The sequence below is a fragment of the Puma concolor genome, chromosome D4, assembly GCF_028749965.1.
Source record: "Puma concolor isolate L17-30 chromosome D4, mPumCon1.1.hap2, whole genome shotgun sequence".
Lineage (NCBI taxonomy): Eukaryota > Metazoa > Chordata > Mammalia > Carnivora > Felidae > Puma > Puma concolor.
In genome coordinates this window covers 88418313-88488224 of record NC_141679.1, presented here as the reverse complement: position 1 = coordinate 88488224, position 69912 = coordinate 88418313, and the positions used below count along the sequence as shown (strand labels likewise).

The following is a 69912-nucleotide window of genomic DNA, read 5'->3' as shown; positions in this document are numbered from 1 at the left end:
ACAAATCAACACCCAAAAAGACATTCAACCTCATTAGCCATCGGGGGCGTGAGAGTCCACACCGCAGGGAGCTACCACTCCACACTCACTAGGATTGCTACACAAAACATGCTGACAGTATCCAGGGCCAAGGAGCCCGCAGAGCAACTGAAGCCCTGCAGATGGGAATGCACGATGGTACGGCCACTCTGGAAAACAGTTTGGCGGGTTCTTGAAAAGTCAATCGTGGGGCGCCTGGGTGGTGCAATCGGTTAAGCGTCCGACTTCAGCCAGGTCACGATCTCGCGGTCCGGGAGTTCAAGCCCCGCGTCAGGCTCTGGGCGGATGGCTCGGAGCCTGGAGCCTGTTTCCGATTCTGTGTCTCCCTCTCTCTCTGCCCCTCCCCCGTTCATGCTCTGTCTCTGTCTGTCCCATAAATAAATAAAAACGTTGAAAAAAAATTAAAAAAAAAAAAAAAAAAAAAGAAAAGTCAATCGTATCTTTGCCTTTTGATGCAACTGTTCCGCTCCTGGGCGCGCGTCCCATGGAGTCCCATGAACACTCAGGTCCATGCAAAGGCACGTGTGTTCACGGACACAGAGGTGTGAATGCTCACGGCAGCGGTATTTGTGACGGCCCCAAATTGGAAACCTCCAAATGTCCTTCGATGGGTGAATGGGTAAACAAATTAGTGTATCCATACCATGGACCATTGCTTAGCAATAAAAGGAACAAGAGCTTTTTGGGGGTGACAGAACTGTTTTGTATCCTGTTTGTGGTAGGACTTGCACAAATTCATGCTCATGATAAAATCCCTATAACTGGGCCCAAAAGGAAGCCAATAAAAATGCAATTAAAAAAAAAAAGACTATGGAGGTCCTCAAGTTCCCAGATAATTTCTTCCAGCAACCCACACAGGCCACAGCCCTCCTTTATAGCTTCTTTGAATGAGCTAGAACGCAGCCTGTGCCCAAGCTCTCAGTTTTGCAGGTGGGGGACCGGCCGAATTACAGCTCCACTTGCCCCCTTGTAGCACGATTGTACAGTGAACAACCTATACAGATGTCCATGTGGGCCCAGAACCCCCATGTTTCCTTCTCAGCTTCTGTTCTCCCCGCAAGGACAGAGCTTGGACAAGCAGCCCCCAGGGAGCTGGGGGTGATTGATGGGGGCGCCAGCTCGGATCTCCCGAGCACCTGCCAGGCACTGTGCTAAGGGGTCTACCAAAGTGGCAGTGATCGCAAAGTCAGCCACAGCAAGAGTATGAGCGAAGTCATGTTTACTGAGTGTACGTGCGGGCTGGACCCGAGCCCTCTTCATCCCCCCACAGGCTGGTTACCGCCTTCAGCTTACAGTGAGCGCCGCGCTGAGGCTCAGGGAAGCGGGGCCGGCGTGCCTGAGGCCACAGAGCCTGGGGCTCTGGTCCAGACACGCCTGCAAAGCAGGACTGGACCTGGTGACCCATTGTTCACCCTGTGGGCTGTTTCGGCCCCTTCAATCCCATGGCTTAACTGTTCTGAGCATCGGGATTCAGTAGACGTAAGAGGGCACTTTGTTTTCTCCACTTCTCCATGGTTCTTTAAGATCAGTCCAGGCCTATCTCCTCCAGGACGATGGAGGTCCTTGACCCCCTCCAGGCTGGGTCAGACCAACTCCAAGAAACAGAATTCCTCACTCTCCCTCAGGAGCCCAAGAACGAACTGATCTCACCTGCACTCTGTCGGTGCAGTATGAGGACAGCATCCGGGACCCCGCCAGCCACTGCTGCAGCTACCCCACACCAGCCAACACCATGAGAAGGGCAGAGAGAAAAGAACAGCAGGGAAGCCAACCCAGAGCCTCACCGTCGTGGGCGCCTGGATCAAATCATGCCTGAAACCCACCACCGCCTCTGCATTGTTCTATCACACGGGCCCACAACTCCGATTTTGATGGGATTTTCTATCTGTCGTATCTAAGAGAGTTCAAACAGCTACAGAAATTCACCAAATGCAGACAGTAGCTATTTCGGGGTGGGGGGGGGCAAATCATGAGCGAGGTTTCTCATTCTCTACTGTACGTGCTTTATATCGTCCGCAGTTTTCACAACAGCTTGCTGCAAAGTCAATGTTAGTATTTCCACCTGGAGCAAACAAGTTGGCTCTGAGCTTGTGGCTTAAAGAATTGGGTGGGTGAAGGTGTCAGTAAGAGAAGAGGGAACTGGGGGGAGAGAGAGGGGTTTGGACGTGGGGCATAGGGGGCCTCTTTGGAGCCCCCCCCTGTGGGGACCTTCGGGGGCTGGTGCTCAGGAGGGAGAAAGTGGGGTGAAGGAAAGTCAAGGTTGGGGGCCAGGTGGCAGGGCTGAGAAAGGTCACACACAGCAGCCCACGGCCAAGGCCCTGCTCACTGGCTCTGCCCAAATCCTCCCCTCGGGGGCTGTCGCAGCACCTCAAATACCCCCACTGTTAGAACTGATGAGTAAGGCCAGCTGTGAGTGGCAGAAACCATCAAGTCAAGCCGTACGTTTGTTGGAAGCAGCCTTGCAGCCACCTCCTATTAGCAAGGTGGCAGGGACCCCTCGGATCCAGCTGACAAGTTGATTCCTCAAGCCCGAGTCAAGGCTCTGAGGGTGGATATAAATCACAGCAACAACACGCGTCCATCGGAGGCTTTCACTGCTCAGAATGGAACCCGGCCTACGGTCTGCTTTGTTCTCATGCCTCCAGACCTGGTCCCCTTCCCTCCTTCCTCCCTCCCTCCCTCCCTCCCTCCCTCCCTTCCTCCCTCCCTCCCCCTCTCTCTCTCTCTCTCTTTCTTTCTTTCTTTCTTCTGTTCTTTTCTTTCTTTCATTTAAAAAATTTTTTCCAGGGGCGCCTGGGTGGCGCAGTCAGTTAAGCGTCCGACTTCAGCCAGGTCACGATCTCGCGGTCCGGGAGTTCGAGCCCCGCGTCGGGCTCTGGGCTGACGGCTCAGAGCCTGGAGCCTGTTTCCGATTCTGTGTCTCCCTCTCTCTCTGCCCCTCCCCCGTTCATGCTCTGTCTCTCTCTGTCCCAAAAATAAATAAATGTTGAAAAAAAAATTAAAAAAAAAAAATTTTTTTTTCAATGTTTATTTATTTTTGAGGGGGTGGGGAGAGGGAGACATAGCGTGAGCAGGTGAAAGGCAGAGAGACCGAGAGGGAGACACAGAATCGGAAGCAGGCTCCAGGCTCCGAGCTGTCAGCACAGAGCCGGACGCGGGGCTCGAACCCACGAACCGGGAGATCATGACCTGAGCCGAAGTCGGATGCTCAACCGATGGAGCCCCCCAGGCGCCCCGACCTGGTCCCCTTTCTATTGCCTCCTGCAGGTGCCTCCTGCCACAGCAGGGGTTGGGACAGGGACCAGGGAGGTGGGGCTGAAAAGGCCCCTTGAAGGAGTGAGGGGAGGGACCCTAGGCGGGGGAAGCTTCTGCCCAATCCCCACACCGGCCCTGTGTCCACCCATGTGCCCCAAGTGCCCCATTTCATGTGCTACATTGATCATTACCTGGAACCCTCAAATATCCTATTGTGAGCCCATTTTACAGGCCAGGAAATGGAGGTTCAGAAAGGTTAAGTAATTTCCCCAAGGTCCCTAACTTAGTGAGGAACGGAGGTCTCTGGCCCACTGGAGCCCAGAGCCTGTGCAAAGGCCCTGAGGTGGGACCCAGGAACGGGAGGCACCAAAACACCTGTAAGGAGGCTGTGACCTGAGGGGAAGTGGAAGAGGTCCTTCTCGGCTTCAGCCAAATCTTACTTTCTCAAGCCAAAGGCTGGGGCCTGCACAGGATGTGGCTTCGGGCTCAACAGAGCAAGGCTCCATCCAACCTGGCCTCGGTTTCCTACTTGGGGAGTGAGGGGGATTTGTTTTCTCAATGACCCAAAAAACAGAGAAGTAGGAGGAGGCGAAGAGGGTATCCCTGCTCATGGGCCTTTTCTGCTGTCACCCGGGACCCACATCTCCCGGAGCCACGCGGCCTCGGGGGGGATGGGGGGGTGGCAAGCGAGGGTGTCATCGGGGCGAAGTTACAGGCAGGGAGCACCGGATCTTAGGCTCCTCCAGGGCGCAGGGTGGCTGGGCAGTGTCGCGCCTGACGCCAGGGTTTTGGGGACCCCCCGAGCGCGGTTCCCGCGGGCCCTGCGCGATGGGCGGGAGCGAGCGGGCGCGCGCGGACACACGCACGCGCGGGGGCGGGGGTGGGGACACACTCACGCGCACGCGCGCTCCCGGAGCCGGCGGAGGAGCCGAAAGGAACCAAGAAGTGAAAGTGAGCAACCTCTAGTGAAAGAAAAAGACATGCACAGACAGCCCGGGAATTGCTGCGGGTGAGGCGAGGCGGGCACGCCCGGGCGGCACACGCGGCGCGCTCCCGGCTGCAGGGCGCGTGATCGGCGGCCCCCCGCGGGCTGTCACTAGACTCGCGGGCGTCTCCCAGGCCCTGCGGCGACAAGGCTGCCGCTTCCCCCGGTTCCTGCCCGCCCCCGCCTCTTCGGGCCCCGGCCCCTGGCCCCTGGCGCCTGGCCCGGTGGGTCGTGCTGCCCAGCCTGGGCTTTAACCTTGCGCCCTTTGGGTCCCTCGGCCCCTCCTCTCCCGGTGCGTCTGCACGACCTGTCCCTTCCCAGCGGCTCCCAGCAGCACCAACGACCCTGCGTTGGTCGTTGGTCGTTGCTCAGGTGGCCTTGGCAAGAGGCGTCTCCCAGAGAAGGAACCTTCTGGGAGGCCCACGGCCACCTGCGGATGGAAAAGCTCCCCGGCAGCGGCCCCGGGGCCTCGGAAGGCCCCCTCCCCCATCCCTTCCTTCCCAGAACCAGCTTTTCCAGCTCGGCCGCACAGTCAGGTTTCTGGCGGGTGTGGATTGTTTTCTGCCCCTGGGGCCTGGGTGGGAAGCGGGAAGACCGAGAAGCTGGTGGCCCACGCAGTCTTCTGCCATTGTCGCACCCCCTGCAGCCTGCAGCGGCACCCCGGGGACCCTCGCAGCTGAAATACAGAAACCAGGCCCTGCCTGAACAAAAAAAAGGCACTGGCTGCCGAGACTCATGAGTAGGGCCTTCTGCACAAACATCAGGTAGAAGCCACGAATAGTATTGCGAGGGGTGCTGAAATTTGATGCTCTTGGTGGGTTGTGAACAGCCCCAAAGCTTCTGGAGACACGGGGAAGGGTGTGGCTCCTTCCCGATGGTGAGCGAATTGGTGCGAGTTGGAAGGCCCATCCCAGACCTTGTGCCCCACTCAACTAGGATGCGGAGAGACATTACCTGCTGCCAGCCTAACGCAAGAAAGAGAAGTAAACAATCAAACTATGCTGTGTGATGAGAGCTCTCGAGCTCCAGAAAAGGCCTGAGCCAGGGGGCATCTCAGAGGAGGTGACTGAGGGACTGAGAAGGTATCCCCTGCATCCACAGGGATGTGGGGGGCAGGGCGGGCTCAGGGCGCTGCCGACCCCGGGGGTCCCCCACCCCCGGGCTCTGCAGACTGCCAGGTGCCAGAAAGCCTGAGATCCCAAGCCATCGAAATGAAGGTGAGGATCCCTCGGAGACTTGGGGCTGCCTCTCATCCTAAAGTTGGAGAAACTGGGGGTCTGAGAGACGGAGCTAGCTCTCCCAGGTCACCGAGCTCGCTAGAATTTGGGTCCTTGCATCCAGTAAGCGCTAAATAAATGGGACGTGAGGATTGGAATCGGGGCAGCCAGGTCAAGGTCCACCGCCCCTCTCCTCCCTGGCTTCCTACGGATCCTTACTGAGTACCTTCCACTGCTGCTGAAGACACGGAGAGCCCTGTAAACCAAAGCGTTAAGATAATTTTAGCTATGGTTAAGTGCTGTGACAGTGAGTGACCCAGGAATTCTTGAGAGAGCATAGATAGCAAGGGCCTGTCTGATGAGGGTGCCTCTGAGCTGAAGGACAAGCGGGGGACCAGCCATAAGACGATCTGGGGACAAGCAGCAGATGCAAAGGCCCTGGAGCAGAGCGGGGGCAGGGAGGGAGGTACGGTGCAGGCCACAGAGAGGAGTTTGGGTCTGATTTCAAATGCATACCTCGCAGGCAACCGCCGTGGAGAGGTCAAGGACAACTGCACTGGAAGAGTGAACGCCCTGACCACAGCGGGCCAGAGAAGCGGCTCCGGGATCAGCACCTGGACTGAACACACTGCTCATCACACCCCTGACTCCTTCCTTCGCCACGGCATTTTCTGGAGGGCCCGCAGTCATCCAACCCCGGCCAGGATGCCGCTTTGGCTTGCAGAACCTCCGTAACCCCGTGTCCTCTGGATCACCCTGGGGCCGTGTTCCCCACCCCCCACCCCCCCCCCAGGACGGTCGTCACCATCACTGCGGTTAGAAGCACCACGGTGGTGGGCGACATCTGGTGCGCACTCACCACGTAGGAGGTGCTGGCCTCGCCCTTTGGGTGTGTCTGTGAGCTCCGTGCCCACTTTACAGACAGGAAGACCGAGAGAGGCAGAGGCATCCGTCCAGGATGGCGCGCTTGACGCGCCCTTGAGTCGGATTCGGGCTCCGGGGGAAAAGTCTGGGCCCTGAGTGTGGCGGGCTGGAATGTCCGAACCGAAGCCCGGCTGGGGCTGGAGTCTTTGATGGGGGGGGGGGGGGGGGGGGCCTTGGCGGGGCTGGGGAGGCGGGGACGGGGTTGGGAGGTCGCGGAAAGCCAAGGGCCGGAAGGCAGCCTGCAGGCCCAGGAGAGAGGGCAGACGTGAGAGGAGGACGCGCGGACCCCTCCGCCCCTGAGCAGGAAGTGGCGGGCACACGCTCGTGCACACGTGGCGCACGCGCCCAGGCAGCGCCCGCCCCCCCCCCCCCCCCCCCCCCGGGACCTGCACACACACACATGACGCACACATCCAGGCACGGCCCGCACGATGCACACACGCGCACGCACAGCCGTGCACGCGTGCACGCAAATGCACATGCGCACGGGCGCGAACACGCCACAGGCTCGCGGAACCTCAGAACAGACCATCTGCCCATCTCTCTCCTTAGCAATTATCATGGTGCATTCGTTCACGCAATGAGCATATGTTGAGCCATTTTCGGTGCCTGGCCGGGGGTGGGGACGGGGTGGGGAGGGGAGGGTGGTCCCTGCAGCCTCAGCTGAGAGGACCCAGGGAGGACCCACAGTCCCGACCCGACTGTCCCCCTGGCCGGCCTGAAGGCAGGGGTGGGGGTGTGCTGGACCGCGCCGGCCGGCCTCGGGCCCAGGAGGGCCCCACACTGACTCCCGTCCCCCCATGGGAGCTCCCAAGGGTGGGGCCCTCAGCACCCAGCTAGGGGAAGGAGGGGAGATCAGGGGAGGGGCCACAAGTAACACCCTAACTCTCCCCATCTTCTTCCCCTCCCCCTCTCTCCTTCCCTCTGCCTAATCCCCTCTTCCCCCAGCCTCTCCCTCCCTCCCTCTCTCCTCACAAATGCATCCCTCAGTTTCCCTATCTGGGCAATGGGCGCGTGCCAGCGCCTTCCTCACTGAGCTGCGAGGGGAATGCTTCACACAGGGGGCTTGGGCCGCTGCCCTTCCTCTAGGCAAGGATCAGCCTGTGCCCCGAGTGTGGCAGCAGGACCCCCCCCCCCCCCGCACCCTACCCTGCGCGCTTTTGCGCCTCATCCCCCTCCACACACACACACTTGGCCACGTTGCGCAGCCTGGCTGGTCGCACCCTCCCCCGCCTCGGTGGAGCTCCCCCTCAAGTCCCGGGCAGTGACAAGTGCGAGGCCCGCGGACCCCCCCTGACCCTGGCTGCAGGGCTCTGCTCATTGATCCAAAGAAGCTCTTTCCTTTCCCTCAGGCGCTTCTCTGAAGGATGGAAAAATCGATGCCCGCAGAAGAGCGGGTGCAGGGAAGGTACGGAGGGCGGCGCTGGGGAGAAGGCCAAGGGCAGGGGGGCAGTCAGGCGCCCGGGGTCCCACCCGCTGGGGCGCCGTTCCCATCTCCCAGAACGGACTCCGGGGGCGGGCGTGGCCAGCACAGGCAGGAGTGGCGTGGTTCTGTTGTGATACTTGGTCCCGATTACAAAAGCTCCACGTATCCGTCGTAGAAAATAAAAATCAGCAAATCCCTCCCCAGAGGTAGCCTCCCTGTTTAACGCACGTAGTAAATCCTTCCAGCCTTTTTTCTCTGCACCTCGCGTGCACTTCGTATGTTTGCCAAACTGGGCTGTGTTCCAACTGCAGGTTTTCACCAGAAGGGGCCTCGATGAGGGGCGCCTGGGTGGCTCAGGTGGTTAAGTGTTTGACTTCAGCTCGGGTCATGATCTCGCGGTTCGTGAGTTCGAGCCCTGCGTCGGGCTCTGTGCTGGCTGACAGCTGGGAGCCTGGAGTCTGCTTTGGATTCTGTGTCTCCCTCTCTCTCTCTGCCCCCCCACCGCTCACGCTCTGTCTCTCTCTCCCTCTGTCTCTCTGTCTCTCTCTCAAAAATAAAGATTAAAAAAAAAAGAAGAGGCTTCGATGAATATCCTTGCCAAGAAATCCTCAACAAATCCGCAGTTATTAATTCTGAGTAATTTCTAGGAGGAAAGTTATACACGTTTCAGGACCAGTATGTTCTAGATTCGCCCAACTGCCCTCCAGAAACCTTCTGGCGACTCTCTGGGTGAGTTTCCTAGGGTAACAAATTGCCACCAACTTGGCTTAGAATAACAGAAGTGTATTCTGTCTGCCCTCTCCCCCACAGTTCCGGGGGCTAGAAGTTCAAAATCAGGTGTCAGTAGGCAGAGCCTTGCTCCTGCTGAGGACTCCGGGGGGGGGGGGGGGGGGGTCCTTCCTGCCCCATCCTGCCCTTCTGGTCTGTCTTCTCTCCATGTGTCTCTTACAAGGACACTGTCCTCTACTCCAGCATGATCTCCTCATCTCGGGATCTTTCACTTAATTACATTGGCAAAGACCCTTTTCCCAAGTAAGAATAATATTCCCAGTTCTGGGGATTAGGACACACTCATACCTTTTTGGGAAGCTACCATTCAACCAACTACCGATCGTGTAGAATTGCTTTTCCTCTTACCACACGGGACCGTCTCATCTTTTTGAAACGTTTGGCCAATTTAACAGGGTCAAAACAAATACCTTATTTTAAAGTGCCCTTCTCTCGCTATTAACAGAGAGGAACGAATTTTCAGATGTTTTTGTTGGTCATCTGTATTTCTTATTTTCTTACGGATTCACGTCCTTTGCCCAATTCCCTTTTGGGTGTTAATGGCGAAAGAACAAATTTGCCAACTCCAGCTGTCTTTCAGCGAAACTACCTTTCAAGACTAAGAGTGAAATACAGTTCAGACAAAGACTGAGAAACTTTACTTAACACAGAGCTTTGCTGTGAGAACCAACGAAAGATTGCCTAAGGTAGAAGGAAAGCAAGCCCTTTATGGAGTATGGAATGAGCCACGAGCAAAGATATTAAAACGAGGGTAAAATCTAGGTAAGAATTGGCTGTTAATATCACGAATAATAATGACAAATGTAGACTCAAAACATGATCGGACCAAAATACAGGCAATCGTACATGGTGATCGGAAGGTACGATTGGAGTTAAATCGCTCCAAGACCTCCGCCGTCTAGGATGGGGGGTAGAGAATATTGATTTAGATTGTGTTAAGTCAGTTAGGCGTGATAGAAATTTATAGATAGCCTCTAACAGGCAGCAGTGGAATGTATAACTCTCAAACCGGTACAGGGCAAAGGGAAATAAAGAAAACACGATCACTTCAACAGGAAGCAAAAAAGAGGAAGGAGGGAAGAACGCTATTGATTTTTGTGTTTTTCTTTTATAGCTGACCACCCTTGTAGGATTATTTGTTGTTATTTAAATTTTTTTTTCAATGTTTATTTATTTTTGGGACAGAGAGAGACAGAGCATGAACGGGGGAGGGGCAGAGAGAGAGGGAGACACAGAATCGGAAACAGGCTCCAGGCTCCGAGCCATCCGCCCAGAGCCTGACGCGGGGCTTGAACTCCCGGACCGCGAGATCGTGACCTGGCTGAAGTCGGACGCTCAACCGACTGCGCCACCCAGGCGCCCCTATTTGTTGTTATTTAATAACAATTGGTAGGACTATCTGCTCCCCGAGGGTTTTCGAGTATTACACGATCCACAAATAAGGATAATTTTGTCTCCTTTTTAGTTACCGTTCTTTAATTTATGTTTCGTGTCTTATTGCATTGTCTGGAAGCTTTGGAGCCATGTAAACCTGAGGTGTGAAGCATCCTTGCCTTATTCTGGCCATTGCTAAGAATGTTCCTGGTACTTTGCGGTTAAGCGTGCTGTCGACTCTTGGCATGAGGCAGACATCCTTTGCCATCGAATTGGTCAGGACAAGTCAGATTAGGCTGCGATAACAAAAAAAAAAAAAAAAAAAGCCACAATCTCATGGTTTGAGAGGGATTTATTTCTTGTTCGTGTTAAGTCAGCCGCAGATCCAGGCAACTCTCTCTCTCAGTTACAGCTGAGATTGGCTCAGCACCTCGTCAGATGCTCACATGCTTGCTGCGGCAAGAGAAAAAGAACCGGAGAGTTCTGTACCAGCAATTGAGTGCTTCTGCCTGGAAATGACACCCATCGCTTCAGCACGCGGCCCTGCCTCAGCCCACTGGAAAGTGCAATCCCAGCCCGGAAGGAAGACTGGAAAGATGGGCAAGCATTGTAGATGTCACCATAAGCCCATTAAGAAAGCATCCTTTCGTTGCTGATGTTATCCCGGGGACCCTAAAAGTCGACTTGAAAAGCCATGAGGTCTTGGCTGTGGGATGAGCAGCCCAGGAGGCTGGCGAAAAGAAAACGGTGAAGTCACGCGTTCACGGCCCCTGACGACTCGTGTCCCCATTGGAGCCCGGCTGCCCGTGTTACCCTTCAATTCCACGAAGTCTCTGAACGCTTATAACCAATCTCCCCCTTTCCTGTCTCTTGCACACAGTGTCGCCCGGAGTTACCTGCTGCCATTTTGTTTGGAATTTCTATCCTATTCCTAAGCAAGACTGCTCTGTGGTTTTCTGCCCACTCTTCGTTTTAGGGTTCTACATTCTTAAGAGAGCTGGGGACACTTTGTGTCTTTCCTGTGCCCCGAAACGGAATATCTGAAATCTGTGAATAGTTGGAAAAGCGTTAAGACCCAACCCTTCTCTGGGAGGTAGCTCTTCTCTTACCCTTTCAATTTACTCGTAGTAATAGATGTTGTGGCTTTCCTCTACTTGTTGGATTGGGTTTGGTTCTACATATTTTCCTATAAAAATATCTGCGTATTCGTATTTTCAAATTTATTATCATAAGGCTTTCCTTAATATAATTTGATTTTTAAAATATTTTCATTCCTTTTGTACATTCATTTCCCTCTGCTTATTATCTTTGGATCTGCTGGAAGTTTACCTAATTTATTAGACTTTCAAAAAGAACAAGTCATAGATTTATCTTTCATTTCTAGTGGTTTTCTCTTTCCTAATTTATGAAACTCTGCTTTTTATTTGTATTGACTCCCACCCTTTCTTCTTTAAGGAACTCACCAATATTGAGCTATGAATTTTCCTCCTTATAACATTTTAACCACCTTCCCATATGCTTAGATACATGCCATGTGCAGTGTTATTTTTTTTTAACTAGTTTGTCATGGAGGGTTCTATGTAGCGTTATTTACAAAAGTGGTTTTTAATTTTCAGACGGCTGGCTTTTTAAAAACTTTGGTTAATAACTTCCAGCTTAATTGCCCAGTGGTCAAACCATGAGGCTTTCGCCATATCTGCTTTGGGGATTATATTGAGTTTCTCTTTATGGCCTCATATATGATCAATTTTCATAAATATTTGATGGAGTCTGGCAAATAAATGAGTATCTTTTATTTGCAAGGTACAGAGTTCAGTTATTAAGTCAACCTTGTTAATTATATTCTTCCAATCCCACACGAATGTGTTGGGGGGGGTGGGATGCGATTTAAATATGTCAAAGACAGACACATCTTTGTTGTTGTTTTTGTTTGTCCCTCTCTGTGTGTCTAAGTTATTGTTCTCCTGGTTGGATCTAATGCTGTAGAGGACATAAACCAGATCTTGTATTTGATTCTGACTTGTGCTCTTTATCAATACAAATGACCCTCTGTCTCACGTCCTGATTTTTGCCTGTGATTCTTTTTTTTTTTTAATGTTTATTTATTTTTTGAGAGAGAGAGAGAGAGAGCGCGCGCACGCGCGCGTGCGCACAAGTGGGGGAGGGGCAGAGAGCAAGGGAGACATAGAATCCGAAGCAGGATCCAGGCTCTGAGTCGTCAGCACAGAGCCCGACGCGGGGCTGGAACCCACAGACCGTGAGATCATGACCCTAGCCGAAGTCGTACGCTCAACCGACGGAGCCACCCACGCGCCCCTGCCTGTGATTCTTTATCTGATATAAATATTACTGTTCCTCTCGTTTGACTTGAACTTGCCTTGAATACCTTTGCCCCAGTGTTTTATTTTTCACCTTTTCATGTCCCTTGCTTTTAAGCTTATTGCTGGTAACCACTGTACAGTTGGCTTTCCATCTCAGTTTTTGTTTCAACCAATCTATAAGTCTCTGGTATTTTACTAGGAAAACGTCACGCATTTACATTCATTGTTATCATTGACCGCGCGGGGCTCACGCCCGTGAGAAAGCTGTTCTCAGCCTTATTCGTTCCTTTTCTTTCCTGCATTTTGTTTCACCCATTCTGAATGTTGGCTTTCGTGTTCTCCAGACTTTGGTGCGTAGATATTTTGTTTCTAATTGTGCTAGGAAGTTACCTTTACCTTGAAGAAGCCTCATTTGTAGCCGCCAGACCGTCTGAACCCAACTGGACGGGGCGGCCGGTGAACTCCTATTTAGGATGTCTGGAAGGTGGCTTGGATCCACGTTGATGTGACTTAAAGCTTCATCTCCAGACGGTTCCATTATTATTTTCCATTCCATGATTTGTCGTTTAACAATAATTTTTGACATTTGCATTCAGTCTGGAAATGATATTTACAACAATTCTTGCGACTTGCTGCTTTCTAACCGGTTTCAGTGGCACTGCTCAGACTTCTCAAGCCACGGGGTTATCCATTCTTAGGCTCCCAGCTGATGGGAGCATATCTTTCGGTAATAAATGCTTCAGTATTTCCGCTAAACCTCGCAAACACGGGTCCCTCTTCACTCAGCATTCAGCATGACACAATGTAACCCAGCCTGGGTTTATTCTTTCCTTCCCGGGGTCACGCACAGTGTTATCAGTGTTATCCCTATGCATAAGTCACACTGGTTTCCAGAATGTGTCCCTATAGGAGTCGCTATTTATTTTCCCCAGAATGCAGTGAACCTTTCCAATCTGCACGGTCAGATCTTTTTGTTTCGTGTGAAAGCACAGGTGAGTTTCCATTCGTTATATTCTAAGGGGTTCCTATTCTGGCCTCTTCTTCAAGAACCCCAGTGATGTGTTCGCTGCCTCCTCGTTCCCACGAACTTCTCATGCTTTGCTTTCGGCCTTTGACTGCTGTCGCACTATTTTAGGAAGTGTCTCTAGGTGGGCCTCTCGGGCCCTGCTTTTCTGCATTACAGTTTCTGCTTTTTACTGCCTCCGGTGTGGATTTGAATTCTGCTTCTAGGCTTTTTCCCTTCCTTGGCGTCCTCCCTCACCCCGTCTGTATCTGCCTCCTAAGGGCGCTGTTCCGATTACCGTGACTGGGTGCCTTACGACCGCAGAAATCCGTTCTCTTGCAGCTCTGGAGGCCGGAAGTCTAAAATCGAGATGCTGGTAAGGGTGGTTCCTTCGGGAGTTTCTGAGGGTGAATCTGTCCCAGGGCCCCTCTCCTAGTTTCCAGAAGCTTCCAGAAAGCCTTGGTGTTCCTTGGCTTGTAGCCACACCACTCCCATCTCTTGAGCTTCCACATGGCCTCCTCCTCAAGCTTCTGGCTTTCTCTCTGTGTTTTCTCTTCTTATATGGACACTTATCATTGGATTTAGGGCCCACCGGTTAATCCTCAGTGATCTCATCTTGGGATTGTTACTTATATCTGCAAAGACCCCTTCCCGGATGAGGTCCCATTCCCGGTTACCAAGGGCTGGAACTTGGACATAGCTTTTCCCAACCGCAGTTCAACGCCCTACAGCATCCGCATCCCTTCTCCTTCCTGTGCTGCCTTTTCACATTCTTCGGGGCTGCCCGAGGGCTCCTGCTCCTATCTGGCGAGGCCCGTCTTTCCCTTAAAGTTGCCTCCCTATTTCCTGACCGTTCCCTTCTGCTTCCTTCAGGAAACCTCTGTCGACCCTTCCGTGTTTCAGAACGCCGACCCCTTCTCCGTGTTCTGCACGTGTTTTTTCCCCACCACCCCTCGTTGGGGGTGCTTTTCTCTTCCGCGTTGTCCCCTCGAAGACAGCCAACGTTAAGCCTCGCTCTGAGATGCTACGCAGATGGGGGTAGGCATTGCCTTGGCTCCTGTTTTACCGCGTTGTGATGGCTAACTCCCCTTCCCAGTGTTGGGTCTGGGCTTTGCTCGAGCCATTTCCCCGTTTCCTGCAGGTTTCTGCCAACGGCAGTTCTGCTGAGCGAAGGCGGCGTCTGCTCCTGCCCCGCTATCTGGTTCTCGGATATTCCGAACGGCTGAAATAAGCAGAAGTCCCAGCCTACGCCTACGCCGCTGCCAGGGGGTTTCCTGCTGCTCCCCCGCGCCCCCCCCCCCACATTCATCATGTTTGCTTCCCAGGATACCCCGCACGATGAAAGCCGTCTGTCCTGCCCACCTTCTCTGAAAGACCAGGGGACGTTACTCCAGAAGCATCTGTGGGAGAGGGACAGCGGTCCAGCTTTCAGACTGGCACAGACCCCAGGTCTCTGAGCAGGGGCAAATGATGGAGGAGGTCTGTGCAGCTTCTAACGTTTGTGCCTGGTCTCTGCAGCCTGAGGTTTCTCTCCGGCACCGTCCCCACCATTGTCAGCGGTATGGCTCCTCCCAGATTCTGGCACTGTCCCTTACACCGAGTGAGGTTCTGTCTTTCTCTCTGCCTTCGTCTAAGAACGGCTGTATCAGGGGGGGTTCTGGTTAGATTGCCGTTTTATATGGAAGTCCACAGATTGTGTGTGTGTGTGTGTGTGTGTGTGTGTGTGTGTGTGTGTGTTAAGCCGAGACTCACCCGTTCATTTGCATTTGTTTATTTCCAGAAAAGTGCCTTCACCGCTTGGCTTCATGGTGGATGTCAGGATAAATCGGCCAATAATCCAGGAGAGTTTTGCAAACCACAGGAGCTGGGGAAGGGCCCGGGCCCTAACCCCTTCCTCCGTCTGCTTGGCAAAGCTGACCTCCCCAGCAGTCTTCCCATCTCGGAGACCTCATTCTTGTGCCCCCAGATCAGCAGTCTGTGAAATCAAACACGTTTATTGAGCACCTAATTTGCTCCAGGTACCAAGTAGCTCTGGGGGAGAGAAAGATGGAATCATCCGGTTCCAACCCTCATGGTACAATGGTTTCCATCTTCCTGATATTATTTTATTTTGTTTTTTAATATTTTTTTCAATGCTTCTTCATTTTTGAAAGAGAGAGAGAGCGTGAACGGGGGAGGGCCAGAGAGAGAGGGAGACACAGAATCGGAACCAGGCTCCAAGCTCTGAGCTGTCAGCACAGGGCCCGACGCGGGGCTCGAACTCACAACCCGTGAGATCGTGACCTGAGCCGAAGTCGGTCGCTTAACCGACTGAGCCACCCAGGCGCCCTATCTTCCTGACTTAGAGCATGGTGTCCATTTGTTATCATGGTTCGTGACGGTTATTTGATTAACGACCTCACTGGACTCTTGCCAGACGGGCAGCCTCACGAGGGTGGGACGTCTGGACCCTTGGTGATTAGCACATCTAGGACTCGGTAGGGCTGCCTGGAGGAGAGGCCATCCGAACTAGGCTTTGAAGGGTGGATAGGAGTTCGGGGAACATAAGGTGGGGTGGGGGCAGGAAAGAGGGGCAAAATCTCTCCCTCTCGGAGTCTCCTCAGTCCACACCTGGCACCGTCCCTTGACCGTGTTCACACGTGGTTTCTGTTGCTACATGGAGAGTTTTCCTCTCCGGATCGTTTGAGAGGCTGAACAGCCTTTTATTTCTTTTGGGAGAGAGAGGAGGGAAGGGGCAGGGAGAGAGGGAGAGAGAGGGAGAATCCCAAGCAGGCTCTACACGGTCAGCACGGAGCCCGGCGCGGGGCTCGAACTCACGGACCGTGACCTCATGACCTGAGCCGAAATTGAGAGCCGGACGCTTAGCCGACTGAGCTACCCGGGCGCCCCCTCTGCTTTATCTTTTTGAAGCGGATAGAAGGGATGCCCGTCTCACCGTGGCAGCCTCAGACTTGTCATTACTTTTCCAACAGGCCCGTTCGTGGCTGGGTCTCCTGGACGCGAACCAAAAGCCATTTGCTTCAGAGGCAAGATTTGAGTCAGGCCCAGCTGGGTTTTCCCACCCTTTATTTGCCCGGTCCTATTAATAATTAATGGTACAGTAATGAGAATTGCTTTTAATAGAATCTGCTGCCATCACGGCATTCTGTTCCCCGCCAAGGGTTTCCCCCAAAAGGATTCACGCTCACATGGCTGAGCTTCCTGCCCACAGGCACCACCGGGAAGCGGAAGGTCCCCTGCTGTTGTCCTTCCCAGCCCCTCCTCTCTTCTGGCCCGAGCCCCTCTTGCTCTGCTGCCATTTCCTATCCCCCACCCCACCCACCCCCAAGCCTCGCCCACCATCCCCCGGAGGTTCCCACAGCTGCCCTATCCAGCCCAGCCAAGCGTGGCCCCGTGGCACTGTCACGCCTCATCTGTCACCAGGGCAAACTGGTCCCATCGGGCAAGGGACAGGGCCGTCTGGAAGCTGCTTGTGCGCCCCAGCCTGGGGCGGGCAAGAGACCCACACTGCGCACACGGGAGCCTACCTTCTGGATGTCGTGTCCCCCTCTCCCCCCACAACCCCTGGGAGGGGACCATCACCTAGGGCAAGGGCCAGGAGGACGGGTGTGGCCCAAAGGCCCCGGCCAGGCCAGGTTGGGCCCCGGCTTGACTTGCTGTTTGTGACACGTGGGACGGTGTTGTCACCCTTGCCCCCAAGTCTCCACTTGTTCATCTGCAGAACAAGGATGCCGATGGTCCCTACCCCACCAGAATGTTCCGGGGAGAAGGGGAGCCAATGGGGCGGGGCGGGGTGGGGGGTAGGGAGCAGAGCTCAGGGGAGTGCCTGGAAAATAAAATCCACCATGTACCCTGGGCTTTAGCTCTTCAAGATGTATTTATTGTGGTGTTGTTTATGACATCACAACTCGGAACCCACCTCTGCGTTCCCTAATACAGGGCTGGCTTAGAAGTGTGAGCGCATCCCTCCCATGGGGCAAGGGGCCGCTTCCGGAAAGGGGGCTTTGGGACTGCTTCCCAAACCGTGCTGTGCCGAGGAACCCCCTGGGAATCCTGGGGAAAGGCATGTTCTGGGGATTGGGGCTGAGATCCCACCCTTCGAACAGCTGCTAGGAAACACGCCCCGAGTACCGGCGGGGCAGGGGCTCTGGGTGGTGCAGAAACTCGGGTCCTGCCGGTGAATGGAAGAACCGGGTTGCAAAGCGGAGTACGTCCTGTGAGTCCCTTCCCAGGCCCGAAGCTCAGCCCGAGCTCCACGTTCACTGCCAAGCCCGCAGACCGGAAGCTCACGCGCCCAGAGTACTTCTCTGGATGGGTGATGACTTACAGATAATTTTAAAATTTTCTTTTTGGTTCATCTTAATTTCAAAATTATCCGCAATGAACATGTATTACTTTTGTAAATGGAGAAAAATGCTTCCCCCCCCCCCCCCAAAAAAAAAAAAGAACAAATGTTCTCTTGCCTTCCCTACAACACAGTCGGGGTAATATTCAGCGGGAATTCTGAGAAGACGAGGATCCGGAAGGATTCTGGCCTGGATCCACAGTCTGCGTGGAGGGCTGTGGGCTGGACCAAGCAGGCCGCGAGGCTCGGGCGGCCTTCCTCGAGCGCTCAGCACGTGCCTGATACACCCGGTGTCCCCCTGCTCCCCCCCGCCACCCCTGCAAGCCCTGGGAGGGGACCATCACCTGGTCTGGTGACGATGTTAACACCCTTTTGCCGCCCAGGGAAGTAGCACTTCTGGGAGGTGAGTAATCTGCCCTGGGTCACCCAGCTCTCTGTGGGGGACATTTGGGGAGCAGGGAGTTGGGGGGCCAGCTGGGAGGAAACCTCTTCCTCCTCGAAGGCCCTTTGGGGCCACTCGTCAGGGCAGCCGCACCAGGGAATCCAGAAAGACAAGTGACGGAGAGCTCTGAAAATGAGCTGGAGTTTTAAGTCCCAGGAGAGGTACTGGGGAGCCAGTGAGTGTTCCCGAGTGAAGATGAAGTGATTCGGGTCGTGAACAGCTTGGTGCAGAGGGCTGCAGTGAGGAGAACCAGCCGCAGGCTCGGGGCGACAACAGGCCGGGCTGGGTAACGCGCGCAGCGTTTCCGAGGACCTGAAAACACTCTTCACTTAATCCTTGCTACGGCCCAAGGCGGGCCTTGCCGGCATTCTCCCCGTTCTGCAGATGGGAGAACTGAGGCCCGGCGTCACGGGGCGGCACAGCCGGGGTGGCAACCCAAGCCTGTGTAACTTCAAAGTGGGTACTCTTAGCACGGTGCTCCGCCACAGAGAGAACTGAGGGCGGGGAAAGGTGAATGAGCCCCAGGGGAGGAGTGGGGCAGGAGGGGGCCGATGCAGCCGTGCTTCACTGGCAACACCAGTCCCTGGTGAGGACTTGGGGACCTGCAGGGCCCGGGAGGATGGGTCGTCCGGGTCACCCTGCAGGCCAGAGGCTGGAGCATCATTCCAGATTGGAAATGGAGCGGGGGCGGGATGGCGGGGCAAAGGGGGGGAGGGGGGAAGATGCGGCAGATGCGTGAGGCCTGCGGAGGGAGAGTGGCTGCAGGCTGGGGGAGGTGAGAGGAGAGGAAGCCAGCTGTCTGGGAGCAGCCAGCAGGCGACAGCTTCCAGGACAGACTGTGAAGTGTGGGGACCCACTGTGGGCAGCACGGACGGGCTGGTAAAGAAGAGGCGCCCAGGCCCCCCCCCGCCTCTCCAGGGTGTTCTGTGCCCCACACCCCAACTTTGGCTGCCGGGACAACCCGAGCCCTGTCCCTGTGGCTCCTGTCCCCCCGACCCCACCCAGGGGGCTCTGGCTGGAATCCGTGATGGGGCGGAAGGCGCCAGCCCAAACCGTGTTGGAGCCGCCTTCAGCCGTGGAGGCAGGGAGCACCTCCCCCTCAGCTACCCAAGGCGGGAACATCACTGGGGTCATCAAGAGGGGGAAACTGAGGCCTGGTGTCTTGTGCCCAAGCTGGAGGGTGACGGGATCCATCTGAGGGGCTCGGAGTCTGTCCCTAGGGCAGCTTTGCTGGTCCAGGCCAGGGCGGGAGGGTCGAAGGGGGACAGTGGTTTGTGACTCCCACTCCCCCCGGGAGCCAGCCCTCCCCTTTCTGCCTCTGCCCAGGGACAGCGAGTGTGGGGCCTGACCTCCTGGAGCAGTGGAGGCAGCTGGCCCTGGACAGGGACCAAGAGAGGGAGGGGAAGCAGCCAGCAGAGGGCGGGGGGGGGGGGAGCCAGTGGAGGGACGAACCAGTGATGCTCCCTTGACCGAGCCTCCTGCTCCCTGGGAAGGACTGCAGACAGCCCACACCGCACAGGTCACACAGGCACTGTGCCCAGCAGACGCGGCCCAAACCGTGGCCCCGCCCACCGGGTCCCACTCAGCCGGCGGCCAGGACCTGGGTACACACAGGCCTTTGCGGCTGAGACCTCTGGGCAGGGTCTCCATCTCTCTCTCTCTCTCTCTCTCTCTCTCTTTTTTTTTTTTTTTTTTAACATTTATTCATTTTTGAGACAGAGAGAGACAGAGCATGAACAGGGGAGGGGCAGAGAGAGAGGGAGACACAGAATGGGAAGCAGGCTCCAGGCTCTGAGCCATCAGCACAGAGCCCGACGCGGGGCTCGAACTCGCGGACCGCGAGATCGTGACCTGAGCTGAAGTCAGACGCTCAACCGACTGAGCCACCCAGGCGCCCCTCATTGAACTTGATGCAGTCGGTATCATCACATCCCCATTTCACAGATGAGGACACTGAGGCCCAGAGAGAATGACATGAGCTGGGGGCTCAAACTTGCAGGGTACGGGGTCTGCCTCCCCAGTAAACATCCAGTAAAGACCAGCGCCTGGAGAGGTGTCCTCGCACACAACTGGTGACAGGGGCTTTCGTCACCCCACTCGGGCAAGCTGGAAATGGGAGCTCAGCCTTGGGTGGAGACTGGGGCAAGGTCACAGTCAGGCATCGTGGCTCCTTCCCATGCCCGCCCCCCGCCCCTGCAGGCCCCCATGGAGGGGAGAGCCAGGAGGCCCACGGGAGGAAGCCCCTTTCTCGGGGCCAAGAGACAAGAGAGAGGCTGGGCAATCTGAGGCTCTAGTCCTCTGAGCTGGTGCGACCTGGCCCAGACGGCTGTGGAAGGTGGCTCTGGCTGGCAGGTGTCCCAGGAGGGTGGCAGCAGCCAGAGACGGACCCAGCTTCACCTCATCACATCCACGCATGGTACTCTGGAGGCCAGATCTTGGAAGTTCCGGGGCCCTGTTGCCCCAAGTAAGGTGCTCGGCAGGAGCCTCAGGGCCCGAGCCTCCCAGGCTGAGTGTCTCCCACCCAGGATGGGATCCCCTTGGCCATCGCACCAAAACTGGCTGGGAACTTCTACGCTCTCTCCTTCCCTATATCGGAGACGGGCGCCCACAGTAGCACATGAAGTCTCTGACAAGTCCTGCAGGACAGAACCCTACCCGACTTTGCTTCGTCCAGCCTTTCCCACAATGTATTTAGCCACTGATTTCCACTTTTCCCGTGAGATATGTATTAGCGTGTGGGGCAGGTTAAACATGGCCACAAATTCTTTGCACTCCCATCACGGAGAGGTGGGTGGGGCCTATTCTCCCCGCCCTTCTCTCTGGCTGGGCCCCGGAACTGCTTTCGCCAATAGAGGCCGGCCAAGGCCAAAGCGATGCTGGAAGCAGTTCCTTAACTGGCCCGGCAGCTTCACCTCCCGCCTCTCAGAGCCTTGAGCTTTGACATGAGAAATCCGTCTAGGCCGCCGGGAAGGGCATAGGAGAAATCCGTCTAGGCCGCTGGGAGGGGCATAGGAGAAATCCGTCTAGGCCGCCGGGAAGGGCATAGGAGACGGCAAGATGAGGCCACCTTGGGCGCCCGGCGCAGTGGAGCCTTCCGATGATTCCAGCCCCAGCTGCCCTCCGACTGCAGCCGCAGGAGACACCCCCAAGCAAGAACCTCCCCGCTGAGCCCCGCCAACCCCAGCATCATGAGCCTAGGAAGCCACCGTTCCAAGCCAGCGTGTCCACAGGCGGTTCGCCACACAGCAGGGGACAACTGGAAGAGTGTCCTGCCGAGCCACTCCGCGGGGACAGGGGCGTCCTGTCCACCCTCACCGCCCGCCACCCCCACGGCCAGACCTTCAGGCCAAACCGCATTCAGACGCTCTCCTCCTTCACCCTGTCCTGGCTCAGGGTGGGCCCGCCACCTGGAACGTCCTCGGCCTCCTTCGCCACTTGGGAAGACCCTTCTGGACTCGGCTCCTGAGAGGCCTCCGCTCTGTAGACCTTTCTAGTAACGGTCAAGGCGGTTGCGCTGTCCCAAGGTTGGGATCTGCCTGGGCTCACGCTTGCCAGCGGTATGAACTCAGATGGGCGCCTGCCTCTCTGGGCCCCAGCTTCTCACATGCAACCTGGGGGGATTAATGCTAACAGCTGCCACGAGGCCGTTGTGCAGAGAAAGCCAGGAATGGGGGGGAACGCCCGTGGCCCGGGCTGTAAATGGTGGCCGAGATGAGCGATTAGCTGCTCCATACCTCCGCTGGCTCAGGGCCTAGCGCTGGGGGCGGGTCATTGCACTCTGGCTCCCCTGAGGCCAGGCCCTCAACCCCCGGCAGAGTGGGTCCCCCGTAGCCCACGGCTCACTGCCCCCACCGCACCCCAGCACACGCAGCCTTTGTCAAGTCACTGGGGCCCAAGAGGGGTTTGGTGGAGAAGGAAAGATTCAGAGAATCCTCCGCTAGTCTAATTGGAAGGATCTTCTAGTTTTTACTGAGGCCCAGAGAGGTAGAGGGCCTTGGCCGAGGTCACACAGCTCGCTCTGGAACTGGATCCTAGGCCTCGGCTCCCTACCCTGCCCCTTGTCTGACACGGGGGCGGAGGGGGCTCTGAGTCTCAGGGACACGTCCTCTCTGACTCCTCTGAAATCTCTCGCGCCCTCCCTGCACCCGGAGCCACCTGAGATGAAGTTACTCCACCGCCTGACGTCCGGCTCCTCCGTGGGCCCCACTCACCGTGGAGGGCACAGCCTGAACGGGAGGTCCTCCCCACCTGGCTCTTTTCTCCCTTCTTCCCTCTAGACGCAGTCAGCCAGCCAGCTCGGGGCACCTGTAGCGTGCCAGGGACGCTAGCTGTCCCGCACCCGCAGGGGCTTTGGGGGAAACCCAAACCCGCAGTAGGAGAAAGATGGCAGGACGTGTTCAAATGGCTCAGCCTGCAAGTGTAAACGTGACCAGCATGGAGGGCCAGCGCTCGGGCAGGTGCGGCTTAGCCCTCCCATGGTCCAGACGGGAGGCCTGAGGCTGGCGAGGTGTGTGTGGAGGCCGGGTCCCGGAAACTTGGCTCAAAGCCCAGCCTCTCCTCTTGGTAGAGCCAGGGGATCTTGGGTGTGTCATGTCTCCCAGCCTCACCTTCCCCACCTGTAAGATGGGAGCGCGGACACTTCCGCCAAGGACGAGCCCCAGCATGGAGAACCCTGGGCCCCAGAGGGGGCCTGGGGCTCTGAGGCTTTGCGGCGAAGAGTCTAGAAGCTTTGAAGAGGGCCACAGGGTTCTGGAGAATTCCTTCCTGCAGAGTGGCCGGTATGGGCAAGCCGGGCCTTGGGTTAGGGGCCCGCAGGCCTCAGACACACAGCTCGGTCCACGTGGGAGTGTTGGGGAGGGAGGATGAGTTTCTATGTTCGTTGCACAGAGAGGGGTGTGTGTGCGTGTGTGTGTGTGTGTGTGTGTGTGTGTGTGTGTGTGTGTATACACGGGCACTTGCCCAGTATGGGGGGCTGGGAGTAGGGAGGGGGTGGCCCTGCAGCTGTCCCCAGCCCTGGGAGAGCTCTGCAGGCCACGCCTTTCCCTGCCACTGGAGCAACCCCAGGACCCTGATTTGGAAGGATAGCTGCAGCCAGATTAGAGCTCCCAACTTCAAACAGAGCAGCAGGCCCTGGCAATGGGGCTTAAAGGGGCCGCTGCAATTACAAACAGCCACCTTCTCCGGGACTCGCCCTTCCATCCTGGGGGGAATGTTCTGGCAGCCCCTTGGCTGGTGCCTGCAAGAGGGGCGTGCTCAAACAAATAAGCCAGACTTCGCATATGAAGTAACACACTTGGTTTTAAGTCGCAGGGAGCCCGAGTGTGTGTCGAGAGACCCTTCCAGCCGGTGACCCTGAGGACGCTGCCTGAGGTTTCCTCCATTATTAACGAACGTGCTTCCCTCTCCCCAGCTCTCTGGAGCTTATGTGTCAGGCTCAGAAATAGCTCGCGGGGAGGGGCTGGCATCCCATTCCTGGGTCTAGGCAACCGTGCCATCCGTCTGGCCCCTCCGGGGCTCAGTTTCCCCACAGTTGGAGGAGAGGGGCGGGCAAGGAGGACAGGTAAAGGGAGCAGGTGATGCATCACAGACCCAAGACCGGTTCTGGGTCAGACGCCGAGTCCCGGAACTATCAAGGGCGGGAGCACCTCCAGTCCAGGCCCCGGCTCACAGAAAAGCATGCCCACGGAAGGAAATTTTGTTGCGCTTGTTAAATGGCCAGTGACCTCCCCCCCCCCCCCCGGGCCTCCCGCAGGTGCCTCTGTGCCCGCCAAGCCCTCTCCTCTCAGGGCCTTCCTTTTCCATCTGAATTGAAGGGATGGACGGGGTGACAGGGACCTGCAGAGGGGGTGGGCAGGTGCTGTTGGAGCCCCAGTGCACACAGGGGAGGCTGGCGAGGTGGGCAGGGACTGACTTGCTCAGGGACTCACTGCCAGGAAGCGGCCCGGGTTAGAACTCCGCTCTACCTCATTCCACACCCTCAGCTCTTACCTTGTGCTCTGCGGGTCTGATTACCCCACCGATTGATTAACTCATTGGTTAGCTGATTGACCGCATCCCCGCCAGCCTCCCGGGAAGCCCCCTTCCTCCCCCAACGCCCGGCCACCGCGGGGTCTCCGAAATCCCACCGCAGGTGCCCCCCAAACCTCAGCCGGGCGGGGGGCGTGGCGGGGGCGTGGCGGGGGCGTGTCCAGGGCGTGGCTCCCGCCGTTCCCCGCCCCCGCCTGGCCGGAGTGGGCCTGTTAATCCGTCGCGGCTCCGCCAATCGGCGGCCGGTTGCCGGGGAAACGACCTCTCCCCTAGGAGCCTTCAAAGGGATTCCCCCCCCCCATAAAGGCTCCAGCGGACCCCGAGGCCTTCTGCCCTGGGAGGGGCGGGCGGGGGCTGGGGTCCCGGAAGTGGGGGAGACACCTACGCGCCCAGAGACAGTGAGAAGACAGAGACACAGAGAGAGACAGACCCGGGCAGCAGAGACAAGGGAGGTGGAGAAAGGAGAGACACGCCCCCCCCCGCCCCCACCCCCGCCCCAGAGGCCGAGAGGGCGAGACTGGGAGAGGCTGTCACAGCCACGCGCAGAGACAGGGAGGGAGAGAGAGAGATCGAGGGGGAGACGTGGGGGAGGTGGAGCCCCCCCCCCCCAAGAAAAGACCAGAGCCAGCAAGGGGGAGAGCGCCGGGAGGGGGCGAACTTGTGAAAATAAATATTTATAAATTGAGAGTTTCTAAATTCTTGTTGCATTTCTGTAGTAAATTATTCATTTGTGTACCTCCCTCCCTCCTCCTATCAGCTTGGGGAGCTGCCAAAGGGGGGGGGTCCTTTCTGAGTTCTTCCTCCCCTCCCCCTCCCCGTCCTCTCCTTCCTAACCTTTTCTGCCCCCCTCCTCCCTCTTCGCCCCACTCCTATCCCCCCCCTTTCCCCTTGCCACCTCCCTCTCCTACCCCCTCCTACCCTCTCGTGTCCTCCCCCACCCATTCCCCTCCTCCTCCTCCCCCTCCTCCCCTGGCCCCCTCTCCTCCCCGCCTTTCCTCCCCCTGCTTCCCGTCTCCCCCCTCCCTTTCCTGCTCCGGCAGGAGCCGAGCACCGGAGGCAGGCGAGGAGGGGCCGCCGCCCGGAGGTGACCGGCTGCCATGCTCTGGCGTTTCGTCCCTGCCTTAAATAAGAATAATCGTCGAAGTCAGCGGGGCCGGGATTAAAAAAACACTCGTCACTGGCAGTCTGGCACCCCCAACCGGGACCACGGAAATCTTCCTCCAGAGGACCGGGGACACTGGAGTTGGGGGCGGTGCGGTGGGAGCTGAGCCCAGAGCGCCTGCTGTCCCAGGAGGGCCCGGGCTGGAGCCAAAGGCCACCCTGCTGCCCCCCCCCCCCGCCCCCGCCCCGACACACACCTTGACCAACCCCTCAGCTGGCCGAGCCTCGCTTTCCCTCTCTGTACAATGGTGCCAGGGACTGCCTTCTTTTCCTGCTCTCTGGGGCTGAAACCACTCTCAGATCTGTCCTGGAGTCTGGAGGCTTTCCAGGCCCTTCTGAGGAATCCCCACAGCTTGGGAGACACGAAGGTTGCATGGGGCACAGGTCATGAAGGTGTGATGCCAGTTCCTAAAACTCAGGCAAGGGGTGGGGAAAAGCAATCAGGGCCGTCCGTCACAGTGTGCCCCAGTCCCTGTCCAGTATGTGGCCTTGAGCAGAGTGCCTCGATTTCCTCATCTGTACACCGGGCCGGGGATGCCCCCTCGGCACGCAGCCTCTTGGTTGCCCACAATAAAGTGCAGCAGGAGAGGCAGGAACTTCTCTGGGTGCTGGGAGCGGTTCGGCGTCTCCCCTCCCACTGCGAGCAGCCCGGAAGTCTGAGGTTAGCGTTTGAGGGAATCTGCATTTTCTCCCCATGCGATGCTGCGGGTGGAAGGTGGCCTCCACTCTGGGCATGGAGGTCCGGGCATTGGGTCCTGAATCCTGACCCTGCTGTTTGACCTTAGCCCAGTCCCTTTTCCCCTTGGGGTGAGGGTTCCGGCTTCCTTCCAGCCCTTCGCGTGCTTGGGACCCTCACTACTGCTTGGTGACGAGTGCTAAGATCCGGTACTTACCAGGAGCTGTGCTCAGGGCCCCGCGGCCCCTTTCATCCCCCCATGCCCTTTTCACCCAGGGCCCCATTTTACAGATGGGGAAGCCGAGGCCCGGAGCTGGGACTTGCTCTAGGTCGGGCAGCTGGACAGTGGCTGACGGGGGGTTCTGGCTGCGTCTGGCTTTGGCCATGAACAGGGGTGTCTTCACCCGGCTCTCTGTGCTTCCCACAGGGACGTCCTACACCATGTGGGTGCGGCCTGGAGGGGAGGTGGGCCCTTGGGGGTCACAGTTGCCCAGCCTGCCCCAGTCCAGTGACCTCAGGCCCTACACAACCCTCAGAAACAGCTGCCTGTCATCTAAAGAGTTTCTCTGCCTTCTGTGGTCTTTTTTACCGAAGCACAGTGAGAAACGCTTTGGGAAAATGACCCCGCTCTGGATATCTATCCGCCACTTCGGTGGCCGGTGACACCCTCGCCGATCTACAGCAGTAATTTTTAAGCCTTTCACAGACTCTAGGGGCCATGGGGGGTGGGGGCAAAGAGGAGGACCGGCTCGGTGGCCTCTCAACCCCTGTCCCTTCTTCGTTCAGTATGGATCAGTTGGGTAAGATCTGTTTTGAGAAGGGAAGAAAAGCACGAGGCTGAGAGTGGAAAGTGGGTGTACAAAGCCAGTTTTGAAACCCACTGCTGTAAATAATTAGGAGCCCTTTGGAGCAGGGAATCATCGCTTCCTGAAGTCCCCCTGCTTATGTAACCTCACGCTCCCCAATCCACCACCCGAAGGGTAAGCAGACAAAACCCAAACCATGGCTTCCACATCCGGAGGCCTCTCTGAGGACGCACAGGGCCCAGAACGCCGTACGAAGAAGGCATGGTGTTCAGTCACAGGGGCTAATGAACAGGCCTGAGGAGTTGCTGTTGGAGACAACCATGGTTCCGGGCAAAGCCGCCTTGACCTCCACGTACTCACCCCTCAGCCAGGGGCGCCTGCTGCCCCCACTGGGGGGTGACAGCCACATCTGCCACTCCTCGATGGATGTTTTTCTCCAAGTGCCAGAGCCCTTGTGCCTCCAAGAGGCCCCGAAGCATAGCTGCTCAGGTCCCCATGCACCTACCTGTTCGCCCCAATCTCTCTCCCCCTCACATCTGTATCAGACTGGGTCCTAGAGCCACCACAATCTGCTGTCCCCACATCATGGCTCTTCCCAGAGAAATAAGGCCAGTCCTGAGCTGGGCCCCTTCCTCCCTAGGGCTCCTCCCCTAGGGCTCCGAACCAGGAGGTGAAGGTCGTCCCAAGAGGGAGGTCTGACAAAAACAGCCTGGGGGTGACCCACCCTCTACCTTGCCAGAGAGCCCCTGACACATAGGAGCCCCCAGGCCCAAGCTGGGGCCTGCTTTGCACTTAGAAAAAGTCAATGTTGGGGGGCGCCTGGGTGGCTCAGTCGGTTAAGCATCTGACTTCCGCTCAGGTGGTGATCTCACGGCTCGTGAGTTCAAGCCCCGCATCGGGCTCTGTGCTGACAGCTCAGAGCCTAGAGCCTGCTTTGAATTCTGTGTCTCCTTCTCTCTCTGTTCCTCCCTCGCTCGTGCTCTGTCTCTCTCTCTCTCTCAAAAATAAGTAAACATTAACAAAAATTTTTTTAGAGAAAAAAAAAGAAAAAGTCAATGTTGCCAATGGTGGGTTGGAGTGGGAAACAGAACAAAGTAGAGAGAGAACAACTCGCCTTTCTATCAGTGAAAGACACACAGCGGGCTGGGTCTCAGCCTCTTGGCGTCTGGAAGGTGAGGGACCAGGGATGGCACCCTCTTTGGAGGTGGGGAGGTCATTAGCACCGATTAGCTGTTAACCGTGGTCATCCCTGGGTGGGGAGTGTTGGTGATTTTGACTCTGCTCGTAGTTGTCAGTGTTGCGTGAATTTATTTTACCGGGAGGGTATACTGGTTTTTTTCTTCCAGAAACAACAGCGACGTTACCCAAAAAGGAAAGAAAATTTAAGACACAAGAGCAAACTTTCTAAGTACCCACCACACCCTCTTGCAATGGGACGAAACGGGTAAGAAAATCACGAAGGAAAAAAGTAACAGGCTGACTGTTCTGCAAAGACCCAGACCCTGGGAATCCCCAAGTTAGGGAAGACGAGTTTCAGAAACTGCCCCAGAGAAAGCTCTTGGCGGACCTAAGTGTCTTTGAGCGGAGCCGGTAAAGAAAGGATCCGTGAGGTCTCCAGCTTGAATCTCCGAAACCAGAAGGACTCAGCCCCGGCTGGGACCGCGGCCCAAATGCTGCTCACCGGGCAGCTGTGGGCAAGTGACCCAACCTCTCTAGACCTCGGTGTTCGCCATCTGTAAAATGGGCCTGGCCGAGCACCTGGTATGAGAACTGGGATCCCCGATCACAGAGTCAAGACAGAGAAAGGCCGTGCCCTCTTCCGGCTTTCCCCTCCTCAGTGTCCCATCTGGAAGCCCCCCGGGGGCAGAGAACTCCCCCGGTTCCTGGAACTCACTCCATTAGCACCTCTTCTTTTTTTTTTTTTAAATTTTTTTTTTTCAACATTTATTTATTTTTTGGGACAGAGAGAGACAGAGCATGAACGGGTGAGGGGCAGAGAGAGAGGGAGACACAGAATCGGAAACAGGCTCCAGGCTCTGAGCCATCAGCCCAGAGCCCGACGCGGGGCTCGAACTCACGGACCGCGAGATCGTGACCTGGCTGAAGTCGGACGCTTAACCGACTGCGCCACCCAGGCGCCCCCATTAGCACCTCTCCTTAAAAGCGCCTCCTGACCCCAGAAACAGCACCGGCTTCCAGAGAGCTGTCAGCCTGCTCCATGCACCGCCCTTTGACCTAGAGATTCCATTTTTAGAATTTATACCACAGAAACACTCACACGGGTGACAAGGGAAAACGCACAGGAAATTCATTGCATCACTGTTGATAATAGCAGAACTTTAGAAACCTCCTCGACACCCATCCGGGGAGACTGATTATATAAATGTGAAGGCACTGCCCGATGGGAGAGCAAGAGGCCGTGACACATACCTGCCTGTTCCTCCAAGGAGTGAAAAAGAACAAGCCTTCATTTGTATTTCAAGAGGGGCACCTTCATACACACCCTGCTTGTAACGTCAGAATCCACAGGGTAACCATGGTTGCCCCAGGAACGGGGCGGGGGCGGGGGGGCGGTACTCAGGCAGGAAGAGGAACTATTCCAGCTCTAAACCCTTTTCTCTTTGACTCAGTTTACCACGAGCATGCACTCCACTGGTTTCCATCCCGCTGGGATACTGACCCACGGCCAATTCTCTCCTTCTCGGGACTGCCCCCCCCCCCCCCAACACCGGGTGAAGCCATGTGACCGGCGATGGCCAAGAAACTCTGGGAGGAAGTGATGTGTTGCTGTTTCCCCTGCCTCGGTGACCCGGACGTGGAGGTACCACAAAACAGAGGCAGCCTGGATCCCTGGAGGGGCACTGGCCCCAGAGAATCACTTGGGCTCCCAGCACACCTCGCTGGCTGCAAAACAAACTTTTGTTGTGCTGAGATACTTTGACGTGAGGCCTATTTGTTACTGCAGCAGAACCTAGCCTCACTAACCGATACAGATTTGGAAAACCGCATTCCGGTTCAAGGGATGCCGACAGACTGTAGACAAGTCCCTTGACCCCTCCGGACCTCGATGTCCCCATGTGCATGGTGTGGCAAGGGGTCTTGTCTCCACTGACTGTGGAGGGCCTGTGCTGTTCATATTCCCAAACCCCAGGGGCCTGAGGAACATCTTGCCAGCCCTAAGGGCTGCTGGGTGCTGAGCACTCACTGAACACCGGCCTCTGGGCCGACCACCTCGGGGACATCATGGAGTCCTCAGTGGCCCCAGGGGGGAGGCACCATCATCATCCCCAGTTCCCCATGAGGAAAAATGAGGTTCAGAGAGGTGAAGTCACTTGCCCGCCCAAGAACACCAGAATCTGTGATTCTTAACTGCTCTAATACAACCCCCATCCGAGATCTTCATTTATTTCTCTTTTTTAAAAGTTTTTATTTATTTTTGAGAGAGAGAGAGAGAGAGAGAGAGAGAGAGAGAGTGCGCGCACATGGCAGAGAAAGAGGGAGACAGAGAATCGCAAGCAGGCTCCGTGCTGTCAGCGCAGAGCCCGATGCAGGGCTCGAACTCACAAACCGGGAGACCATGACCTGAGCCAAAATCAAGGGTCAAGACGCTCAACCGACTGAGCCACCCAGGCACCCCTAGTTTATTTCTTATAAACGTAACTAAAAAGAAAGCCCGCCATTGACAGCTTGAGAGAACTCAGAATAACGGGGGGGCGGGGCTGTTTTTGTTTTGTTTTGTTTAATTTTCGATCTTAGCCATTTTTAAGTGTGCAGCCTGGGAGTATTAAGTCCATCCAGCACCGTGTGCCCGCATCACCACCATCCATCCCCAGAACTCTTGTTATCTTGCTACACTCCGTACCCGTTAAACACAGACTCCCCATTTCCCCTCCCCTCGACCATTGGCAGCCACCATTCTCCTCTCTGTCTCTATGAATTTGCCCCTCCCAAGTCCCTGGTGTGAGTGGGATCACACAGTATTCGTCCTTTGGTGCCTGGTTTATTTCCCTTCGCACCATGTCCTCCAGGCTCGTCCACGGCGAAGCCTGTGTCCAAACTGCCTTCCTTTTTAAGGCTGAATGATATTCCATTGGACGCATAGACCACGTGCTGCGTCGATGGATACACTTGTGTCGTTTCTGCCTTTGGGCTATTGTGAATAACACCGCAGGGAACATGGGTGTACATGTATCTGTTTGAGACCCTGCTTGCGATTCTTTTGGGTATATGCCCAGACGTGGAAATGCTGGATCATATGGTAATTCTATTTTTAATTTTTTGAAGAAACGCCATCCCGTTCTTCCACAGGGGCTGCACCATTTTACGTCCCCACAAATGGTGCCCAAGGTTCCAATTTCTCCACATCCTCACCAGCACTTGTTACTTTCTGTGGAGCGGTATCTCATGCGCTTTCGATTTTCCTGTCTCCGATGATCACTGGGGGAGTAAGAATTTTTTACATGCAAAAAAAAAAAAAAAAAAAAAAGGAAGAAGAAGAATGTTTAAAATGCCACTGGTAAGTCTGTAGTGTGGCAATCATCCGGACCTGCTTCCACGGGGGAAAGAGGGCGCCTGGGGTGATGCCCTGCTCCCCGGGGATAGTGACGCCACGTCTCAAAGTCCTTAGCCCTCAAACAGGTGAGTGAGGCTCTGCTCCCGGGACGGTAGTGTGACCTGCGCCCCAGGGAACGGGCTAGGGCGGAGGCCCTTACCCCCCCCCCCCCGGGGTCCCAACTTCTCCAGAACCCTCAGTCTCTGATGTCGCAACCTCTACTTACGCCCGCTTCCCCCACCCCACCCCCGCCCCCACCACCAGGCCCAATGGGAACTGAGCTGAGCTGGGCCTTTCCAGCCCCGCCTGACTCTGTGACCCAGAGTCCCCAGGCCTGGGACACAGAGCAGAGTGGAGGCAACACCACAGCAAGGCATGAGGCAAGGAGGGGGCGGGTGTCATCTGCATGTCCCTTGGCCTTCTGCATCCAGATGGGGGCAGCTTTGGGTGTGGGACAAGAGCAAGGGCCTTCGGAGCCAGACGGAGGCAGTCTGATTTCCGGCTTGGCCATTCACCAGCTGCGTGATCTTGGATAAACCATTCCCCCTCCCCCTCAAGCCCTCACTTTCTCATCTGTAAAATGGCTGGACTGGTGCTTGGCACATAGTAAGCACTCACTAAAGACTTTCGAGAATTACCAGCATCGTCATCATCCTCAGTATCACAACATTCCACACGGAATGGTGAGGTCACACCTGTGTCAAACCGTCCATGGCTGCCCGCGACCAGCAGGAGAACGTACCCCACGCTCGTGGACTGGTGGGCGCGGCCCGGCCTGGCCCCTGCCGACACCTCCAACTTCCTCTTCCCATCGCTCATCACATCCCGGTCACTGGGCTGCCCTCCTGTCCCTCAGACTCCCAGCACTCCTTTCTGCCACAGGCCCTTTGCACATGCCCTCCTTCCTGCCTGAAATGTGCTTTCCCCACCCCACCCCACTCCCATCCCTTCAACAGTTCACCTTAAGAGGCTCTGTTTCCCTTCAAACATTAATTCTTCAGAGAACCCTTCCAGGATACCCCAAGCTCCTCCACTCGGGAACCCTTGCCGCCCCCCCCCCCCCCCATAGCAATTCTCACATATGCTCACAGTACTGAACCGTGCGAGCATTTGCAGACTCTCAGCCGCCCCACACGAGTTCCACGAGGCCAGGATCATGCCTGTTTTTGCTCCTTGCTGTAGTGCAAACACCAAGGACAGGCTTGACCCAGGGGCCCCCAAAAGATTAGTCAAATTGACTTATTAATTTCCCGAATCTCCCTGATTTGGGAAACCCAGGTTCTTTTCAGGAAAGACACTCCCTTATCTACATAGCTAAATAAGCTTTAACTTTCATACCTCTGATGAGACAAATCTGAGAAAACCCTCCACTACATCCTGTGTCCTCATTTCTCAGCTCAGAAAAATATGGTCACGGCACTCAGAGCAGCTGCTCACAAGTCCTGCTGTGCCTCCTCGGAGTCCAGCCTACGGCCACCCCTGCCTCAGAACACGTGGGAGGCTCCGGGCTGCTCCGCGGGGTCATCCCTTGCTTGGGGATAAACACCAACCATGAGTAATGGCGGGCTGCAGAGGGAGGTGCGATGCATTTTCAGCCCCGTCAGCAAGATCGGCGACAGCCACGGTGGCCCGTGGCCCAGGGTGAGGGCCTGACTCAGCTGGTCCACACACAGCAGTCTCCCCCCAGCCAGCTGGGGAGTGAGGGCGCACACCCCAAGGGGGCCACAGGGCGGGAGGCCTAGGGTTGCCAGAATGCACGCACTCGCTGACTCGTCCATCACGCTTGTCTATTTCAACAGCTACTGTCCGGCCGCTACTGGGTGCTGGACGGTTTGAGGGGACTCCTCGCGAAGACCCGGGTCCTGCCCTCCTGGAGCAGGAGGAGGAACTCAGCAAGCGATTGCACAAACACAGGAATTCCTTCTAGGGGAGGTCAGGGCTCCCCCTTGACCCAGGCTCAGCACCCTTGCCTCTCTAGGCTTCAGGCCGGCTTTAGGGCATGCTTCAGAAGTCGCCCCCTTTCCCCCACCCCAGGAGGTACTCAGACAGGAGCAATGTTGATGTGCATTCAAAATGCCCTCAATGAGGGCGCCTGGGTGGCTCAGTGGGTTGAGCGTCTGACTTAGGCGCAGGGCACGATCTCGCAATTCATGGGTTCAAGCCCCGCGTGGGGCTCTGGGCTGACGGCTCAGAGCCCGATTCTGCGTCTCCCTCTCTCTCTGCTCCTCCCCACCTCATGCTCTGTCTCTCTCCCTCGAAAGAAAGAAAGAAAGAAAGAAAGAAAGAAAGAAAGAAAGGTTGAAGAAGAAGAAGAAGAAGAAGAAGAAGAAGAAGAAAGAGCTTTGAAAAACATGCCCTCAATGAAAGAACTTTCTTGACTCCGTGATGCAAACAGCTTTCAGGCAATAATCACCGTGGGGCCAGCTTGGGAAAGTGACGCCCATCTGGAGGAGGCGTGGAAGAAGGGTGGACGATCCTGAGGCAGAGGTGAGTCAAGGGAAGACTTGGGACCTGGGGTCATTGCCTGGTTCGGCTCCATGGTGAGGCCCGGGGCGAATGAGGCCCGCCCACAAGGAGGAGGAAACCCGAGGGGAAATTCGCACCCCGGCGGCTTGCCAGCCTGAGGACAAGAGTTCTCAGCCGCTGTCACATGGACACACACACTCGTGAGCACGGACACACGCAGCCCCACCCTTGCACCGGCAAACACCGGCATGCACGTAAACGCAGACACGTTCATAACGACTGCCGGACACGGTGCACAAACGCACTGCGTGTTCACACGCACCCAAAGGTAAATTTCTGTCGGTCTGTCTGTCGTCCGCTCCAGAACAGCCCTCTCTCGAGGCTGCAGCCCCCTCTGTGAACCGTTTCTGTGCTCCCATGATCCTCCAGGCTGCCCCCCCAGCTGCCACATCGCCTGAAACCCTGGGAAATTCAGAAAGAGGCTTTTCAACGTCACCCCTTGACTTTTAGGCTTCAACGATATTTTGAAACATTGGGGCTCAGTCCTCAGGCTCGTTCAGGGGCGATCTTGACTTACCAGGCAGGTGGGGGGCAGGTAGGAGGCTGGGGCCGGGTGGAGAGGGGTAGAGAGCGTGGGTGGATGGGGAGGGAGGCAGATTCCATGGGGGGGGGCAAACTCCACAGAGCAAGAGATGGCTGAGGGCTGCGGGGGTCAAGAACGCAGCTCTAGTATTCCTAATCCGCCCCCCCCCCCACGACAGTCACTCTGCAATCCTTCCCAAGGGGCTTCTCTCCAGCAAGCCTCGGTTTCCCCATCTGTACAATGGGTGTGACCTACCCCATGGGGCCGGTGTCTCACTCTCACTATAACGTGATAGGCTCTGGACGCCCCAGAAAAGAAAGTGGGGGTGGGATGGGAATACCTCCCGCCAGTGCCTCCCCCCCACTCCCACCCCCACCCCCCCAGGTGAAGCCAGGCTGAAAATAACCAGCATTTTCCTTTTCACTGCGGCTGAAGCAGCCCTTCCCGTAGGACACCGTGCCTGCTTATCAGGAGCAAAGCCGCTCTCTCCGCCAGAAGGTGACTGTGGGGGCTCTGGCTCCCCCCTCCAGCCTCCAGCGCGACTCCTACGGAGGAAACGCTGAATTCTCTCCCCCGTTCAGGTTTCTACCCACCGCCCCCCCCCACCCCCCAAACAATTTTGCATATATTTAAATCTCCTCTGCCGTTTCCAGTCTGAGCCGCCCCCCCCCCCCCCCAGAAAAAGAGAAAAAGAAATTACAAAGCCCGTCATCTGTCTCCGTCCCCGCACCCCATCTATCAGGGCCCGAGCCCGTCGCCTGGAAGGAGGCGCGCGCCCGGACGGCCGCTTTAATGGGGCGCCGCGTGTGACTGTGCGGCCGCGGCGGGCGCAGCCGGCCGGCATTTGCATACATATTAAACGGAGCAGTAAAAAATGCAGACATGCAAACCATTTGGACGGGCTCCTCGGCGCAGAGCCTGCCAGGAAATCAATCTTCTGGTTTCTTAAAGGAAACCTGCTCGGGAGGAGGTGGCGAAGCCAGGCAGCCCGCGGGCCTTGGGAGGGGGCGGCCGTCATCTGTCCATCTGTCCGCGGGAGCCCAGCCGGCTGTGGGGGTCCTTCCCGGCCACGGCCTCGGTGCACCGCGGACAGGGAGCGGGGACGCGGAGCCGCCGTCAGCCGGGGCGGCGGCGGGCCCTTGGCCGGGCCGGCTGTGCGCCCCAAAAGCAAGAGGCTCGGCCACTCTGAGCTCCCCTCACCCCGTGGTCTGTGACCCTTTGGCGGGGCGTCTCCGCCTGCCGGGTGGGTGCTAAAGTTCCTCCCTGGCTTTAAACTCCCTCCCTACGCCTGCGTGGCCTGGCGAGGCGCTGCTCCCTCGAGCCTCCTGACCTGCAAATGGGGTGTGTGATTCTCAGAGGAACGTCTAGCTCACTCGGGTCACCTACCCCGCCCTCCAGGGACGCGGGGTCCCAGTATTATCCTGAGCAAGCCCCAGAGGACTGTCCCTAGCACCACGAAAGGCAAGGGGCCCAGAGCCTTAGCAGAAACAGACTGCCGCCCGTTCCGCCCACCCCCTCCCTTAATTCCACTTTACAGATACGGAAACTGAGGCTCTGTAAGAGGTGCCACCACCAGGAGGCTTGAGACAGGGGGAGCCGGAGATTCCAATGGGCTCCGAGTGACCGTGGAGGGGCCTCCCCAGACCCCAGACGGCACTGGTCAGTACTGTCAGGGGACGGACGGAGCTCATTCTGGGGTGTCGGGGAATGCTGCTCTCCCAGAGAAGGCGGGTGTGCCTGAGGAGAAAGAAATTCATTTGGTGCCTGGGCGGTACCGTGAAGGTCCTTCCTTGAAGGGGACTGGAATAAGGAAGGAAAAGGGGGCTTTCGAGAACCAGCTCAAGTTTGTCCTCCATCCGTTCACGCCGCACTCCTGGAGGTGACGGGTGGAGGTGACCAGCGGCCCCAGGACAGGCTAAGCAGTGGGCAGCACCAGGGAGGTGGGGAGGGGAGGGGTGCGCCCAGCCCCCTGAGAGCCAACATCCGCTCTGAGCCCCTGGGGCTTGAGCGAAGAGCCCAGCCAGGGCTGGGGGAGGGGGGCCTTTGCCTTCAGTGGGGAGAGCTTCCCACTCAGGTGGGCGGTGCCTCCCTGTGTGACCTTGGGCAAAGGCCCTGCCCTCTCTGGGCCAAGGTGGCTGAGCTGACTGTACTCCTCTGTCTCCCCTTGGAAGTCCCTCCCTTTCACCTCTGGCCTCCAAGCTCTCTGAGCCTCAGTGCCTTCTGCAGGCTCCAGGGTACAGGCCGGGCAGGCAGGGGGGGAGGAAGCCGGCAGGGCGGGAAAAGGCGGGAGGGGCAGGAGTTACAGGAACCGGCTGGGCCCCGGCGATTGCTCAACTGGGGAGCCTGGCCCTGCCGCCTCCACTTCCAGCAGCCGGCCCTCCCTCCCGGCTCTGCATTGCAAACATTCCTCACCAACCTCGGAGGCTGCTGCCCCCCCCCCCCCAGGGGGAACTGCCGCAGACACAGCACGAGGCCGCCAGGAATGCTTAACCCCTTCTGTCCTTCCAGGCAGAGCCTTCGGGGGCGCGAGGATAGAGCTGGGTGGCCAGCGGGGTTCCCAGGTTCTGAGTGACCGGGTCAGGTGGATAGCCGGCCCCAGGCGAGCAGCCTGAGTCAACAGGCTGTATGTCGGGTCCCTGCAGTCTCCCATCATGGATTCACTCTGCAGACATTTCCAGAGCTCTCCCGGGATGCTGGGCCTGGGTAATTGGACAGGGAGGTCCTCATGGAGCCCACGTTCCATTGTGTGTGTGTGTGTGTGTGTGTGTGTGTGTGTGTGTGTGAGTGGAGAGGGGTTATCAGATAAAGAGGAGTTTTTTAGATCATTGCCATGATGAGCGCTACAAAGGAGAAGTACAGGGTGAGCCTGAGCACGAGCTAAAGTGCTCAATTAGGCAGGGAGGGCTTCCTGGAGGAAGTGACATTTAGGGAGCCATGAAAAGAGGGGTGTTCTAGGTAGCAACGCGAGGCTCCAGAGAGAAGAGAGAGGGAGAGGTCGGCATGTTCCAGTCTGTGTGTCTGAAGGAGAGAGGGTGAGGGGTGGAGAGTCCTCAGGTGGGAGGGCTTGGCCTGCGCCAGGCTCCAGAAGGCCTTGGGGCCACTCCCAGGCTCAGACTGTCTTCCGAGGGCAGTGAGGAGCCATGGATGGTTCCACCAGGGGAACGCCACAGTCAGATCCAACTCTAGGCACTAGGATTCCCTCGAGTGAAAAACAGAACCTTAACAGAGAGAGGGAGCTCGCATGTTTTCACAGACCAGATACAGTCTAAGCCCAGAACACCTGAACCACGCCAAAGTGCCACCAACAGGAGACATTTCAAATGGCAGCCTGGCAGCCGGGCCTGGCACTGGATTCTCCTGGGGCCCGGGTGGCCACTCTGAGCCTTGTGGTCGCCAGGCCGGCCGCAGGCAGCGGGCTCAGGCCGGCTCCTCCTCTGCTCCAGACCCCACTCTGCAGACAGCTGGAGCTCCATAAATGCAGCAGTCAGCGCGCTGACATTAAGAGGGGCTGAGAGATCATTCAGGCCCGTGGCCTCCTCCCTGCACAGGTGAAGAAACAGACCCCGGGACAGCTTCCCCTGGGGGCAGGTGTGGCAGCGCACGTGTTCAGGGAGGAGGCCAGCCTGCCCAGCCTGCCTGTGACCTTGGCACCCACAGAGGAGACCCCCCCCCAAGCCCAGAAAACCAAGAACCGTTTGGACACTGGCAGTCACTAAACCCAGCTCGTGTCTGCTCCTCCGCTCCCTTGGAGCTTGAAGGAATGAGCCAGAGGACAACGTAAGCTGGTAGGAAACTTCTAGACCGTATTGTTTCCACTGCGGACACATTTTCTTCTCTCCCTCTCCTTCTCTTTCGTTTTAATGAAGTATTACCCAGAACACCGACATACTTCTCTCCCTCTCCTTCTCTTTCGTTTTAATGAAGTATTACCCAGAACACCGACATACCCAGGAGATGGAAACAGAGTTGCCCTGATTGGACAGGAGAGGGGTTTCCTTGGACTTGCCCCATGCACACCCGGGCGATCTCTGTGTCTTCCTGGCTGGCCCCAGGCTCCTCAGGACGGACTGAGGGCCAGCAGGTGAGTCCATCCGGGGTTGTAGGGATGGGGGAACGGAGGCCCAGAGAGGCTGAGGCACTTGCCCAGAGTCACACAGCCCCAAGGGATAGAGCCAAGGGCTCCCCAAGCCAGCCTGACCCAAAGACCTGCGTTTAGCACCTGCCATTCAAACACCCTCCATCAACGGAGACGCAGGCTGGTGGGTCGGGGACCAGTGCCCGCATTCCGTTTCTGAGTCCATACCTGGTCCATTTGCAGGGACAGCAGATTTAGCCAGAGCTCCCCAAGACCTGCTCGGTGGGTTGAGACTTATGGGTGGGGGGGGCTGCGGAACATACCCAGGATGCTCCCTCTGTTAAAATCATGCCCCAACAGGACAGGAAGGGGCTGGGCAGGCTCCATGCCTGCACATGCTCCAAGCGGAAGGAGGGGCTGGGTTCCTTCCAGCCCTCTGGGGTCACCCCTGCAGGAGGCCCGAGCGACAGCGGATGTCTATTTTGTGGCTGCGGGTCCACTCGTGGTCACAGAGCAAGGCTCCTTCCAGGCAAATGACATTTCTGCGAGGGTTCCTTGAACCTGGGGTGCCACCGCCATGGCGGGCTGCCGTCCGCTTTGTCACGGGTTAAAGCATCCCCAAGCCCTCGTGCTGGGTCAGGGATCGTCCCCCTGAATCATCGCAGCTGGAGGCGCCCGCCATTACCACCCCATTTTGCAGACGGGAAACTGAGGACCGTGGAGTCACCTGCCTGGGGTCGCACAGCTAACCGCAAATGGGCAGGCCTGGGGGGTGCGGGTGTCTCAGGCCCCCAGGGAACCCGCTCCTGAACACTAGGCCTCACTGCCTCCCAGCCTGAGGATGTGATCACTTCTCACAGCGACGAGGCTCCGGTAAACCCAAGACCCCCCCCACCCCCACCCCAGCTCACCCCGATCCCGCGTCTTGTCCACGTACGTGAAATAAATATTTTATCTCAGCCATTTATTATCTGTTTATCTTTGGCATTTATGCCTCCGAAGTTCACTCTCCGGCCTTCTCCACATGGGTTCACCCGGGGTCACCGACTTGGTCTCTGAACTTCTAGAAGGCAGACCTACTTGTGCTGTTATCGCCCTCATCACAAAATAATCTCATTTTGTGCGTTTCATAGGAAGGGGTGGCCTAACTTGGAAACATTGCTGGAACCCACTGGTTGGGGACAAGGATTGCGAGGCACCATGATGCCCGAGAGGCACCCGGCACAGGGCGAGCGCTCGATAAATGGGGCTGGGTTATTACGGTTCCTTTCATTCCCTGTTCTCGTCCTCTTCCCTTATATCACAGGTTAGCAGGTCACTAGTCAGAGTTCCTAACTGACACTCAATGGCAAGAACCCAACTGTGCGAATGAGGCAAGTTACCTTCCCATACCGCAGTGATTGGTTACTGGGTCGTCAACTTGCAAGATGATCTCCAGACGATTCCTACCTCCCGGTGTTCACATTGCTTTTCTTTTTTTTTTTTTTTTTTTAAATGTTTTATTTTATTTTTGAGACAGCAAGAGACAGACAGAGTGTGGACAGGGGAGGGGCAGAGAGAGAGGGAGACACAGAATCCGAAGCGGGCTCCAGGCTCCGAGCCGTCAGCACAGAGCCCGACACGGGGCTCGAACCCACGAACTGTGAGATCATGACCCGAGCCGAAGTCAGACGCTCAACCGACTGAGCCACCCAGGCGCCCCCCGGTGTTCACATTTCTATAGGCCCCGCCGCCGTGAATACGGCTGCCCCACAGGACCAATAGGATGCTGCAGAAATGGCCCAAGGTTAGGTCCAGAGAAGGACCCTCCAGAGAAGTCCCTGGGGCAAGGAACTGAGGTCTCCTGGCCAACAGCTGGCACCGCCTCACCAGCCCGATGAGTGCGCCATCTTGGAGACCACCGTCCGGCCCCAGTCAAGCCGTCAGATGACGCAGCCCTCCCCGCCCTTACCCACAGAAACTTTGAGATTGATGCTTATTGTTTCAAGCCACTAAGTTTGGGGTGATTTCTCATGCAGCAGCAGGGAACTAATTGAGCAACAGAGCCTTTTAGTTACGAGAGCCTTTCATTGACTTGGTTCCTAAAGTGTGTTCTGTGCAATACTGATCCCAGAATAGGATGAAAAGCACAGTCTGTCCGATGTGGCCTGACTGACTTGAGTCTCTTATTCGAGAATCACAGCGTTCCTTGGCATATCCAAGCAGAATCCCCCGGCCCCAACCCCCCCACCCCCCACCCCCCCCACCCCCGCCCCCCGCCTTGGGCGAGGAAACCTAGCCTTCTCTTAACCCTGCTTGTCTCAGGAGTCTTTGTGGAACGCTGGCTTCAGAGCCCCCAGAACACTCTTTGGGAGACACAGCCAAATGGTCACGGCAGCAAGCTCCTTGAGTATATTAAACAATTGTGCCCGGGGGCGCCTGGGTGGCTCAGTCGGTTAAGCGGCCGACTTCAGCTCAGGTCATGATCTCACGGTCCGTGAGTTCGAGCCCCTCGTCGGGCTCTGTGCTGACAGCTCAGAGCCTGGAGTCTGTTTCAGATTCTGTGTCTCCCTCTCTCTGATTCTCCCCCGTTCATGCTCTGTCTCTCTCTGTCTCAAAAATAAACGTTAAAAAAAAAAAAAAGATTGTGCCCAGTAGAAAAAACAAAAACACTCCCAGCCTGATAGAGTGTGGCCTACGGCCTTCTACACAAAGACAAGGTGGCCAGCCCTTCAGGACGGACAGCCCCTCCGGGCTCCTTTTCCAGTTGAGGGGCTGGTTTGCTCTGGGTCTCTCTGGTCCAGCCAATCTTACATTCGGCGATATTGGTCAGGGACCTTGGGCGTGAACCTCAGACCATTAGGGGACCATTTAGGATTCAGGTTTTGGTTCCCAAATTCTGCAGTTCGAGCTCTCGTGAGTTCTGTAGCCACCCCCCCCAACAATCCGTGGCGGTGGGGGAGGGCCGCACCCATGAACTCTCCACCCCTCGCGTTGGCCGCATCCTCAAGGCCAATGCCTCAGCGTTAGATATTTCTCAGTGGGAACGCTATCATGGTCTTAAAACACGACCACTGGAAAACAGAATCTGATATAGAAAAATTCATTTTACAGGCAACTTTTTAAGAGCGAATCCACCCCCTTCGGCGAGGGAAGCTGCACTCAGAAAACCGCATTCTTTCGGGCCCCTGGGGCTGCGTGGGGGTGGGAACAGAGATCTTTCTCCGCGCTAGGAGGCAGAAATCTTTTCTTCTGGTGAAAACATAATTTTACCCTCATGTTGCCTCGTCTTTCCCGTCCTGGCCATTCTGGGGCTCTCGGGCCTTTCTGGAACCTTTGCTTCCAGATACAACGTGGCCTGCTTTCCTCCTCGGGCCAGGGAGTGGCACCTGCGGCTGCCTCACCTGGGTGCCCCTGCCCAGGCCCGCTGCATCGACTCTCCACTTGGACGAGATCTCCAGGTGCTCTGGGGGCACGTTAAAGCGGGGGCGCACTCAGATATCGGGCCTCCTCGCTCCCCTTCCAGGCTCTCTGTCCCATCACAGATGGCTGCTCGCAGGGGTTCTGCACCTTTGCACCCCCTCTGCGTCGCAGACATCCAGTGACACGGTCAGGGCATGGGGACCTGAACAAGAGGTAGCAGCAACAGCAAAGACACCCAGGCCCTACGGAGCACTCACAACCCAGGAGGGAGGCAGGGCCACCCAGAAGTTCAGAGAGGGAAAGCCATCTACCCAAGGTCACACAGCCATGACCGTAGTCAGGGTGTCTCAATGGCCACCGAGCTCTTCCGGGACACCCTGCGGCAGGAGGATCCCTTGATGAGGAACTGGGAGCGGCTGCCGGGATTGTCCAAGAGTGCCTTAGCCCCACGGTTCCCAACCTGGGGTCCCTGGAGGGCCTCACAAACTGTCTGGGCGGGGCTCCGTGCTGTTTACAGCCTCTTGAAATTTCCCATGGTTGCTGCGTCTTTACTGAGGGCCAGGTCACCACAAAGTACATGCACCAGCCCGTGTCCTTGCTTTGGGTGGGATTCCGTCAACCCACTGGGCTCGGTCAGACTCTCGAGGGGATGATGGGAGCCGAACGTTGCCCTTGATTAACCTAAAATGCGAAAGCTTCTATCACTGAACAAAAGCACTTTACTTGTTGGAGAAACACGGGCCTTGGGGCGCCTAACAGCAGGAGGGACTTTTCTGGCGGGAACGTAGAGAGGAATTAGCTTAGAAATTTGAGTTACGGAAGGAAGGGCATTTGTCTCAATTATTTTTCAGCGGCGGCACCTGCTTTCTGATGTTTTCTTTAAAACGAAGCAGGGGCACCTGGGTGGCTCAGTCGGTTGAGCGTCCGACTTCGGCTCAGGTCATGATCCCACGGTTTGTGAGTTCGAGCCTCGCGTCAGGCTCTGTGCTGACAGCTCGGAGCCCGGAGCCTGTTCCGGATTCCGTGTCTCCCTCTCTCTCTGCCCCTCCCCTGCTCACGCTCTGTCTGTCTCAAAAATAAATAAACATTAAAAAAAAATTTTTTTTTAAATGAAGCAAGTGCTTCCCCACCCACCCGCTGCCGGCCCCCGCCCGTACCGGGGTGCAGGGGCAGCCCCCAAGGGCCACACCACGGACTAGAACACCACAGCGAAGGCCAAGCCAACTCAAGAGCAGTCCGTTGTGAGATCGAAAACACGTGCCCTCCGCCAGCAGCCACAGCAAAGGGCTTAGAACTCTGATACCGACCTACCAACAAGGGGGACTTTTTAAGGCAAGGTCCCAGGGAGGTCTTTCTAGTGGTTCTTTATAGGCAGGGTCAGTTACATGGCCTTGGGTGCCCCCTGGTACGCCAGGTGTTTCCCTGGTCTGTCCCAGGAGATGTAGCTCTTCCAGGGCAGAGACTACCTCGGGGTCATCGCTTCATTTTCCTCACCCAGGAAATGGCGATCCCGGTCACGGCCACCTTGTGGGGTCGCGTTAAGGGGGGGCCTGAGCAGGCAAAGAGTTTCACTCGTGCCTAGGGCGCAGGACACGCCCTCGAGTGGGGGAACACCACCCAGTCTTCCAAGGGCCCAATGCAGTGCTGGGCACACAGCAGGTGCTCGGATGCTGTTTGGCGTTCAGACAGATTTTTTTCAAGCCAACGTTTCTTAAAGTATAGGGATAAAAATTGTATGTTATTCGTGGAACATGTTAGTTTTTAAATGATGTTTAAGCTCATTTATTTATTTATTTTGAGAGAGAGAGAGAGAGAGAGAGAGAGAGAATCCCAAGCAGGCCCCATGTGACTGACAGCGTGGGGCTCGATCCCATGAACCACGAGATCATGACCTGAGCCGAAATCAAGAGTCTGACGCTTAACCGACCGAGCCACCGAGGTGCCCCCCAAATGTTTTTTTTAACACAAAAAGTTTGAGGGCGCCTAGGTGGCTCAGTCGGTGAAGCGTCCAACTTCAGCTCAGGTCATGATCTCGCGGTTTGTGCGTTCGAGCCCTGCGTCAGGCTCTGTGCTGACAGCTCGGAGCCTGGAACCTGCTTCTGATTCTGTCTCTCTCTCTCTCTCTCTCTCTCTGCCCCTCCCCCGCGCTCGTGCTCACTCTCAATCTCTCTCTCTCTCTCTCCCCAAAATAAACAAACATTTTTTAAAAATCTTTAAAAAAAAGAGAGAGAAAAGCTTGACCTCTTTCTCCCCACCTACAGCCAGGCATTAAGATAGATATATGCATGTCCCCATTCTACAGATGAGGAAGCCAAGGCTCAAACAGGTCAGAGGCTCCCAAGGTCACTCAGTGGTAGAGTGAAACTCTTAACTATCAGCATCTCGAGTTTACAACCTCTGGCCTCCCTGAGATGGTTGTTTACATCCTCCAGAACCAGGGGCCCCGTCGTAGAGATAAGCAACAGCGACCAACTGCACATATGACTTAACCTGGCTAGTAATCATATAGTAAGGTCATTTCCACTTCCAAGATTTCTCTGAGGGGGGACCAATATGACAAAGAAGGGAAGTTTGAATCAGGCCACGCGCGCGCGCGCGCACACACACACACACACACACAGAACCGCAACTCTGGAAAGATACAACTTCCCTAACACTGAGCTAACTCTGGCCAACCTTCATCCGATTCCCCGGGAAGCAAGGAAAAGGTGAGGAAGGGGCAGATTCCGTTTAGAAGGTTCACATGTTTCACTATAAGACCTGAGAACAGGGGCGTCTGGCTGGCTCAGTCGGTAGAGCGTGAGGCTCTTGATCTTGGGGTCGTGGGTTCAAGCCCCACGTTAGGCATGGAGCCTACTTAAAAAAATTTAAAAAGACCCGCGAACCCTCGGTGGAGGGCAGGGGTGGGAGGATTTGTGTTCTGTAGCTTTCCTGGGGAGAATCTCAGACGGGATCTCTCAAGCAGCGGTGTGAGGTGGTGATTAGCATCTGGGCTCTGAAGCTACGGAGACCTGGGCGGGGGGGGGGGGGGGGTCCCTCCTGGCGAGCTGTAGGACCACTCTGACCTTTGGTCTCTTCATCTGAAATGAGTCCAGCAAAGCTTTGCTGTCCCGCTGCATCTTGTGGAGCTAGGGCTGGGTGCCGGGGGCTTGGCAATCAATGGAAGAGACCCCTGCCTGACAGAGGAAACAGCGAACGTACAGACGGATTCAGAGATCAGCTATACAGAAATAACACGGGGACGAGAATAATGCTTATCCGAGGCCAGTGGCGAGGGCTCAGAGTATGCATCCAAGGCAAGGCTGAACCCTGCGTCCAACACAGGCCGAGCACTCAGTCGGTAGAAACCCGCGCTGCTTGCTCGGGTGGCTTTTATTATCACTGTAACCCGAATAAAACCCGGCAGCCTCGGGGTCCAGTCTCAACGCAGCGGCGGTTCAAACACCACTCTGACATCCCACATCACCGAAAAGCAGTTCAAATCTTCCTGATCTCTCACAGAGACGCCAAAGGGGGGAATTCCTAGGCAACACCACACACAAAAGCATCCTCAAGACTCTCGGGGCCAAGGTACCCGCCCAGAAGGGCTAATTGCTGCAGCAACATCTCATGTCTCTGCACCTCCCTTTCATTCGGCCTCAGGAGACAGGGCTCTGGGCGCATCCAGGCTCTGCCCTGGGTTGCTTAACCGCTCCGATGACCTCAGTTTCCTCATCTGCAAAGTGTAAATAAAAATTGTACTGCTTTCAAGGAGTTGTTGTGGAGGCCAGACAATGCCTTCAAGGGCTCCGGATGGGCAGACACGGCCAGGCTGGGAAGTAGGAATGCCAACTGTTAGGATTCCTTCTTCTGCCCTCCCCCACCCCGCCCTTTGCATCCTACCCACCCCAGTTAGGAGCTCTGGAAAGGGTCTCCTGTCGGTTAGTCTGGGCTTTCCAGGTCTTGGCACTCAGGCAGCTCAACGCCCGGAACCTATCCCCCCAACCCCGCCCAACCCACGGAGCACAGGATAAACCCAGGGCTGGGCAGGCAAACTCTGGAACTTTCTGAGGAGGGGCCACCAAGGGCTAGGACCGCGGCATCAGGTGGCATTCTCCTTCCCCTCCCTCCTGCACAGAGGCAGTGTCCCCCTGGGTGTCACCTCAGAGGGCAGGACTAGGTGTTCTCCAGGGAACTCGGGGCCTGCTGATACAGGCGAGAGATGGCCCCCCACCAACACAGGCCGCTGATTGCCATAGGCCTGGGCAATGTGGCCCAAGGTGGCTTCCAGGGCCCCAGGGCAGGCCCCACATCAGGGGTCTGTGTGTCTCCCTTCCCAAGGGGCCCTGGGCCGGCCCCAGCAAGAGGTGAGCTTCTGGCCCTCACAGGGCTCCCAGACCATCGGGGCCTGAGCATAAGGTGAGACCCCCAGGTGAGCCACAAGATGACCTACTGGGCTGTCACAAGATGACCTACTGGGGTGCCCAGGAGGACTTCCCACAGGAAGGGCACAGGAGGGAAGGGCTGGAGGGAGAGGAAGGAAGGGGGTTCCAGGAGCAGAAAGAAGTTCTCTCCCACTGCAACCTCCACCATCAGCTCTGGGAGAGCCACGCTCCCTTGGGAGGTCAGAGGGCAAGAGCTCTTTCTCCCAATTCACTGCTGGGGAGACCAGTTCTAAGAGAGAAAGGGACAACTCCCAGCTGGGGCTAGAGCCTGTAGCTCCTGACCCCTGGCTCAGGTCAGAGAATCAAGATGCACCCCTGGCACCTGCCGAGGGGCCAGTGGGCCTGTTATCATCACCCCCATTTTACTGGTGAAGAAACTGAGGCTTAGTGACATCACAACAGGCCTCCAGTCTAGCCGTTTTTTGTTTTTTTGTTTTTTTTGGTCTATCTCGGGGGATCTAGGAAAAGCCTGAGGTGTCCGGAGGCGGTCCCCAGGTGGGGCAGGAAACAGCCAGGTGCGGGGGTGGGGTGGGCGGTGGGGTAGGACGGAGGGGAGCCCCGAGGGAAGGCAGAAACCGACACCCAGGAGGGAAAGGTTGAGGAATGTGGGTGGGGATGGGGTGGGCCTCAACAGGCCAGTCCGGGAGGGGCCCAGGGCCCTAGGCAGCCCCCTCACTCACTCCGGAGCGAGACTCCGGCTTCCCGGAAAAACACCACCCCCAGCTGGGCGGGGAGAAGGACCACTGCCTCCAGGCCGCCCAATCAGATGCACTCCCGGTCTGATGGAGGAGGCAGCCAGGGCGGAGGGCTCCCAGGGCCTTCCCGGAGGAGCCCCGGGGACCTACCCCGGATTCGGCGGTCCCCCCCCCCGCCCCCCCCCCCCCCCGCCACCCCCCAGCCTCATTAGCACCGACGCCCGCCGTCCTCCCCTCAGCTTCCGGTGGCTCCAGAATTTAAAGGTTAAATCCTAACCTCATCTGAGCAGTTTCTCCCGGCTTTGCCTACCCAGCGCCAGTTGCTGGTAATTATATGCATCTCCGAGCAGCCAATCAGCTGTCAGACTGACAGATACTGATCTTTTCGTTTTATTTTTAGCTCTGTGCTTCCCCCTCTAGTTGCAAAAAAAAATTCTGTTTGTTCTGTGTGCTGCTGCCTGGCTCCCAGCTCTGCAGCCGGCTCTCATCTCCGCCAGCCGGGCGGGAGCAGGAAGCCGCAGGGGCTGGAGCCTCCTGTCCTTCCAGAAAGGGGGGAACAAAACACACCGGCTACCCCCCAGCGGCGGACCCCGGGCTGCGGTGGGGAAGGGAGGAGGCCGGGTGCTGGGCGCACAGGCGCCCTCGGAGGCTGGGGGGGGGGGGGGGGGGGGGGTGGCAGGAGAGGCGCTGCACTTGGCCTGTGGCCTTGCACGGAAGAAAGCAAGTCCTTCCCCACGGGCTGGGGGCTAGCAGAGAGGCAGAGACACAGCCAGAAAGAGGGGAGTGGAAGAGAAGAGACAAGCTCAAGCCCCCTGGAAAGGTTTTTCCCCCAGAACTGAACAGAAGTAGGGGGCAGGAGTGGCTGCTAGCCCGGGGAGCACTGGAATGGGAGTCAGCGCGGGGCTCAGGCAGGGGGGGGTGGGGGGGGGGACCTGGGCCACCTGTCCTAGGCCTGCGTGCCTCCTCGGCCACCTGAAGGGCAAGTGCAGCGCTCTTCAGAATCTATTTGTGGGTCTTTCTGGAAGGTTCTGTGGACCTCCCTGAAAACACCAGGAGGCTGGCAATTGTAGGCCGGCCAGCAGGAGGCTCCTGTTCACAGGGGGTCTCTGGAAGGAGAGAAGGAATCTGAAGGCCTGGGTCTCTGGAAGGAGAGAAGGAATCTGAAGGCCAGGCCAGGCAAGCTCTTAGGTCCCAGAGTCTCCCCCACAGTCAGGGGCCCTGCTCCAAGGGAGTAGCCAGTGCTACAGAGGGATGGAAAGGATTGTGATGTTTCCTTCCCTGTCCTGGCACTCTACAGTTTGCTGAACACTTCCTTGCCCCAGGGGCCTCCCTTCCTTCCCCCTAGTTAGCCTCAGGATGCCGTGACACAGGGATCAGGGGGCCTGGTGAAGATCACCTCTGCTCTGATTGGTCTGTGGGGAGGGGGGGCAGTGGAGCCTGATGGTTAGAGCTTCGGGGCACATCACTCAAGTTCAAACCCCAGGGCTGCCATTTAGCAGCCCTGTGAGCCTGAGTGAATGCCCCAAGCTCTCTGGGTCCCAGCATCCCCATCGGGAAGTGGGGGGGGGTGCCCAGTGCCACCCCCCTACCTCACAGGATTGCTCTGGGGACGGAGTCACACTGTAGGGTGCTCCCCACGGCCCTGGCGTGCGGGGGGGGCCCAGCACGCTCGTGAACAGGTATTATTAGCGTCTCTGTTGTGCGGATGGGGAAACTGAGGTTCATGTGACTCATAATTGGCAGAACTGGGACTAGAATCCGCCCCCCGCCCCCCACCTTGGCTTCCTTTTCTCTGACACCACAGATGGCACGCTGAGAAAAAAGAGAAAGGAGAGTGGGAGAAGGGAATTAGGAGCCCGAGAGAGACGGAAGGGAGGCAGCGGCACCGTGATCAATTACTTGGGCTATAAATTTCTGCTGTTTTGCAAAGTGAGCACACAACCTCGGAGAAGCGTCGCTCGCTGGGTCTGCTCACGAGAAACCGAGCAGCCAGGCCCACGGCAGACGCAAACGATGGTGGGAGCCAGAGAGGGAGAGGACACGAGCTCCAGGGTGGGGTCAAACTGGCTGGCGGTGTGGGCCGAGGGCAAGGACCCCAGGAAAGGAGTGAAGCAGGGGAGAGGCACCAGAGCGCGGGCAGGCGTGGGAGCTGCCCCGCGGGGGTCCCTTGCAGGGGGGGGGTCAACTTCCTCCTCTTTCCCGAAGATTCAGCTTCGTCTCCCCGCTGGGCTGCCCCAGCTACTATAGTATGCCTGCCTGGCCAGCCCCCCTGCCAGGCTTTGGCCATCGGTCCTGGGGCCGACTGGGCCGGTGGCTCAGGTGGCTCACGGAACATCAGCTTCCTCATCTGTAAATGGCGATCGTGTGGCATTCGTCCTGTCCCCGGGATTAAAGCTGCTCTGTTGATGAGAAAAGTAACCGAGGGTGGAGGTAGTTTGGAGGCGGGTCCTCTGAAGTATGGAAAAGATGGGGCCAGTCCTCTCACTCGGTGGAAAGGGGTGCCCGCAGTGGGGATGTAACGGGCCCAGACCTGTCTCTCAGTCTCCCAGCATGTAGGGACCAAGGGGCGGGGGGTGGGCTGGGGGTGCACTTTGTGCTTGGGAAATGGGCCCAGATTCCTGGCCTCCACCTTCCTGGAACCTTGCCACCGTCCATTTAGGAAAGGAGCCATGAGCGGAGTCCAGCCAGTCCCTCTGGAATCTCTCAGGCCTTCCACACTGTGGAACTGCAAAGACCACAGCGGCCTTGCAGAAGGACCAACCCCCCCCCCCCCCCCCCCCCCCCCCCCCCCGCGCACGCTGGTCTTCTGCTGGGCCTGAGGAAATTCAGCAGGGAAGCATCCGGGCCCTGTAGAGACATCGTGAAATGTGCGAGGCTGGGGTGGAGGGGCCTGAGGGCGAGGGGCGAAGCCCGCATGGGCGGTGAATCAGGGTCCTGGAGAAGATGCCTGGAGTTCAAGGGAGCACGAGGCCCCGGGCCAGCGGTGGATACTCTCCAGCCCTGGGGATTCCGGGCTGAAGGCAGTGGAGAAGCTTGCTATGTTAAAGGAAATTTAAGATGGAACAGAAGGGGCCCCTGGGTGGCCCAGTCGATTGAGCCTCGGACTCTTTTTTTTTTTTTTTTAATTTTTTAAATGTATATTTACTTTTGAGAGAAAGAGAGAGACAGAGGGCAAGTGGGGGAGGGGCAGAGAGTGAAGGAGACACAGAATCGGAAGCAGGCTCCAGGCTCTGAGTTGTCAGTACAGAGCCTGACGTGGGGCTCGAACCCACGGACCGCAAGATCAGGACCTCAGCTGAAGTCAGACGCTTCACCAACTGAGCGCCCCAGACGCCCCGAGCCTTAGACTGTTGATTTCAGCTCAGGTCATGATCCCAGGGTTGTGGGAACGAGCCCCGTGTCAGGCTCTGCGCTGAGTGTGGAGTCTGCTTAAGATTCTCTCTCTCTCTCTCTGCCCCTCTCCCCGCCTTGCACACTCTCTAAATAAATAAATAAGTAAATAAATAAATAAAATGAAGAGAAGATCCTCTGGATGAGGATCATAAAAATGTTGTATTAGGATGAGCTAACAGATATAACAAACAGCTCCGAAATACGTTTTTTCTTGCTTACGGGAAAAAACTCTGCTCACTCAGGGGCCCAGGCTCCTTCATTTTGTGTCTCATCATTTTCTAGGGCCTTAGTCTCCTCTGCAATAATCTTGTGGAAGGGGAAGGAGAGAGTGTGGAGGATGGCATAGGAGGAATTTTATGTGGCGGGAAGCATAATACTTCAACTCGCGCGCTATTGGCCAGAGCTTAGTCATGTGGCCACAACTGACTGCAAGGGAGGCTGGGAAATGTAGTCCGGCCGCATGCCCAAGAGGAAAATAACGAACCAGGGTTTGGTGGAGACACAGCAGTCCCCACCACAAATGCTGTCCTGTTTAGGGGGATGAACTGGTGCCCACAGAGCACCCAGTTGTGGGGCTCGGCCAAAGCTTGTTATTGTGCCAAAGCTGGTTATTTGTCCTATAAGTCCAGATGCTGTTCTTCTGAGGGTCACCCTCCTCCGGAAACTGCATTAAAACGTGTGTGTGTGTGTGTGTGTGTGTGTGTGTGTGTGTATGAGAGAGACAGATGGAGACAGAGACAGAGGGAGAGAGAGAAAGAGAAGAAACATAGATGGAGAGATCTTTCTGGTCTAGGGGGAGCATCCAAAGTTTTCACCAGATTCTTGGGGCACCTGCATGGCTCAGTCAGTTAAGCGACTGACTTCAGCTCAGGTCACGATCTCACAGTCTGTGAGTTTGAGCCCCGTGTCGGGCTCTGTGTTGACAGCTCGGAGCCTGGAGCCTGCTTCTGATTCTGTGTCTCCCTCCCTCTCTCTCTCTCTCTTTCTCTGTCCCTCCCCTGCTTGTGTGCTCCCTCTCTCTCTCTCTCAAAAGTAAATAAACATTAAAAATTTTTTTTCACAGCCTTCACCAGATTCTCAAAACTCTGAGACATCATGGCTTAAAGAGAGATGGGCCACTCGGGCATTAAAGCAGCGGCTTAGCTGTGCAAAGCTGACTTTATTTGGGACTTAGCAGGGCCCGGGGACCAGATACATTGATCCTTCCGGCCTCACACCACACAGCAGGAGGTCGAACCAAGGATTCCCCAACTACCATCTCCCCTCCCCCAAGCATGCCCCAGAGAGCCCAAGGTCACCTCAGCTGACCCATGACAGCAGCCATGGGGTCATGGGATATCAGCGGTGGAGCCCAGCTTGGATAGGCGGGTGGAGAAACTGAGGCTCAGGGAGCGGCCATCTTGTCCAGGGTCACACAGTGAGTTTGGGGCAGGGCCATTGGATTATAGTCCGTCGGGTTTCTGTGGTTGTAAGTGACAGAAACGGGCTGTGTCGCCCTTGAGCAGAAAAGTGCCCCATTGCCAGACTGAGGAGGAGGTCAGAACGGAAAGAAACTTGGGAGAGGCAGGCAGTCCCCAGTGGGGACAATCAGGGGAGACCCAGTGACCACCCTCAGGGACTGGCCGCCAGGATGAGGAATGAGCCCCCCCCCCAGTCCTGAGGTGGGGGAGGGCTAACGACCTAGCCAGGACTACAGGCCCCGCCCACTGGCAAGGGTGGGGGACAGGGGTCCTGGGGGGGGGAAGGCTAACGACCTAGCCAGGGCTACAGGCCCCGCCCGCTGGCAAGGGTGGGGGACAGGGGCGTCTGGACCCACAACCCACTCCCCAGGCTGCGCACACGAGGGGAACTCACCGTGAGGCAACTAGGGGGCTTTTGCCAGAAAGGGGGGCGTGGGTGCCCGGCCGGCCAAAACAGCAGATGTCCGCTCCGGCCTCCTGAGCCAGGATTGTGCAATCGAAAGAAAACAACCACGGGGCCGGCTTCCTGCAGCCCAGAGCCACGATCTAACCAGGGAATCCGGCCCAGAGCACGGCTGCGAGGCCAGCAAAACAGAGGCACCGGGCGGACCCCGGTGTTCCGGGCTCTGCTTGTTCCCACAGGAGACTGGCATCTCCCTGAGGGCAGCGAGGCAAGCTGGTTGCCCCACGCCCGGTGGGGCTCACGCGGGGCTTGCGCAGGCTGGTTAAGGGAGATGGCACGAGCAAGGCTGGAGGAAGAGCCGGGGCTAAGGGCTGAGGGTGCAGGTGAGAATTCACTGCAGGAGAGCCGGGAGTGCTCCTAGCCTTACCCCACCCTGGCAGAAGGAGCTAGAAACCGCGGACAGAGGAGGGTGGCAGAGACACAGAGTGTGATGTCAGGGTCAACACAGCGAGGCTACAGTCCCCAGTTCCTCGAGGTCACTGGGCACACGCCATGCAGATGCGATTACAGCCCATAATCGGTTGCGGAGAAGTAAGGGGGGCTGTTCCAGATACTCTGGGTGGGCCTGACTCCATCCATCGCTCGAAAGGCCTACATATGGAGCTGAGGCTTCACCGATGGGGAAAATATTCCACCTGCAGGCAGTCGGCAGCGGCAACGGAGACCCGGGGTCCAGCCCGCCTTCCCGCCCGCCCCCCACAAGCCCCCCGCCCCACGCTTTTCGGGTTCCACGCTTGTCCCGCGGCCCCACAGCTGCGTGACCAAAGCCTTGCAATCCGTCGCTTCACACAGACCCACTGGTTCGGTTTCTCCAGCTGAAGCCTGACTGAGGCAGATGGAGAGGGCGAGGTGCAGGGGTGTGAGGGGAGGTTCCCAGGCCAATCTGTACTTAGAGGGGACCCACACCCTTCCAGCCGAACGCCGTAGCTGGGAGCGAGGACAGTGCCCCCCTGTAGGTGTCAGTGTTCAGAAAGGAGGTTCAGAGTTCTGGCGCCGCTGTGGCCGTCCTGTCCCCCTGGCCCTTGTCCCCCGGTGTAGCAGACATATCACTGAGCTCTGGGCTACAGAGGTTTGCTGCTGATTTCTCGGACTTTCAGACCCTCGAGGGCAGGGAGGAAGCACTGTGCCCTAGGACAGATGAGGAGACTGGGGGGCCCAGCCTGGCTCGGCTGTCTGGGGGCTCAGGTGGCCCCTGAGCTCTTTGAGCCTCACGCCTCTCTGTGCAGCCCCTGCAGCCCCCTGCCAAGGGTGCCATGAGAATGCATAGAGGCTAAAGTGCCCACGGGACCCCTCCTGCTGGTGCCACCGGGTCTGAGTTAACCTTGTGGAAGGATGGCCACAAAGGGGCTTCTGCACAGGCAGAAACCAGCCCCAGGTCCGGGTGACTGGGCTCAGGGGCAGGCAGGGCCCCCGAGGGGGAAAAGGCCCCGGAGCACTGTTAACCCCTCTCGCCCAGGCCAGCTGTCCCCAGCCTGTTAGTGGGAAATCTTAGGCAGAGGCCTAGAAAGCGCTCAGCCACCCCACCTTCGAGAAAGATCTCAGGCCACCACCAGAGCAGGGGGGGGGCAGCGGGGTTAATGTTCTGTTTGGCATGCCCTCCCTGGGACAAGGCAGGGGTGCAGGGGGAGGGTAGAGAAGGGGAGACCCCCTGACTCGAGCCACAGGCCTGCTTCCAAGCCCCGGGGTTGTTCCTTTCATCCTCACGAGCTCCCTGAGAGCTGGAGGAGCTGTGACCCCATCACGCCCATTTTACAGGAGGGGAGACTGAGGCACAGGGAGGTCAACTTCCTCCCCAAGGTCCCCCAGCAGGCTCGGCCGCTTGTGAGTCTGGCCCCGACTCTCCGATCCCGACACCCGGCCCCAAACCTCGGGAGAAGCCTCTCCCAGGAGGCCCTCCCTCCCGCGGCACCGTCTAAAACCGCCCCCCCCCCGTCAAGAGGACTCTGTGTGTCTTCCGTTATAGCCCGTGCCGTGGCCCTGCCCCCCACTTTCTCTTTCTGATGTTTGTTTGGTCTTCTGGGCTTCCACGCCCGCCCCCCAATATCAAAGCAGTAAACTCTCAGATGAAGAGCTCAGAAAGCACAGAGGCCTCACACTGTGGTGTAACTGATCGGCCCCGCACCCTAGGGTCCCCTCCAGATGTACAGACGGGGCCTGGGTCACTCACACGTGGCTGCCTCTGGGGGGTGAGGGCCCGGCCCAGAGCCAGGGCAGGGAGTGTCTCCGCCTCCCACCAGGGCTTTGCAAATCTTGGGTTGGTTTGTTAACCCAGTGCCTGGTGACATCCATCAGACCTGTCATCTGGGGCGTCGCTGTGTCCTAGAGCCAGCCTGAGCGCCTGCCACCCGGCGTCCTCCCCAGCCTCAGACGCGCCACGGTCGCCACCCCTACTTTTCCAATGAGGAAACTGAGGCTCAGGGGGGCTGAGCAATTTGTCCAGGGTCTTGCGTCTGTGGCTCAGCACCGGTGATATTGCGCGGCCCCTGCCTCCCACGGAGAGGCATTTCCCGGGCCCTGTTAGTTACTCGTCACCAGGCTTCGCGCAGACACGTTGTGCCCAAGACCTCACGACGCTAAGACAGAACCAAGAGGCCGCATCGAGCGACATCCACTCGCTCCGTAAGGGCAAGTACCATCCCAGCTTCAAGCACCGGGCAGGCCCTGAGGCTGAGAGGGATTTCTACCTTGACTGTGATCCCAGAGATTCCCGGAAACCTGGTTTGCTTAAAGCAAGGGAAGCAGGGATTAACCGAGTCGGGGCGGTTTCCATGGAGCTCGGATGGTACAAAATGACGTTTAGCTTCTCTTGGGGGCGTGGGGACCATGGGCTGCGGGGGGAGTCACTCGGTCCCCCGAGGAGACACCCAGATCACCCTACCGTTGACCGCCAACATCACCAAGAAGGCAGGGCCTTGTACGAGGCCAGGAGCTTGCGAGGCCCGCCCTTGGACCTTGTCGGATGGAACTTCCCCCAGGCCCGTCAAGCCTTCGATGGCCCCAGTCTCTGCTGACACCTGACTGCAATCCTCTAAGAGACCGCAAGCCAAAACCACCCAGCTAGGCTGCTTCCAAATTTCCAACCCACGAAAACAGTGAGATAATAAATGGTGATTGTTGTTTTCAGCTACTGTGTGTTTGGGGGTATTTGTTCTATAGCCACAGATGCATACGGTGTGTGTGTGTGTGTGTGTGTGTGTGTGTGGCTTGTAAACAGATGAATCAAGTGCTAACAGATGCGTAAGGGACTGGCCAGGGAAGGAAGGACCCCTGCTAGCTGGAGGAGGTGTTCCCGGAGGGGTCCTTCCAGTCCAGTCCTTCCAGTCCAGTCCAGTCCTTCGCAGAGAAAACAGCGAAATAGCTAAGGCTTTTTCTTTCGGTCCTTGTACTAAACAGGTTGGAGAGCTGCCGGTGGTTCTGGAAGGAGAATAAGGCCTTTCACTCCTTTGCCCCTGAGGTTTTTTCAGCCTCGCCTTTGTCACCTCATTACGGCAAGGAAGCTGCCACAGCTCCAGGCATCACATCCTCACCCACCCACCCAGTGCCCTGAACAGCTCGCTGTCTCTATGAGTGAGATGGCGGGAGGGAAGCTTCCCGCCAACCCTCAGCAGACGTCCCCCTCTATCCGACTGGCCGGGATTGGGTGGCACGCCCACGCCATCCCAATCACTAAAAGTGGGGAACAGGGTTGCCATGGGTGGTTTGTCTGATCAAGACCGACCCCCGGGGGGCTGGCCTCAGTGTTGTCAAACAAGACTGGGATTCTGAGCCAGCAGAAGTGATACGATCACGCAATTGTGGCCCGCGCACCGGACCTCTTCCTGAATCCTGCACGCGTCTGACGCGGGGGAAGCGGAGGAAGGTCCCGCATCGGGGAGCCTGCGTGAGGACAGAGGTTATGAGCCGCCTGCGGGAGCAAACGAGTCCTGAGAACTGCGTCCACACGCGAGCAGATTCAGAGCCTCCGTCGCCCGGCTGGCTTCTCCAGACGTTGGTGCCACCAGCCTCTCCCTCCTGTTGTAGGACAGGAGTGCGGGGGCCCCAGTGCCAGCCGCATTCCCTCTGACCTCCCAGGTGACCCCTGTCTCCCACCCCTGTTTCCCCAGCCTCCAAGGAAACCCGAAGTTTCTGTGGGGACATTCTTGAGGACCTCCGCTTGCCGCTGGGGAAATCGTCGTAGGAGAAATAAGACCAGTTCTTCTCTTCTGTATTCAGTAAGAATTTCTGCTGGGCCCACTCCCCAGCTGCCTTTGCAACTAAAGGTATCTGTGTGACCAGGTTCTGGCCAGTGGCACGCGAATGGAGGCGATGTCCAAAGGCTGCCGTCGTGCCTTTAGGAGGAGGAGGGGCCCTCTTTCCCCGCTCTCCTTCCTGCTGGCTGGAATGCAGACACGATGGCGGGAACCGGAGAAGCCTTTTCAAGTCACGAGGTGGAAGCCGTGTGCTGGGGACGGCAGAGTGGCGGGCTGGCACGAGTCGGGCTCCCTGACACTGCCGAGCCACCGTATGGGCCCTGGGCTGTGTACACTGGGGAGTGGCTATCTTGTTTAGGTCTCTGCTGTTCGGGGTCTCGTGTAGGGGCTAACCCTGTATCCTAATGCACTCGTCACGACGCAGCAAACTGGACTCCCGTTTCGCCTTCAAGCGACAAAGACTAGCATCATCCACACCTCTGGCCCCCACTTGGCTTCTCGGGGGGGGGGGGGGGGGAAGCAGGGCTGCCGCTCTCAGCAGGTGTCCAGTGCGGCTGAGGAGACACCGCAGATGTGCAGCAAACCCAGAGAGCCTGCGATGTTTCCAGGGGATGCCGAGAGCTACGGGGGTCCCGGGGATGGGGTGCTTCTTCAAAAGAGACGTGGGTTGGCGAAACGAGGAAAAGACACTCGTGGGAGAGGTAAGCCAAGAAGCTGAGATGCGTCCTGAGCCATGGGGGTGCCAGGGCTGGGTTCCCGTGGGCTCACCCATCCCGCCAGCTTGGACAGCCGCGCGCTCAGGCTGGGCCATTTCTCGGGGCGGGGGAGCGGGTGGGAAGGCGCGCGAGCAGGCACGGCGCTCGGTGGGCAAGAGAGAAGCTTTGATCCTCACGTGGTGAGGAACCCAGCCCCGACTGCCAGCCCAATGGAGGCGACACGTCAACCATCTCACCGCATAGCCCTGGGTCAGGTCGCTGTCCCTTCTGGTGCCTCAGTCTCCCCATCCTGTAAGTGGGAGTTCTCTACAGATGACCGTTTGGACATTTTTTTTTAAGTTTATTTTTATTTATTTTGAGACAAGGTTAAAGAGCAGGGGGGAGGGACAGAGAGAGAGAGAGAGAGAGAGGAAGACACAGAATCCCAAGCAGGCTCCGCGCTGTCAGCATAGAGCCCGACGTAGGGCTCGAACTCACGAACCGTGAGATCGTGATCTGAGCCAAGACCGAGAGTTGGACGCTCAGCCAACTGAGCCACCCAGACGCCCCTATATTGTTAAAGTCAGAGTATTTTTTTCCTATTGCTGCGGTAACAAATGACCCCAAACCCCACGGCTTAAGACAACGCGCCGTGATGATCTTGTAACTCGGGGGGGGGGGCAGTCTGAAATGGGTGTCCCTGGCCTAAAATCAGGTGTCGGCAGGGCTGTCCCAAGAACCTAAAACAGGGGCCTGGCCCACGGCAGGGGCTCAGTAGGTATCGGGTGGCTCGGGCACACCCCAATGAAACTGCTTCGAATTTCCCACGGAGGTCTTTACGAAGCTGCGACCAAGGGGCCCCGTCTCCAGCCCAGTTCCGACCGGCGGGGAGCGGGCCAGCGGCCCCTCACCTGCCGAGGCCTGAAGGTGCCTGGGGACAGGGCGACCGGGGAGTGACATCTGGAGTAACACACAGTGGTTCATCTGAGGATGTGCTGGCCGTGCCACGGGACACGTCTCACCTCCCGACGGGGGAGAGCTTTGCTCTGAGCCTCTTCCGACCCGCTCGGAGACCCCGCCCTGCCCAGACTTGAGGGGGACCAAGAAGAGGGAACCCACCAGCTGGGGGTTCTTCGCAGACCTGCGGCGCCGGGTGAACAGTGGCCGTGATTCGTCGGTCATGCCTGCCGACCTGTTCAGCCACAGACTGAATCTCTGTTTACGGTTCAGGGCTTTTCAGGGGAAAAATTTTCCCGGGTACACGTCCCACGTGTACCATCGTACGAGTTCTGACACACGCCGACACCCACGTGACCCGCACGCTTGTCCAGACCTAGAACGTTCCTGTCCTCCCCCAAAGTGCCTGTGTGTCTTCCCAGAAAATCCTGCAGCCCCGAAGGCAGCCAATATTCTGATTTGCACCACCGAATAACTCTGCCTGTTCCAGAGCTCCCTATGGATGGAATCATACAGTTTGTGCTTTTTTTTTTTTTTTTTTTTTTGTGTGTGTGTGTGTCTGGCTTTTTCCATTGGATATAATGTCTGTATGATTCCGCTCGTGTGGGGGCGCCCGGGGGGGGGGGGGCCCGCGTCGGTTAAGCGTCCGACTTTGGCTCAGGTCATGATCTCGCCTCCGGGAGTTCGAGCCCCACGTCGAGCTCTGGGCTGACAGCTCAGCGCCTGGAGCCCGCTTTGGATTCTGTGACGCCCTCTCTCCCTGCCCCTCCCCTGCTCACACTCTGTCTCTCTCTCTCTCTCAAAAATAAATAAACATCTTTTAAAATTTAAAAATGATGCCTCTGTGTTGTGTGTGCCCATGAAATGGTAAAATCCCATTTTATTGAGGAGTACTATCCCATGCCACAATTTGTATACTTTCCCCCCTGTTAATGGACATTTGACTTGTTTCCGGTTGGCAGGGGGTATCATACAGCTGCTAGAAACATCCACATACAAACCTTTTTTGCGAACATATGCACTTATTTCTTTCGACAAAGTATCTACAACTGGAAATGCTGAGCTATAGGGTAGGTGTATGTTTTACTTTATAGAAAATCAGTGAAACTTTTCCAGAATGCTTGTAACATTTTTTGTCCCCATCAGCAGTTTATGGAAGCTGGCTGTTCACGTCCTAACCAATATTTGGTATTGTCAATCTTTTACTTTTTTTTTTTTTTTTTTGAGATAGAGAGAGAGGGCACAAGGCGGGGAGAGAGGCAGAGGAAGAGAGAGAAAGAGAGAGAGAGAAGCTTAAGCAGGCTCCATACTCATCACACGACCCAGGATCATGACCCGAGCCAAAATCAAGGGTCGGGCGCTTAACCGACGGAGCCACCCAGGCACCCCTATGGTTATAATTTTACAAGACTAACGATACTGGGGCACCTGAGTGGCTCTGTCGGTTAAGCGCCTGACCCTTGATTTTGGCTCAGGTCATGATCTCACAGCTCAAGAGTTTGAGCCCTGCATCGGGGCTCTTACAGTGCGGAGCCTGCTTGGGATTCTGTTCCCCCTCTTTCTGTCTGCCCCTCCCCTGCTTGCTCTCTATCTCTCTCTCAAAATAAATAAAAGTAAAACTAAAATAAAATAAAATAAAATTTTAACCAGAAATTCTCTTAGCCATGAGACGCCGCAGTAGTATCTCGTGGACTTTAATTTGCATTTCCCAGATAATTGATGACGCTGAGTGCTTTCAAAGGTGCTCCCGGGCCTTCCACATACATATTTTTGTGAAGGGTCTGTCCAAATCTTTTGGCCATTTTTAACCGGGCCTGTGTCCTTTGATGATTGAGTTGTAGGCTTATCTATATAATCCAGACACCAGCCTGTATCAGATTTATATTTTGTAATATTTTCTAGAAGTTTGTGGTTTCTCTCTTCATTTTCATTTTTAAAATAAGTATTTTTTTAATTAAAAATTTTTTTTTCATGTTTACTTACTTTTTGAGAGAGAGAGAGCCCGCACGCATGCGAGGGAGCGAGGGAGGGGCAGAGAGAGAGGGAGTCACAGAATCCAAAGCAGGCTTCAGGCTCTGAGCTGTCAGCACAGAGCCCGACGCGGGGCTTGAACCCACGAACCGTGAGCTCATGACCTGAGCCGAAGTCAGACGCTTAACCGACTGAGCCACCCAGGCGCCCCAACCCCTTGCACTTTTTTAAAGGAGGCTCCACACTCAACATGGGACTTGAACTCCCAATGGCCAGATCAAGAGTTGCACGTTCCACCGTTCCACCAACTGAGCCAGCCAGGTGCCCCACCCCCTCTTTCATGTTCTTAACAGTAAGCAGACATCTTCAAGCGTGAGGAAACCGATTTGTTGACATTTTTTTTTATGGCTATTGCTTTCACGTCCCACCTAAGAAATTTTGGCCAGCTCACGGGTCATGAGGATTTTGTTCCTACGTTTTCTTCTAGAAGCTTTATCGTTGGGGTTTTTACATGTAGGTCTATGCTCCATCTTGACTTAAATGTTGTGTATCATGTGAAGCAAGGGTCAAGGTCATGTTTCTCAATATGGACACCCAGTTGTTCCATATCACTTGTCCAAAAGACTTCTTCTCCCTATTAAAATGCTTTGGCCCCTTTGTCAAAATTCAATGCGCCATGTCAACGTGGGTCTACTCAGGATTCGCTAACAGTTACGTTGATCTATTTGTCTGCCTTGACCCCTTAGTCTTGAAACCAAAGAGTGGGCGTTCCTCAACTCACGGCAAGTTTTTTGGCTACTTTAGGTCTTTTATATCATATCATATAAATACAATGTTGGCTATGTATGTCTTTCCCCAAGGCTGCTGGGATTATAATTGGGATTGTGCTCAATCCACAGATCAACTGAAGGGAACGGACTTCTTCACAACACAGAGTTCTCCAACCCACGAACATACTACCTCTTTCCATTTATCTTGGGAACTTCTTCAAGTTCATTCTTCTGTGAAATTTCTTACCAAACACTTTGTGTTTTTGGCACTCTTGGAAATGGAATTTTTTGAAAAATCTCATTTTTACCACCACACACCTACCAGAACGGCCCAAGTTCAGAACACTCACACCAAATGCTGGAGAGGATGCGGAGTGCTAGGAACTCTCATTTGTCGCTGGTGGGAATTCAGAATGGTACGGTCACTTTGCAAGCCTGTTTGTCCGTTTCTTACAAAACTAAACATACGTTTATCATGTGATCCAGCGATCATGCTCTTTGGTATGTATCCAAACAAGTTGAAAATTTATGTCCACACAGAAACCTGCACATAGATGTTTATAGCGGCCTTATTGATACTTGCCAAAACTTGGAAGTAACCAAGATGGCCTTCAGTAGGTGAATGGATAAATAAACTGTGGTCCATTCAGACAATGGAATATTATTTCAGTCATAAAAAAAAAGTGAGCTATCAAACCACGAAAAGCGTGGACAAAACCTAAATGCATATCACTAAGTGAAAAAAGCTCATCCAAAAAGGCTACATACTGTATGATTCAAACTATACAACATTCTGGAAAAGGCAAAATTATGGAGGCAAACTATCAGTGGTTGCCAGGGGTTGGGGGAGGGAAGGATGAACATATGGAACAAAGAAGATTTTTAGGGAAGTGAAAATAGTCTACATGATACTCTAATGGTAGATACATGTCATCATACATTGGTCCAAATCCATAGAACATACACGACCAAGAGTGAACCCTGACGTAAGCCATGGACTTTGGGTGATGATGATGAATCAATGTAGGTTCATGTATTGTAATAATTGTACCACTGTGGTGGGGGATATTGATAACGGGTGAGGCTATGCATGTGTAGGGACAGGGAGTATGTGGGAAATCTCCACAAATTTAAAAGATTTGAAACAAAAGTGTGTTCTCTGACCAGAAGGGAATTTAAGTAGAAATCAATAATAGGAAGAGAACAGAAAAGTCTCCAAACACTTGGAAACTAAACAGTGCATCTCTAGGCTATCTATATATAGATCAAAGAAGAAGTCTCAAAAGAAACTAAAAAAAAAAAAAAAAAAAAAACGACAAAGCACAGTTCTGCATAAGAACAAAAATAAAACTTATCAAATCTGTGGGATGCAGTTAAAGCAGTATAGTGAGGGAAATTGATAGTACCAAACGCTTACATTAAAAAGAAAGAAAGTCTCAGATCACTCACCCAACTTCCCACCTTATAAAACTAGACTTCAGGAACAATTCTATGTGAGTGAAATATCCCACCTACAAAGTATGATCTTTAAACCCAGTTTTGATCTAATAGTATTATGTTATTTTTATTTTTAATGTTTATTTATTTTTGAGAGGAAGAGTCAGAGTGTGAGCAGGGGAGGGGCAGAGGGAGAGGGAGACACAGAATCTGAAGCAGGCTGCAGGCTCTGAGCAAGCTGTCAGCACAGAGCCAGATGCGGGGCTCAAACTCACAAACTGTGAGATCGTGACCTGAGCCAAAGTCGATGCTTAACCGACTGAGCCACCCAGGCACCCTATGATGTTATTTTTTTTTTAAAGAAACTAGAAAAAGAACAAAATAAATCCAAAACCAAACAGAAAGAAACAATAAATACAAAAGCAAAAATAAATAAAATTGAAATCAGAAAAAGAATAGAGAAAATCACAGCAACAAAGAGCTGGTTCTTTGAAAAGATCAATAAAATTGAGAAGCCTCTAGCAAGACTGACAAAGGAAAAAGAAAGAGAAGATACAGATTATCAATATCAGGAATGGCACAGGGGGTACTCTACAGACCCTGAAGACATCAAAAGGATAATAAAGAATAATGTGGACAGCTTTATACACATCAATTTGACAACTTAGAGAAATGGACTGATTCCTTGGAAAGTATAAACTATCACAACTCACCCAATCTGAAATAAATTATTTGAACAACACTGTAACTATTAAAGAAGTGGAATTCATAAGAGGAGATGAAAACACTTCCAACTCATTTTATGAGTGTACTGTTACCCTGATACCAAACCCAGACCAGGAAAGAACAAAAAGAGAAAACTACAGGCCAATATCCATCATGAATACAGATGTCGAAATCCTTGACAAAATGTTAGCAAACAGAATTTGGCCATATATAGAAAGAATTATATACCACAATCCAGTGGGCTTATTCTAGAGATGTAAGACTGGTTCAATATTTAAATGACTGTAATCCACCATATAACAGGCTACAGAAGAAAAATCACATGACCATAGTAATGCAGAAAAAGACCATTTGACAAAATCCAACACCCAGTCATGAAAAAACTCAAAGAAAAGTAGGAGTAGAGGGGGACTTTCTCCACTTGATAAAAAACATCTACCAAAAAAAATCTATGACATTATACTTGATGGCAAGAGAGTAAACGCTTTCCCCCTGAGGCTAGGAATAAGGGAAGGATGCCCACTCCCAGTCTATGGGACAATCTATGTTTAGTGCTAGAAGTTCTAGCCAAAGCAATAAGGTACGAAAAAGAAATAAGAGGCATACAGATTAGGAGGCTAGAAATAAAAATGTCCCTATTTACAGATGACATGATTGTCTATGTAGAAAATCTCAAAAGAGCTACAAAAAAATCTCCCCGAGCTAATAAGTGAGTTCATCCAGGTCACAGGGTACAAGACCAAGAGACAAAAATCAATTGTACATCTATACGTTAGCATTAAACACATGGAAACAGAAATGTAAAATACAATACCATTTATAATCATACAAAAATATGAAATTCTTAGACCTAAATAATAAAAAAGGTACAGGACTTACATGTTGAAAACCACAAAGCACTGGGGCACCTGAGTGGCTAAGTCAGTCAAGTGACCAACTCTTGATCTCAGCTCAGGTCTTGATCTCAGGGTTCTGAGTTCAGGCCTCATGTTGGGCTCCCCGCTGGGTGTGAAGCCTACTTAAAAAAGGAGAGGGGTGCCTGGGTGGTTCAGTCAGTTAAGCCTCCAACTTGGGATCAGGTCATGATCCCCTGGTTCATGAGTTCGAGCCTCAAACTGGACTCAGTTGTCATTGCAAAGCCCATTTCAAATCCTCTGTCTCCTTCTCTCTCTGCCCCTTCCCCCTCACACGCACTCTCTGTCTCTCTCTCAAAAATAAATAAACATTAAAAAGATTTTTTTCAAGTATGGGGAAACTATACAACACTGATGAAGGAATTTTTTTTTAACGTTTTATTTATTTTTGAGACAGAGAGAGACACAGCATGAACGGGGGAGGGGCAGAGAGAGAGGGAGACACAGAATCGGAAGCAGGCTCCAGGCTCTGAGCCATCAGCCCAGAGCCCGACGCAGGGCTCGAACTCGCGGACCGCGAGATCGTGACCTGAGCTGAAGTCGGACGCTCAACCGACTGAGCCACCCAGGCGCCCCAAGGAATTTTTTTTTTAAATCTAAATAAATGGACAGAGAATTCGAGTTCATAGATGGGATGCATCAGCACAGAGAAAATGTCAATGCTCCCAAAATTTATATGCAAGTTTAACACAATTATTATCCAAAGCTAAGCAAGATGTTTTTTAGATATAGACAATACTCTTATAAAATGAAAAAAAAAACTTTTTTTTAACATTTATTTATTTTTCAGAGAAAGAAACAGAGTGTGAGCAAGAGAGGGGTAGAGAGAGAGGGAGGGAGACACAGAATTGGAAGCAGAGTCCAGGCTCTGAGCTGTCGGCACAGACCTCAATGCGGGCCTCAAACTCACGAACTTTGAGATCATGACCTGAGCCGAAGTCGGATGCTTAACAGACTGAGACACGCAGGCATCCCACCCCACTTTTCAAACAGTATCAGCTACAGTGATCAAGACCATAGCCTTGGTGGAGGAACAGACACATAGGTCAGTGGAACAGAACAGAGAACCAGAGCAATTAATGGGATATCCAGAGACAAAAGAAAAACTGAACCTCATGCCTTATACAAAAACTAACTTTGAATGGATTTCAGCCTCATATGTAAACTTATAAAACTTTTAGAAAAAGGAGGCCATAGGAGAAAATCTTCAGTGTCTAGGGCTACACAAAGAGTTCTTAGATTTATCATAAAAATCATAACCCACGGGGCACCTGGATGGCTTAGTCAGTTGAGCGTCTGACTTTGGCTCAGGTCATGATCTCACGAGTCATGATTTCCAGCCCTGCATAAGGCTCTGTGCTGATAGCTTGGAGCCTGGAGCCTGCTTTGGATTCTGTGTCTCCCTCTCTCTCTGTCTCTCCCCTGCTCTCTCTCTCTCAAAAATAAACATTTAAAAAATTTAAAAAGCATAACCCATAATAGAAAAAAATTGACAAGTTGGACTCCATCAAAATCAAAATCTTTTGTTCTGCAAAGACCTTGTTAAGAGGATGAAAAGACAAGCTACGGACTTGTAGGAAATGTTTGCAAATCAAGCTATCTAACCAAGAACTTGTATCTAGATCATAGGAAGGATTCTCAAAACTCAACAGCAAAAATAAATAAAATAAAATAAAATAAAATAAAATAAAATAAAATCCACAAACAATCCAATTAGAAAATGGGCAGAACACATGAGGATATATTTCACTGAAGAAGATATATGGATGGCAAGTAGGCACATAAAAAAGATGTTTCACAACATTAAATATTAGGGAAACACAAATTGAGACCACAATGAGACATCACTACACACCTATTGGAACAGCCAACATTAAAAAAAAAAAAAATAGTGACAACATGGAATACGGGTGAGGATACAGAGAAACTGGGCCATTCCTGCACGGGCGGTGGGGATAGAAAATAGTACAACCATTCTGCAAAATAGTTGACAGTTTTTCCAAAAATTTAAACACACACTTACTATACAACCTAACAATCAAGCTTCTGGGCATTTAGCCCAGAGAAATGAAAGCTTATATCCACACTAATACCTGCACATGGATGTTGATAGAAGTTTTATTTGTAACAGCCCAAACTGGAAGCTGCCAGAATGTCTGTCAGTAGGTGGATGGTTAAACAAACCATGGAGTAGTACTTAGAAATAAAAAGGAAAGGACTGCTGATACACACAGCAGCCTGGATGGATCCCAAGGGCACCACACTGAGTGAACAAGCTGTTCTGAAAAGACCACATCCTTTATCGCTTCAGTTACATAACATTCCCTAAACGACAAAAGTGTAGAGATAGAGAACAGAGGAGCAGGGGATGGCGTTGGGGACAAGGCTTGTGTGTGACTGGGAAGGGGAGTAGGAGGGGGATCTTTGTGGAGATGAGATGTTCCTTTTTTAAAAAATGTTTATTTATTTACTTTGAGAGAGAGAGAGAGAGAGGCAGAGAGAGAATCCCAAGCAGACTCCGTGCTGTCAACACAGAATCCAACGTGGGGTTCAATCTCCCGACCATAAGATCATGAACTGAGCTAAAATCCAAAGTCAGAACCTGAATCGACTGAGCCATTCAGGCGCCCCTGGAATGTTCTGCATCTTGATTTCCACAGTAGTCACAGGAATCTGTGTGTGTGGACTACACACACACACACACACACACACACACACACACAGGTTGTACCAGCGCCAATCTCCTGGTTTTACTCTCGTACTACCAAAATATAACTACTGGGGGAAACGAGCTGAGGGTACCCAGATCTTCCCATGCTATTTTTGGAATTATCTGTGAATCTGCAATTATTTCAAAATACAAAGGGTGTTTGGCTTTTTTTTAAGGAGGAAGGAAAAAATTATTTCAACCCAAGAATTCTATATCTAGTGAAGATCCTCTAAGAGTAAAGGTAAAATAATCATTTTCAGATTTAATTTTACAAAAATTTTAAACGGAGAGACTTTTTGACCAGAAGCCAAGGAGTGCAAGCAGTGATAAGACGGAAAGGGTGCAAGGTGGAAATTCAGATTATCAAGAACATCATCAGAAATGGTAAATATCAGGGCGCCTGGATGGCTCCGTCAGTTAAGCATCTGAATCTTAATTTGGGTTTAGGTCATGATCTCACTGTTAGTGGGCTCGAGCCCCGAGTCAGGCTCTGCATGGACAGTGCGGAGCCTGCCTGAGATTCTCTCTCTGAGATTCCCCCTTTCATGCTCTGTCTCTCTCTGTCTCAAAAATAAGTAAACATTAAAAAAAATTTTTTTGAATGTTTACTTATTTTTGAGAGAGAGAGAGAGAGAGTGTGTGTGTGCGCGTGCACGCACGTGCAAGCGGGGGAGGGGCAGAGAGTGAGAAAGGGAGACACAGAATCTGAAGCAGGCTCCAGGCTCTGAGCTGTCAGCACAGAGCCCGACGCGGGGCTCGAACCCACAAACAGCAATATCATGACCTGAGCCGGAGCCGGAGCCGAATGCTTAACCGACTGAACCACCCAGGCATCCCTAACTGTCCTTTAAATATCAAGACACACAGTTGAGGGTCCGACTCTTGATTTCGGCTCAGCTCACGATCCCAAGGTCGAGAGGGATCTGACATGATCCCACATGAGGAATCGAGCCCCTGCTTCAGATTCTGTCTCTCCCTCTGCCCCTCTCCTCCGCTCTCGCTCGCTCGCTCTCTCTTCAAAAATTAAAACTTAAAATAAATAAATAATAATTATAAAGACACAGATAGATTGAAAGCAAATAGATGGCAAAGATACACATACAGACAGTAAGCCGAGGGAGGCTGGAGCGCTAAATAAATATCACAGCAAAAAAAACGCTCTGTCCTAGATGTTCTCAGGACCCACTTCCTATAAACTCACTCCCAAATCCCCTCCCTGGGGGAGCCTTCCGTGAAGACACGGAGGGAAGGGCAGTGCGGGAGCGGGGTGGGGGCTGTGTGCGAACCCCCGCTCTGCCCTAGGCGCAGCGGGTTCTTCCTCATGCACCTTTCCACCGACCCCAGAGCCTCGGCCTCGGGTTGGCACCGATGCGGGACGCGCCCAGCCAAGAGCAGCAGATTCTGGGGGTCGTTGGTGGGTTTACCGAAGGCTGTAATTGCTTTGGGACCCTGGCTCCCGGCCAGAGCCGGGGATTCAGGCAGTGTTTGCTGAGCTCAGCCAGTCAACACAAGATTTACTGAGCACCTACTGTGTGCCGGGCCGTTTCCAGGCCCTACCTCAGTGGACAAAACAAACCCAGACCCTCCCCCTGCCCCCGAAGGAGTTTACATTCTGATGATGGGTTGTGGGGGCGAGGGGGAGAAGCAGTAATCAGTAAACATCACAAAAAAATAAATGATAAAGTTTGTTAGAAGGAAAAGTGCTATGGAGAAACCAAGTGGAACGGGGTTAAGAGGTGGGCCGCGCCGGGGTGGAGCTGGAAGGGGCGGAGGTAGCAGGGGTGAGGCACACAGGGTGGGGAGTGCAGGGCTCGGTGGGGGTGGGCAGGGGCTGGGGCTGGGGAAATTGATCTGGGTATCGAATTCTTGAAGAAGTAGTGATGTTTGAGCCAGGACTTGCCAGAGCTGGGACTGAGCCACCCTGAGATGTGGGGAGGAAGCCCAGGGAGAGACAACTCGAGGACCGGCTTGGGGTTGGCCGGGGGGCGGGTGTGGGGGGGTGGCTCTCTCCAGGGCCACCTGGTCTCAGGGAAGGGTAAGCATTGCACCTGCTCCTGGGGCACCCAAGAGGTGCCTGGGCTCTGTCCCTCGGCTTACCAGGTGATCTGCCAGCTAAACCAGGAGGCCCAGAGGCCCTTCTGCTTTGGCAGGGGAGGGGTGGTGCAGGAGGGAGGCTGAGGTCCCGGTTTGGCAGGATCTGTTGGGGAACCAGCCTTCCTCTTCTCCGTGGCCGTGGGCGAGTCAGTCCAGGCTGCCCTCTGCCCTGCTGTCAGAGCCCGTCCCCTGCCTTTCCCCAAACCCAGGACCCTTTTGCCTTGCCCATCCCCCGGCACCCCCCTAATGGCTTTGAAAAAAGTTTGTCCTGGGTCCCATCTTTGGCCACTTTGTTCCCAAAGCCTCCTTAGAGGGTGCTGATGGACCCAGAGTCTTGGCCAGGCGTCTGGGGCCTCCCAACCCAGTTGTCTCTCCATGTCACTTCCCCCCCCCCCACCACAGCCCTTGACAGGCTCTCATGGAGTCACCTCCTTCCTCGCCTGCTAATATCCCTCCGGAGACCCCCCTCCCACACACCTCCAGTGCCCACCTTATCCCCCGGCCCCCCTTGGCTGGTATTAGCAAGCCCCATTGAGGACCATGCCGTATTATACAGGTATTTGATATTCCAAATAAAATCTCGGCAGCCCCCGTGAACCATCTTAACTGTCGAAATGCCCACAGGACTTGGGATTAGAAGCTCTACAGCACATGCGAAATGAGGGGATTTTATTTAGTGTTTAGGATTTATACATGTATATGTGTGTGTGGTGGGGGGGTGCCCAAATATGTATTTAAATCAAGTAACTTAATCCACAGAGTTCAAGGCGAAAACCACCACAGGAAAAGGGTATTTGCATATATTAATCTCTTAACATCCACAAAGGAGAGTGTGTGGGAGGAAGCCCAGCGACCTGGAATCGGAGGATCCCAGAGAAATCGCCAGGTGGTGTGGGCTTTCTGTCCTCACCTGCTCAGCGCCCGGCCCACCCCTCGCACACCTGGCTGGACACAGACGCACACGGGTGGGGGCAGCGACTCGGTTCCACACCGCATTTCCCAGTGGTTTGTAGTGGGCTTGGGGGAGGGGACGAATGAATGAATGGATGGATGTGCTGGAAAAGGACGCGCTAAACAAACCTGAGCTTAATGACACGGCCCGCACTCACTGTTTCCTGCAGCAGGTACTCTGCTCGGGGAGACAC

General features: G+C 55.2%; 3 long non-coding RNA genes and 1 other non-coding gene across 5 annotated transcripts; 2 read left to right on the top strand and 2 right to left on the bottom strand.

Moving 5' to 3' along the window:
* The first annotated feature begins 29030 nt into the window (after nt 1–29030).
* Nucleotides 29031–29723, top strand: LOC147575087 (uncharacterized). Its single transcript, XR_015243121.1, has 2 exons — nt 29031–29320; nt 29421–29723. It is a non-coding gene; the product is annotated as an uncharacterized LOC147575087 (long non-coding RNA).
* A 519-nt stretch (nt 29724–30242) lies between these two features.
* Nucleotides 30243–33650, bottom strand: LOC147575086 (uncharacterized). Of its 2 annotated transcripts, none has more exons than XR_015243123.1 (2): nt 32681–33650; nt 30243–31227 (listed from the first exon to the last, which is right to left on the bottom strand). It is a non-coding gene; the product is annotated as an uncharacterized LOC147575086 (long non-coding RNA). The 2 variants fall into 2 exon arrangements; XR_015243122.1 differs by lacking the exon at nt 32681–33650 and adding an exon at nt 32038–32308.
* Nucleotides 33651–44642: 10992 nt separating this feature from the next.
* Nucleotides 44643–44715, top strand: TRNAK-CUU (transfer RNA lysine (anticodon CUU)). The gene has a single exon. It is a non-coding gene; the product is annotated as a tRNA-Lys (tRNA).
* Nucleotides 44716–51519: 6804 nt separating this feature from the next.
* On the bottom strand, nt 51520–52345 carry LOC147575085 (uncharacterized). The gene is made up of 2 exons (XR_015243349.1): nt 52235–52345; nt 51520–51840 (listed from the first exon to the last, which is right to left on the bottom strand). It is a non-coding gene; the product is annotated as an uncharacterized LOC147575085 (long non-coding RNA).
* Between the last annotated feature and the right edge of the window lie 17567 nt (nt 52346–69912).